The 71826-nt window shown below is 41.4% G+C and overlaps 10 non-coding genes across 10 annotated transcripts; 4 read left to right on the top strand and 6 right to left on the bottom strand.

Annotated features, from left to right (window-relative positions):
* Window positions 1-147: 147 nt before the first annotated feature.
* TRNAF-GAA lies at window positions 148-220 on the bottom strand. Its single transcript has one exon. It is a non-coding gene; the product is annotated as a tRNA-Phe (tRNA).
* Window positions 221-6346: 6126 nt separating this feature from the next.
* TRNAA-UGC lies at window positions 6347-6418 on the top strand. The gene has a single exon. It is a non-coding gene; the product is annotated as a tRNA-Ala (tRNA).
* Window positions 6419-15849: 9431 nt separating this feature from the next.
* Window positions 15850-15922, bottom strand: TRNAK-UUU. Its single transcript has one exon. It is a non-coding gene; the product is annotated as a tRNA-Lys (tRNA).
* Window positions 15923-20939: 5017 nt separating this feature from the next.
* Window positions 20940-21012, top strand: TRNAR-CCG. Its single transcript has one exon. It is a non-coding gene; the product is annotated as a tRNA-Arg (tRNA).
* A 6564-nt stretch (window positions 21013-27576) lies between these two features.
* On the top strand, window positions 27577-27648 carry TRNAA-AGC. Its single transcript has one exon. It is a non-coding gene; the product is annotated as a tRNA-Ala (tRNA).
* Window positions 27649-33218: 5570 nt separating this feature from the next.
* Window positions 33219-33290, bottom strand: TRNAA-CGC. The gene has a single exon. It is a non-coding gene; the product is annotated as a tRNA-Ala (tRNA).
* Window positions 33291-38016: 4726 nt separating this feature from the next.
* TRNAT-AGU lies at window positions 38017-38090 on the bottom strand. Its single transcript has one exon. It is a non-coding gene; the product is annotated as a tRNA-Thr (tRNA).
* Window positions 38091-44691: 6601 nt separating this feature from the next.
* Window positions 44692-44763, bottom strand: TRNAA-AGC. The gene has a single exon. It is a non-coding gene; the product is annotated as a tRNA-Ala (tRNA).
* A 7838-nt stretch (window positions 44764-52601) lies between these two features.
* Window positions 52602-52673, bottom strand: TRNAA-AGC. The gene has a single exon. It is a non-coding gene; the product is annotated as a tRNA-Ala (tRNA).
* Window positions 52674-68817: 16144 nt separating this feature from the next.
* Window positions 68818-68889, top strand: TRNAA-CGC. Its single transcript has one exon. It is a non-coding gene; the product is annotated as a tRNA-Ala (tRNA).
* The last annotated feature ends 2937 nt before the right edge of the window (window positions 68890-71826 follow it).

The raw sequence follows: 71826 nt of genomic DNA, 5'->3' as shown, positions 1-71826 counted from the left end.
TCTGAATTTGTTTCTCTGTCTAAGCAGAGAAGTCCAATGTTTTTCCACTTTTGACTTAACGAAAGAATCTGAGATATATACATTTCTGGGATTGGCATGCAAGTGTTGTATAAGGGAGTGATAATTAGGCAGAACAACAAAAGAAGCTGCCGAAACCCGGGATCGAACCAGGGACCTTTAGATCTTCAGTCTAACGCTCTCCCAACTGAGCTATTTCGGCTCCTCTGTAAACGCACCTTTAGTTGTTTCTTCAAAATATAAAAACCGTCATTTGTAAAGTGAGTGTATTTTCTAATGCTTAATTCTTTTTTGTTCAGTATCAATACAAAAATTAGCCAGGGGTGGTGGTGCGCGCCTGTAATCCCAGCTACTCCGCGCCGTTGTACTCCAGCCTGGGAGCCAGAGCGAGACTCCCTCTCCCTCGGTTGAAGTGGGAGGATCGATTGAGCCGGGGAGGTAGAGGTTGCAGCGAGCCGAGATTGCACCACTGCACTGCAGCCTAGGCAACAGAGCGGGACCCTGTCTCGAAAACAACAACAACAAAAAAGAGTTGTTACGCACCGGGGTACAGAACACAATTTTTAAAACTCTAAGGAAGAGATAGAATGTACTGGAGGACATAAGAGATCTTTCTTTCTTTTCTTGTCTTTTTTTTTTTTTTGGACAACCTCCCGCTATCGCCCAGGCTGGAGTGCAGAGGCGTGATCTCGGCTTACTGCAACCGCCACCTCCCGGGTTCAAGTAATTCTCCTGCCTCAGCCTACCTAGTAGCTGGGATTACAGGCGCGCACCACCACCCCTGGCTAATTTTTGTATTGATATTGAACAAAACAGAATTAGACATTAGAAAATACACTCACTCTACAAATGACGGTTTTTATATTTTGACGAAATGACTAAGGGTGTGTGCTTAGAGTAGCTGAAATAGCTCAATTGGGAGAGCGTTAGACTGACCAGACCTTAACGGTCCGTGGTTCAACCCCGGGTTTCAGCCGGTATCTTTTGAGTTCTGCCTAATTATCACTCCCTTATACAACACTTGCACGCCAATCCCAGAAGCGTACATATCTCCAATTTTTGGGGTTTTTTGAAAGTCTGATAAAGGTAATGTACATGTTTGTATCACTCTCTCCTTTGCATGTTCCACTGAAGTATTCCATGAAGCGCTGTCATTACATAAATTATTTAAAGTTCTTGGAAAGAGTCTCGCTCTGTCGCCCAGGCTGGAGTGCAACGGCACGATCTCGGCTCACTGCAACCTCTGCCTCCCGAGTTCAAGCTGTTCTCATGTCTCAGCCTCCCGAGTAAGCTGAGATGATAGGTCCCCGCAACCATGCCCGGCTAATTTTTGTATTTTTGGTAGAGACAATGTTTCGCCATGCTGGTCAGGCTGGGGTCGACCTCCTGACCTCAGGTGTTCCACCCGCCTCGGCCTCTCAAAATGCTGGGATTTCAGGCGTGAGCCACTGGGCCCGTCCTTATTTAAAGTCTTAAACTCAAGAAGTTATTAGTTTTAAAAACTAAGAAATTCCAACGTGCTATATGCTGCAGCATTTACAAGTCATTTTTGATTTTATATTATTTATATGTATTGGGCGGGGGATATTTTTAAATCACAAGAAATATGAAAAAAAAGAAACGTACAGTGAAGTAACTATTATACTGTATAAGCATATATATGGGGGTGTGGTGTATGCAAGAAACATTTTGAAATTGGAAAACCCCAGGTTTGTATCTTGAGTCAACTCCATCATTAAACTGCTGTCAGAAGAACTTTTTTCTTTCTTTCTCTTCCTTCCTTCCTTCCTTCCTTTCTCTTTCTCTCTTTCTTTCTTTCTTTCTTTCTTTCTTTCTTTCTTTCTTTCTTTCTTTCTTTCTTTCTTTCTTTCTTTCTTTCTTTCTTTCCTTCCTTCTTTCCTTCTTTCCTTCTTTCCTTCTTTCTTCTTCAGGCAGGGTCTCACTCTGTCATCCAGGCTGGAGTGCAATTATACGATCAGAGCTCACTACAGCCTCAAACTCCCTAGGCTCAAGCAACTCCCCATATCAGCACCCTGAGTAGGCATCACCATGCCCAGCTCATTTTTTTTTTTTGTATTTTTTTGTAGACACTGGGTTTCACCATGTTGCCCAGGCTGGTCTTGAAATCCTGGGTTTAAGCAATCCACCTGCCTAGGCCTCCCAAAGTGCTTGGATTACAGGCGGGAGCCATCGCACCAGGCCCAATTACAAGAACATTCCAAATTTTTTGCTGGGAAGACATTTCTTCAGCCTGGCAACCTTGTGTAGAATTTCCAAATCTTAAGCTGTTTCCATGTTTGTATCCAGGAAAAAAGAAATACATGTATTTCTATGTGAATTATTCTATCGAACATTCATGAGGGGCCCTAGAATACTGAAAATGAAAGCAAATGGACAGCAAAGTCAAGACTTAGGTGCATTTGCCCCATTTTCCCTTTTTCACTTCAACTCCTCTCTTGAAATTCTGTGTTGGGATAATGGGTCTTTTTTTTTTTGTCATTTTGATTTTTTTTTCTTTCAAATTACTGCTTCAGTTTCAGTGTTATTTTTCCCTAACTTCTGCATGCCCTGTGAGGATACAATAATCTACAGTTCTCCACCATTACAACTGCAGCAAGTTGCAAAAGGAAAATTAGTACCAAATGAGAAGCAACCTCAGGGTAGGGACATTGACTGTACAGAAACTGGGAATCAGATACTTTATCCTTTAGGTCACTGAGGCTTTCTCAGCTCAGAAGTTTGTATTTGATTTCATTAAGAAATACTTGACTACTGTAATCCCAGCACTTTGGGAGGCCGAGACGGGCGGATCACGAGGTCAGGAGATCGAGACCATCCTGGCTAACATACAAAAAACTAGCCGGGCGAGGTGGCGGGCGCCTGTAGTCCCAGCTACTCGGGAGGCTGAGGCAGGAGAATGGCGTGAACCCGGGAGGCGGAGCTTGCAATGAGCTGAGATCCGGCCAGGGCACTCCAGCCCGGGCGACAGAGCGAGACTCCGTCTCAAAAAAAAAAAAAGAAATACTTGATTAGACAAACAGTAACACTGGATGTCTTTGTGCCTAAGGCAGTAAAGATTCCTTTACATTCTGTTGAAATGGAGGGCCTAGGGTAATTCCAAGCATGATTTGTCTGCCATTCAATGGCTTAAAAATGAGGTTAATAATGGTTTTGTAAAATGGGATGTTGTAAAGATCAAAGGATATCATGAATAGAAATGCATTCTGTCAAGTCCACTCACGGCATGAAACTTAATTACTGGCAGATCATGCTCCATGTTCTCTGCCTCTGGGATTCTCCCAGAACAGCACCTAAATAGATAACATTGTCTCTAGACAATTCTGTCCAATCAAGAGATAATACAAGTCATAAATGACAGCCATTTTGTAGTGTTACCTTTTGCAGTAGTCACACTGAAAAAAAACAGTTAATATTTATATTTTTATATAATTTCAACTTTTATTTTTGATTTGGGGGTACATGTGAAGGTTTGTTACATGGGTATATGATGATGCTGGGTAAATCGCATGAGGTTTTGAGGGCAATTGATCCCATCACCCAGGTACAGCACCCAAGAGGTAGCTTTTCAAGCCTTTCTGTCCTCCCTCCCACTCCTCCCCATAGTCCCCAGTGTTTGTTGTTGCTATCTTTTATGCCCAGTTTCAATAATATATTTAAATCACTTTGTATATCCAAAAACTTATTTTAAAACGCTATCAATTTAAAAATTATTAGTGAGATATTTTATTTTTAAAAATAGTATTACACATCTTTGAAATCTGGTGTATATATACAAACATATATATATATATATATATATATATATATTTATTTATTTATTTATTTTTTGAGAAGGAGTCACCGAGGCTGGAGTGCAGTTGTGCAATCTCGGCTCACTGCAACCTCCACCTGCTGGGTTCAAGCAATTCTCCTGCTTCAGCCTCCCGAGTAGCTGGGATTTCAGGTGTGTGCCACCACGTCCGGCTAATTTTTGCATTTTTAGTAGAGATGGGGTTTTACCATGTTGGTCAGGCTGGTCTCGAACTCCTGACCTTGTGATCCACCCACCTTGGCCTCCCAAAGTACTGGGATTACAGACACCAGCCACTGTGCCTGGCCAAATCTGATATATATTTTACACTTACAACACATCTTAACTTAGACTGGACAATTTCAAGCATTCAATAGCCAATGTGGCTAATGGTAACCATAAGGGACAGTGCAGGTTTAAACAGATACTTTATATATTTTTAGGTTTTCTTAATTGAGTATGTATCACATGAGGGTGTTCTGTCTTCAGAATTAAATGTTTAATTCCTCAGAGGAATTCTGTGTAAATAAGCTCATCCTACAGTTTTTACAAAAAAATGTGTTTCAATCGTGTTATTGGTAGGTAGTCAGAAGAGAGCTGCAGACATTTAATTATTTAAAATTCTCCTCTTTTCAAGAGGCAAACAAAAAAGCAGACCTTCATATTATGATGAATTCCCAAGAATCCAGTAGACATCCGGTTTCTCTGGGTGCAACGTGACATAATGATGAAGGAGTGTTTCTGCAAACTGTCCTAATATTACTTCCACAGCATCAAAGAGCCAAGATAATCTCCCTAGCATTTACATGCACATACAGACAGGCAGACAAACACACCCATACACATCAGTTCGGTGTGTAACACTTTTCTTGTCTCCTATTCAGTGAAACCTAGCATTCAGTGCTTCCTATTTTTATTTTTATTCTAGAAATTCCATCAGCCAACTGAAAGGGCAAGTCTGCCACATAACCTGCTATTTTCTGCCAATTCTAAAATTTGATGAATGTTGGTAAAGGCTCATATATGGGTAAATCAGAATGAGAAAGTTAGCAGTCACTAGAAATTTGGTGTCAGGAAATGGATTTTCTTCTCATCTTCTTACGTAGTTCAGAGAACATAGTCTTAATCATGGTAAATAATGATAAATACCAGGAGTCAAGAACACAGAGGAGCCAACTTAAAAAAAAATTTTTTTTTTTACTTTATTATTTATTTATTTATTTTGAGATGGAGTTTCACTCTTGTTGCCCAGGCTGGAGTGCAATGGCATGATCTCGCTCACTGCAACCTCCGCCTCCCAGGTTCAAGCAATTCTCTTGCTTCAGCCTCCTGAGTAGCTGGGATTACAGGTGTGCACCACCACGCCCAGCTAATTTTTGTATTTTTAGTAGAGACAGGGTTTCACCATGTTGGTCAGACTGATCTTGAACTTACAACCTCAGGTGATCCGCCCACCTTGACCTCCCAAATTGCTGGAATTACAGGCGTGAGCCACCACCCCCGGCCTTTTTTTTTTTTTTTTACAAATATCATGAATAGGTTTGTAATTCCCAAATCTAAAAAGACCCTTTTTAGTCTTTATCCACCCTCCATGCAATGTGCCTACTGCTACTAATGCTCACAAATCCCAGGCTGGAGACAGAGTCAATTGCCTGAGTTCTCCGTGTGACATCCTCACAATGCGCCCCACAGATATACTGAATTTCGCATGAGCCAAGCTAAGTTATCTTCTCCATCTTCCAATCTTTCTCCCATTCCTTAAAGAGTTGTTAAAAACTCCCCCTTTCTGCACCTCCTTCTGTTTGGCAAGAGCCTGTTTGTTTTTCTAAACCACTTTCCCCCCATACCTCTTAAACCTGTTCTACTTATTTTTTATCTCACCCTCATAATTCAACTCTTCTCGTCATCCCCAGAGGTGTTGTTTCACTCACACCTTACAATTTTTTCTTTTCTTTTCTTTTTGTTTTTGATACAGAGTCTCACTCCATCACCCACACTGGAGTGCAGTGGCGTGATCATAGCTCCCTGCCACCTCCAGCTCCCAAGGTCGAGTGATCCTCCTGCCTCAGCCTCTGGAATAGCTGTGAGTACAGGCGCAGGACACCATGCCAACTAAAGACCCTTATGATGAAATGCTGAGTGCATCGCTCTCAGGTTTTCTTCTGACTGTGACTTTCCTCAATCACATCTAACCTTTAATATTCCAGCTGAGAAAACAACAAATATGAAGCATTTTAGGTAAGAAAAAGCTGAATTTCAGTAGCTTTGTGTCATTTCTGAAAGAAATCAAAAGACTGAAAAACTAGAATTTGATTCCTTGCCAAGCATAACAGAAGAAGGAGATCCTAATAACTCAACGTTTTAAAGCCACAATGGAAACTTATTGTGGCGGTTGTCTGGCACTTTTCCAGCTGCAGACGCTCCATAATACTAACCACTACTACCAGCATGCTCACGGAGAGTCTCAGAAAATGAAAGTTACCTCCTGAAAATTATTATAAAATAGTCTTTCAGGAAGGGGGTGTAGCTCAGTGGTAGAGCACATGCTTTGCATGTATGAGGCCCTGGGTTCGATCCCCAGCACCTCCAAACGGTTGTTTTGCTCTGGCAGTGCTCAAACCTAATTCTCAAGCAACATGGCCTTCTGCTTCCTCACCTTTTTCTATCCTATTTCTGCATGTATGGAGAGTAAAAATGTAACCCAATGGATTGCCCTCACTTACGTCCCCTCGCTATGCTGTAAGCCTCGACATCACCTAAGGCGACTGCGACGGCAGAAGGAAAACGAGAAAGAAATGAGGGGGGAAAGAAGAATGAGGTCCCAAGAGGGCCTCTTGAAAGCAAACAAAAGCGTGCACATCAACAGGCGGCTCACTTTGGCATCGGTTTTGTGCTATGATTAAAGAGAAGGAAAGACTGTAGAAGAAGAAGGGGAGAGAAGCGCCCCCCGGGCATTTTGTTTTGGTCGTTGTTTTTGTTTTCTGAGCCAAATCCAGAGTCAAAGCATCTGTCCACTGATTTCTCTCCCTGTCGACCTGCGCAGAGAGCACAGCCACAAGTGCGATCCAATACTGAGAAAAGGACTGCTGTGGCTCTCCCGCAGCTTGAGATGAGAGTGGCAGGACGCTGGACAACCGATCTAAGACTGTCGGGGAATTAGAGATCTTCAACACGGAAGGAGCGAAATCAATACGGATCAACACATTCCCCACTGATATTCCATATGATTGATTCTTTTTCCTGTATTTCCTCAATCACTCCATTTTCCTCGTTAAAATAAAGTATTGGGGTCCAGGCGCGGTGGCTCACGCCTGTAATCCCAGCACTTTGGGAGGCCGAGGCGGGGCGATCACCTGAGGTCGGGAGTTCGAGACCAGCCTGATTAACATGGAGAAACTCCGTCTCTACTAAAAATACAAAATACAAAATTAGCCTGGCGTGGTGACGCATGCCTGTAATCCCAGCTACTCAAGAGGCTGAGTCGGGAGAATCCTTTGAACTTGGGAGGCGGAGGTTGCAGTGAGCGGAGATCTCGCCATTGCACTCCAACCTGGGCAACAAGAGAGAACCTCCGTCTCAAAACAAAACAAAACAAAACAAAACAAAACAAAACAAAATATAAAAGGTTGCCTGGAAACCTCTGTCAACAGTAGACAGAGGCCCTATATGAAAAAGTAGAGAAACCTTTTCTGCCACAACGGAAAATAGATGCAATGTAAAGGTGAGTAAATTGCAGGTGGGTTGGCGCTTCTTCTGATTAAAAAAGGAAAAAAAATCTTACTTCTTTCTCTGTCAATTCTATTGCATCTGCTTTATATGACCAGGGAACTCCAGGAAATCCTATCTACTGATGACACCTTTTAGGGGTTTCCAATGCTGCATGTTTCAAAACTGCTGTCCTCTGTGTATATGTTTGCTGTTGAATCAAAAGTGTCTTTGAGAGGCAACAGAGTACGACATTTGTCATCAGTCCACCAGTCAAACACTCTATCAGGCTAGTCTGTCCTTACTTCTCGATTCTTTTGTTCAGTGAAAATAGCCATAGCCAGCATACAGGAGGGATATTGTCTGATGAAACCTGCTTAGCTGAAGACTGGCTGTGTGCCCCAGGGGCCAATCATATGTTTGTTATAAGATACTTTTTTTTTTTTTTTTTGAGACAGGGTCTCACTGTATCACCCAGATTGGAGTGCAGTGGCGTGATCTTGGCTCACTGCACCCTGCGCCTCCTGGGTTCAAGTGATTCTCCTAACTCAGCCTCCCGAATAGCTGGGATTTCAGGCATGCATCACCATGCCCACCTAATTTTTAGTAGAGGTGGGGTTTCACCATGTTGACCAGGCTGGTCTCGACTTCCTGACCTCGGATGATCTGCCCTCCTTGGCCTCCCAAAGTGCTGGGATTACAGGTATGAGTCACTGCGCCTGACCACCGATTCTGTCATTTGTTTGCCACATAAAAAGTAAAAATATGACCCAATTCATTGCCTTTAGTGCTCTCTTATTTCTATTTCTATATGGTCAGCCTCTGTACCAGCCAAAGCGACTGACACAGTAGGAGAGGAAAGGAGGAAAAAAGAACCAGCTTTTACAAGATCATGTTTCACTGTCAACTGTAAAATTATTTGTTTAGCCCTAGATCGGAAAGATTATCTTCCATGTTTTTTCCTCAAAGTTTTATAGTTTTACATTTTACATTCATATCTGCGATCCATTTTAAGTTCACTTTTGTGAAGTCATGAGACTTATTTTTCTTTCTCGGAATTACTACTTATGCAACTTTGTCAAAAACCAGCTGATGATATTTGTGTGGGTTTATTTTTCCATTCTCTCTATTAATCCACATGCCTATCTCCTTGCCAATACTATACAGTCTTAATTACTGTAGTAATAATACAATAATACAATAGTACGAGAATACACCAGTGTAATACAATAGTCTTGAAATCAGGTGGATTGTTTGTTCCTCCTAGATTTTAAATGATTATCTTAATTCCTTTGACTTTGTGGGAGAAACCTGGTGGGAGGTGGTTGGATCGTGGGGTGGCTTCCCCCATGTTGTTCTGGTGATAGTGAGTGAGTTCTCATGAGATCTGATGGTTTTCTAAGTGTTTGGCAAGTTCCCCTTTTGCTCATACTTCTTTCTCCTGCTGTCATGTAAAGAAGATCCTTGCTTCCCATTTCCCTTCTGCCGTGATTGTAAGTTTCCTGAAGCCTCCTCAACTATGTGAAACTGTGACTCACTTAAACCTATTTCCTTTATCAATTACCCAGTCTCGCCCAACACAGTGGCTCACGCAGGTAATCCAAGCACTTTGGGAGGCTGAGGCGGGCGGATCATAAGTTCTGGAGTTCCAGACCAGCCTGACCAATATGGTGAAACCCCGTCTCTACTAAAAACACAAAAATTAGCCGGGCATGGTGGCCTGCGCCTGTAGTCCCAGCCACTCGGGAGACTGAGGCAGAAGAATTGCTTGAACCCAGGAGGCAGAGGTTGAAATGAGCCGAGAGGACACCACTGCACTCCAGCCTGGGCTACAGAGCAAGACTCCATCTAAAAAAAAAAAAAAAAAAAAAAATTACCGAGTCTTGGGTAGTGTTTTCATAGCAGTGTGAAAACGGACTAATACACATTCTGTCTTTTAACGTGATGTGCAGTGTTAGCTCCTCTCTATTCCTATTTTTCTGAGACTTTTTGTCATGAGTAGCTATTGAATTTTGACAAATGCTTTTTCTACTGTGATAACGATTGTGTGATTTTAGTTTTTAGCCTGTTAACCTGGTGGATTGCAGTGATTGTTTCTAAATTTACCTAGTCTTATATCTCTGGAATAAACCCCACTTGGTCATGGTGTATAATGCTTCTTATATATTGCTGAATTCTATTTGATAATATTTTGGTAAGTATTTATGCACCAAAACCCATCGTTTTGTACTGTATTTACTTGGTTTTGGCAACAGGATACTATTACCTTCATAAAAATACGGAAAGTTTTCTGTCCTCTTCTGTTTTTTCAGAATAGATTGTGTAGACCTTGTTTTAATTCTTTAAGCACTTTTTTTTTTTTTTGAGACGGGAGTCGCCTTCTGTCGCCCAGGCTGCAGTGCAGTGGCGCGATCTCGGTTCACTGCAGGCTCCTCCTCCCGGGTTCGCGCCATTCTCCTGCCTCAGCCTCCCGAGTAGCTGGGACTACAGCCGCCAGCCACCACACCCGGCTAATTTTTTGTATTTTTAGTAGAGACAGGGTTTCACCGTGTTAGCCAGGATGGTCTCAATCTCCTGATCTCATGATTCACCCTCCTCTGCCTCCCAAAGTGCTGGGATTACAGGCGTGAGCCACCGCGCCTGGCTTCTTTAAGCACTTCTTAGAATTCTTCAGTGAAATTTTCTTAGATTCGAAGATTCCTGATTTTTTTCTTTTCTTTTCTTTTCTTTCTTTTTTTTTTTTTTTTAAACTAAGTCTTGCTGTTGTCCTCCAGGCTGGAATGCAATGGCGTGATCTCGGCTCATTGCAACCTCCGCCTCCCGGGTTCAAACGATTCTCCTGCCTCAGCCTCCCAAGTAGCTGGGATTACAGGCGCCTGCCACCACATCCGGCTAATTTTTGTATCTTTTAGCAGAGACGGGGTTTCAGCATGTTGGCCAGGCTGGTCTCGAACTCCCGACCTCAGGTGATCTGCCCGCCTCAGCCTCCCAAAGTGCTGGGATTACAACCAACACGCCCAGCCAGATTCCTGATTTTTTTTTTTTTTTAATGTTACAAATTTAATTCCCTTAATAGTTACAGGGTTATAAAAAATGTATTGCATATTAAGTTAGTTGTGTTAATTTGTGTTTTTCAAGGAATTAGTCTATCTCATCTAAATTGTCAAGTTTGTGTGTAAAGAGTTATTCATAGTGAGGCAGAAATTTAAAAATAAATATGCATTCATTCACTCCAAGAAAAGTAACAGGCAAAGGTTAAAAAGAAAAGAAACAAGTTTTCCTCTGCTTAGTAGCTCACTTCAAGGACAGTTATAAGATAACACTGTCCAAAAAACCAAGGCCAAAAGAATGCGTTCCAGACATCCCCTTCCCCTATACCCCCTCAAGAGCAAGGTTGAAGGGAAACAAAAGAGGGAAAGACAAATTCCTATACTGTTACTCCTTTCCCTGGCTTCTTAAGCATAACTGTTTTACAAATGTCTGTATTTAGCCAGTTCTTGTTTTTCTTTGGACGCAGCTGCAAGGCCAGATGTTATGCACTGTTTGATTAACTGCCTTTGTTTTGCTTATAAAAACTCCTGCTCGGTCTTTGTTCAATGCTCAACTTTTTTCATTTGTTTGTTTTGTTTTGAGACAGAGTCTCCCTCTGTTGGCGAGGCTGGAGTGCAGTGGCACGATCTCGGCTCACTGTCACCTTCACCTCCTGGGCTCAAGCAATTCTGCCTCAGCCTCCCGAGTAGCTGGGATTACAAGCGTGTGCCACCACGCCCGGCTAATTTTTGTATTTTTAGTAGAGACAGGATTTCACCATGTTGGCCAGGCTGGTCTTGAACTCCTGACCTCAGGTAATCTGCCTGCCTTGGCCTCCCAGAGTGCTGGGATTACAGGCATGAGCCACCGGGTCCGGCCAGTGCTCAGCTTTTTGGATGTGAATCCACTCAGCGGGTGTATACCTTAAAATAAATACCCTCCTGTTCTCCCATATTGGTCTCTCCGTTCCTCAGTTTACTGCAACAATAGTATTCCCTTATCCTAATATTATTTTTATATATTAGGATATATATCATACTACATATGACATATAAAATATTATATTAATACTATGTTATGTTAATATATAATAAAAACATAGTTATAAAATATATTTATATTATTTAGCAAGTTATGTTATATATTATTATTTACTTGTATTATTAGGATATAATATATCCGTATATGTAATCATGGTATATATATCATATACATGTCATAATAATATATATTTAATATATATAGTCCTAATAATCTTGAGGATGCTTTTCCTCCATTTTTTAACCCTCTCTTCCCTTTCCCCACCAGCTGGTGCTCGGCTCCTCTCCACCTTCTCTCCCGTTTATTCTAAATGAACTTTTCACAAAAGTGCAGGGCACTCCTAGTCTCGTTTATGCACATTTTAAGCACTATGTTGAGATTCATATGTAGCTGCTATTTTAATTTCCACATCACTTTCCTTTTTTTTTTTTTTTTTCCTTCTCTACATGTTCGACTTTAACCATTTCTGCAGCATAGGCTGAGGCTGGGCCCAGTTGGGGAGAGACGCGAGGCCGGATAAACCTAGAGTGGAGAAATGTTGTTTCCTGACTGGGAATGCTCCAACCTTACAATGGGGAGAAAAAGGTCTGCTACGGAGTTTCGCTCTTGTTGCCCAGGCTGGAGTGAAATGGCGCTGTCTCGGCCCATTGCAACCTCCACCTCCCAGTTCAAGCGATTCTCCTGCCTCAGCCTCCCGAGTAGTTGGGATTACAGGCACCCGCCACCACGCCCGGCTAATTGTTTTTTCAATGCTGGGATTACAGGTGTGAGCCACCGCACCAGGCTAAGTTTTTTAAAGGAAATCATCCAAAAACATATCCTTTTGATGTCAGCAGAGTCTGTAGTGATATCCTCTTTTTATTCCTGATATTGGTAATTTGTGTTATCTATCTTCCTAAAATTTCTCAGTCTTACTAGAGGTCTTCTTTTATTGATCTTCTAAAGGAACTGGAACTGGCTTTTTGTTTGTTTTTCTTTTTTTGTTTGTGTTCAGTTTCATTGAATTTTGCTCTTGTTTTTATTGTTATCTTTTGCCTATTTGCTTTGGGTTTATTTTGCCTTTTTCTCCACCTGGGTTCTTCAAGTAAAAGCTTAGATGACTGACTTGAGACTTTTTTTTTCCTAATGTATGCAGTTAGTGGTATACATTTCTCTCTCAGTGGTTTTTAACCATATACGTTAATTCTTTTAAATCTGAGGTTTGTTTTACGGCCCAGAATATGTTCTATCTTGCTATGTGTTCTGCTTTTCTTGTGTGGACTCTTCTTTAAATGTTAACTGAATTCTGTTAGCTGAAGATGATTTTGAGTTCTTCAATATCCTTGCTGATTTTCTGTTTAGTTGTTCTATCGATTATTACGAGAGAAGTGTTGAAGTCTCTAATGTAATTGTGGATTTGTCTATTTTTTAAATTCTTTTTTTCTTTACATATTTTGCAACTTTCTTTGGTTTATACATATTTAGGATTGTTACACATTTTTGGTGGGTTTTTAAATTTTTTCTTTGTTCTAAAGTTTATATTAGGCCAGACATGGTAGCTCACACCTGTAATCCCAGCACCGTGGGATGCTGAGGCAGGTAGATCACCTACGGTCAGGAGTTCGAGACCAGCCTGGCCAACATGGTGAAACCCCGTCTCTACTAAAAATACAAAAAATAGCCAGTGGTGGCGGCACATGCCTGTAATTCCAGCTACTTGGGAGGCTGAGGCAAGAGAATCACTGGAATCCTGGGCGCAGAGGTTGCAGTGAGCAGAGATCACGCCATTGCACTCCAGCCTGAGTGACAAGAGTGAAACTCCATCTCAAAAAAAAAAAGAAAGATAAAGTTCATATTATATTAATATACTCACTTTTGCTTTCTTTTAATTAACATTTGAATGTTATATATATTTTTATACTCTTAATTTCAACCTGTCTGTAAAATTATATTTGAAATAAGTTTCTTGTAGACAACATGTAGTTGGATTATATTTTCTAATCTATGCTGTTAATCTCTGTCTTTTAATTGGTACCTTTAGACCATTTACATTTAATGTAATTATTGATATGTTAGGGCTTAAATCTAGCAGTTTGTTTTCTATTTGTACCCTGTTACTGCCATTTTCTGAGGATATGTATGTATTTATTTATTAAAGTCTTCTTTATAGACTACTTGTATACTTTTTAGAATTTCATTGTCATTTATCTGTAGTGTTTTTTTGTGTGTGTGGTTTGTTTTTTTTTTTTTCTCCTGCCTCAACCTTCCAAGTAGCTGTGATTACAGGCATGCACCACCATGCCCAGCTAATTTTTGTAGTTTTAGTAGACATAGGGTTTTGTCATGTTGGCCAGGCTGGTCTCGAATTCCTGACCTCAGGTGATCCCCCTCAGCCTCCCAAAGTTCTGGCATTACAGGTGTGACCCACTGTGCCCAGCTTATGTGTAGTGTTTTTAAATGATCTCTTTATATAACTCTTTTAGTGATTTGTCTGAGTATTACATGATATTTATTTAATTTATCACTATGTACTGGTATCATTATTTTATCAGTTAAAGTGGTGTGTCTCATCTTTACCTCCCTTTTTGTCACTTTGCCTCTCCCACTTGTAATATAATTGTCTTAAATTATTTCTTCTACATACATTTAGAACTACATTGGACCATGTTATACTTTTTTTTTTTTTTTGAGACAGTGTCTTACTCTGTCACCCAGGCCTGAGTGTAGTGGCGTGATCTTGGCTTGCTGCAACCTCCATTTCCCAGGTTCAAGTGATTCTCCCGCCTCAACCTCCCAAGTAGCTGGGACTACAGGTGTGTGCCACCACGCCCAGTTAATTTTTTGTATTTTTAGTAGAGATGGGTTTCACCATGTTAGCCAGGCTGGTCTTGATCTCCTCACCTCATGATCTGCTGGCCTTGGTCTCCCAAAGTGGTAAGATTACAGGCATGAGCCATGGTGCCTGGTCATGTTCTAACATGTTAGAAGGTGTAACATGACCTTCTAAATTATGCTTCAACTGTTAAACATAATTTAGAAAGCTCAAGAGGAAAAGGAAAATGTATTGTTTTTACCCATTTTTTTTCCCTCGCTTATCATGTTCTTTCTTCTTTCCTGATATCAATTATTTCTTCTTTTATGATTTCTTTTCTGTCTGGAGAAATTTAGCTATTTTTTAAAGGATAATTCTGCTAAGCTAATTATCTTAGTTTTTTTTTTTTTGCTCTGAAAATGTCTTGATTTCTTCTTCAGCTCTGAAGGATATTTTCTCTGGATATAGAATTCAGAACTAGCAATTCTTTTCTTTTGGTCCTTGAAAACTGTTGTGCCACTCTTTCTGACCTCTATGATTTCTGATAAGATACCCACTAATATGCAAATTGGTTTTCTCTGTAGGTAAGGTGTTTTGTCTCTTTTATTGTTTTCAATATCTCTTTATCTGTTTTTAGAGTTTAGAAATTTTGATTGATTTTGTTTTCAGTCAACAGTTGAAGGAGATTCTTCTCTAAAAAATACATTAAAATGCAAATCTCCAGGTCAACAGTCTCTAAAATAGTTTAGATTTCTGTATTCTGGTGTTTGGAAAACAACTTTACTAAGGCAATCCCTTAGAGCTAGTAATTTCATGATGTAAATCATTCCACATTTGTGATGCATAAAGTAGTAAAGTTTTACTAACTGTACAAACAATATCTGAACCTTTTCCTGTGCTTAATTGGTATAAACTATCTAGGGCGGCAGTTCCCCACCTTTTTGGCACGAGGGACTGTTTCATCAAAGACAATGTTTTCCATGGATGAGGGAGTAGGGGTTGGGGGGATGATTTGGGGATGATTCAAGCACATTAGATTTATTGTGCACTTCATTTATATTGTTATTACATTATAATATATAACGAAATAAGTATCCAACTCACCATAATGTAGAATCACTGGAAGCCTTGTGTTTGTTTTCCTGCTACTAGAAGGTCCCATCTGGCAGTGATGGAAAACAGTGACGGATCATCAAGCATTAGATTCTCATAAGGAGCCCACAATCTAGATCCCTTTCATGTGCAGTTCACAATGGGGTTTGGGCTTCTATGAGAATTTGACGCCTCCGCTTATCTGGGAGAAGGGGGAGCTCAGGCGGTCATAGGAGCGATGGGGGAGTTGCTGTTTAAGGGCAGATGAAGCTTCGCTGGCTCTCCTGTCGCGCTGCCTTGTACCCGGTTCGTGTACTGAAGGCTGGGGACTCCTGATCTGGAGTAAAACAGATGAAAAGTCCGCCTGAACAGGGACTTGAACCCTGGACCCTCAGATTAAAAGTCTGATGCGCTACCGACTGAGCTACCCAGACCCTCGTAAAATGTTGTCCACCGGAGTATCTAATCTAGATTTCTCCATTTGTTCCGTTCGTTTTATGTTTCATGTTGCAATTTGTAAGTCACGTTACTTGAATTCTCCTCATTTCGAAGATCCTGCTTAAGAGAGACATTATGACCGCTAGGAACATTTTCCTTTTCTTCTTTTAAACATCTCCTTTCTGTAGACTTTCGGAACCTGAGATGAGGCGTCTTCTACACAAAGCACTGCAGACTTGCTAGATACAGAGGGTTTCATTCTCGCCAGTTACCTGCAACCTAAACTTCTCGAGGCAACAGTGGAGCTACTTTTGTTCATATCCCTCAGTATTGTCTTGTATGTCTTTCTTGCAGCCTTTGTCGGCAGAGGGTAAGAGAGACGAAGGAAGAAGAATTTGAAGATGCAAGAGAACATTCCATAACGGACCCCTTCCTGTTGGTGGATGAAACTGCCAGCCAGGTATCACTTTGTCAAGTGGACCTCAGACCGGCAGTCTGGCTGGCCAGAGAGGGAAAACCGCGTGTAACAGTGTCTTTTGGTTTACCATTTAGTGCCGTTTTTGCTGGTCACAGTCTATTTTAAAAATAGTGATGTTAAACACAGCAAGCCTTTTTCTGACAGATATTCGTTCTCCAAACACCGATAGACAAAGGCAGTAATTAATAATGGATCTTTTCTTTCTTTTTTCCTTGTTTTACTTTTAAAGGTATTTTTACTTCATCTATGGATCTTTTTACATTTTTAATTTTTATGGGTGCATAACATATATATGTATATATGATAAAAAGGATATTTTGATGCAGGCATGCAATGTGTAATAATCATATTAGGTTAAACGAAGCATCCATCACCTCATCCATCGCCTCAACACCTTATTATTTCTTTGTGTTACAGACATTCCAGTTATTATCTTTAAGTTATTTTTAAATGTACAATAAATTGTTGTGGACTATAATCACCCTGTTGTGCTATCAAATGGTAGATCTTATTCATGCTAACTGTATTTTTGTATCCATTAACCATCTCACTGCCCCCTCCAATACCCTTTCCAGCCTCTGGTAACCATCATTCTACTCTCTGTCTCCATGAGTTCGATTGTTTTATTTTTGGCTTCCACAAATGAGAGAGAATATGTGAAGTTTTACTTTCTGTACATGGCTTAACATAATGTCCTCTAGTTTGTTGAGGAAAAGTTACATATTAAATTTGAACTCAATTGAACGTGGACACAAACAATGGTCACCAAATCCTGGAACAGGCTGTATGAGCCCCTTGAGGTGTTCATCCAGTGCTGTTTCGGAGAAATCTCTATTTCAATCTATTCCTACATGTAAGTTATTGAAAAACAACAGGCAATCTCAAAAACAAGTTGACCTTTTCTTGTTCCTTGAGCCCAGTCACGAAGGGCCCTTGTGACTGGGCCTTATGCCAAACAACTTGTTACAAAAAGAGCTAAGGTCCCAGACCGCACCATAGCTTCTTGAGGCCTCTCCTTCTCTGTGTACAGATGAGTGGCTGACTCTGGAGCCTGGGCTGTTGCTTCCTGGTCTGGTGATGAATCCTTCATTATATATATATACACACACACACTATATACATGCGTATATATATACTATATAAATATATTTACTATATACATATATATATCTTTTCTCTTCTCCCCTTCCCATTGCAATTTACTTATTATATCTGCATTGCCATTTATGTGGGATAAATGTTATTTACCCTTAAAGGTACTGTGTGTATGTCTTTTCTTCTCCCCTCTCGTGTTTCCTGCACAGAGCATAGTTCCATCCACTTTGCAAATGACAAGATCTCATTCTTTTCATGGCTGAATAGCACCCCGTTGTGTATATGAACAACATTACTTTATTCATTTATCTGTTGATGGGCACTTAGGATGCTTCCCAATCTTGGCTATTGTGAATAGTGCTGCAATAAAGATGAGAGTGCACATATCTCTTTGATATACTAATTTACTTTCTTTTGGGTATATACCTAGCAGGGGGATTGCTGGACTATATGGTAATATTTTTAGTTTTCTGAGGAGCCTCCATACTGTTCTCCACAGTGGTTGTACTAATTTATATTCCCACCAAGAGTGTACTAGGGTTCTCCTTTCTTCACATCCTTGCCTGTCTTTTGTATGAAAGTCATTTTAACTTGGGTGAGATAATATTTCATTTTAGTTTTGATTTGCATTTATTTGATGATCAAGACATTTGTATGTCTTCTTTTAAAAGACATATAGACAAAAGAATGACAAATAGATATATGAGTAGAAAACCTTAATTCGCTGAGTTTTCTTTATCCTTTCCTTTCACAGTAGCCCCCACCCCAACACACACACACACACACACACACACACACACACACACACGTCAGGTCAATAACCAAACCATAAAGGCTGCAAATCTTAGTTCTTTCTGTGTGTGTGAGTGAACGTTTGTTGTACACTGGATCACACCTCACAGGAAATGCTGTTTTCCAAATTCTAAGTTAAGAAGATTACTAGGGTCATGCATTATGAGTTTTTGTAAAATGGCTAAAGTAGCTACATTGGGAGATTCTTTGTCTAAAGGTCTAATACATCCCCCAATTTGATTCGGGGCTTGGCAGATTGTCTGGTTTCATCTAAATAAATCAATAAATGCTATTTTTTTAAAAAGCTCAATTATAAAAGCCTTTATCTACAGACACCCTCCTCCATCCATTTCTTGAGTGAAATTATCTAGACAGATTGATATAGAGAGATTAAGAATGTCATGCTTTCAAATTTCTCTTGGATTCCTTACAAAACGCTTTTGTTAGAAATGTTTAAAAATTTTAAAGGAATCTTGCCTGGAACACATCAGATAAAAATCAAAAGGCACCAGAGAAAACTTTGAAAGGCTTTGGAGAGGAAGTGATATCACTGGTATAAACAAACATTTTATACAATTTAATAGCTTCTTAGTATTATTCTTTCAAATTTCAGTGCCAATCCTTTTTAGCATCCTCCTGAAGAAAGAAATTTCAGGCTACTTTGGACACACTTTCTATAGGGTAGCCCTGCTCCGCAAAGAGCAGGTAAAAGTAAATAAATAAATAATTTTTGACGGTTTTGCTCAGTGTGCCAATCTTACTAACTGTGCCAACTTTACTAATTGCTGTCTATGTCTGCCAGTTAACTTTTCCTCCTCCAGACTGAACGAAAAATGCCCATTTATTTAAATTTGTTAGATTTTGAGATTTTGGGTTGCTCTTCTTTGGGCACAACATCCACTAGTGAGAAGGTGAGGAACCAAAACTGAGAACAATCTTAAAACAGGTGAATAAGTTTGAGTCTGTTGGAACATAAGTCCTGGTAGGGCATCTTGCCCAAAGTGGAGTTGGATTCTTCAGCATTGACTAGAGTAAGTAGCCTCCCCAAACTGAATCACACCAGAAACCATTATTCAATCTAATACCCTTCATAGGACGCTTTCCGAGAAAGAAAGGGACTTAACTAAATCGGTTTCATAGGAAACAGTAGAAGACATTTCCTTGATCTACCCAGACTCATCTACTCCGGCCCCAGAACTAGCGTTCAGTGGTCTCATACATGGGTCATTACTTGATAAATTAGTGTACATAGGATATACCATCCAAAATATGGCCTAAAACAATTCTTGAGTTTTGACTGGAGAAACCTGGAGAAAATGGTGTACAAGGGATCCAGGACAAGTTAAGGGCTGAGAGATGCATCTCTCTCGGGAAAGGAGATAAGACTGGGCACTGGAAAAATGAAAGTTTCTTCCCAGTAGCTCGTCATTTCTTTTTTTTTTTTTTTTTTTTTTTTTTTTTTTGAGACGGAGTCTCGCTGTGCTCCCAGGCTGGAGTGCAGTGGCGTGATCTCGGCTCACTGCAAGCTCCGCCTCCCGGGTTCACGCCATTCTCCCACCTCAGCCTCCCAAGTAGCTGAGACTACAGGCGCCCGCCACCACGCCCGGCTAGTTTTTTGTATTTTTAGTAGAGACGGGGTTTCACCATGTTAGCCAGGATAGTCTCGATCTCCTGACCTCGTGATCCACTCGCCTCGGCCTCCCAAAGTGCTGGGATTACAGGCTTGAGCCACCGCGCCCGGCCAAGCTCGTCATTTCTAAGAAGCCAAGACCACGCGAAAACTGAGGGAATTTGCAATTGGTTTACTTTACAAACTTGTCTTTTTTTTTTTTTTTTTTTAATCTTTCCTACCCTATCAACATACGGGACATAACTGGGGAAAGGGTCACAAAAAGTCGTCCTAGATTGTTTTGTGGATCAATCCAAAGGTGAGCTTAGAGCAAGCAACCTTTAGGCAAAATGCTTGGGGCTTTTCTGACAAGGCGGAGCTTTTTTTTTATTTTTATTTTTTTTTAATTTCAACTTTTATTTAGATGCAGGGAGTACAGTGCAGGTTTGGGACAAGGGTGTATTGCGTGTTGCCGCTCTCTGGGTTACGATTGAACGCATCACCCAGGTGGTAAGCATAATACTCAACAGGGAGTTTTTCAATCCTTGTCCCCCTCCCTACCTCCCACCTCTTACGGTCTCCAGTGTCTTTTGTTCCAGGGGAGCTCTTCTTTGAGCTTACAGGCTTTTCTCCCTGGAGAAAGCACCATTATATCTTTGAGACGGAAAAGGTTAAAATATATCAAACAATGATGCTCCCTCTTACGCTGTCATGTCCACTCCTTCATTGCAGACTTGAGTTCTTGGCTTGTATTTCTGTACCCGAATTTGCATCATCATTATTAGTAACTTACAGAAGAGAGTCTTCAAAGAAGGCAAAGATGTCACTTCTGATCATCTCGCAGTTTATAATTCTAAGGAATTGCTATTAGGAATTTTGGATGGAGTTTTATTCTTCCTGCGCACATCCTCCCCCGCCTCTCCCTGCCCCGCTTCTGGTTGTTAAATCTCCAATTGCGAAGTTAAAGGTTTGAAAACAGAAACTCAACGTTTCCCCACTGCACTTCAGTCTTCGTGTTTGAGAATCAACACCCGCGTGCGGCCGCGTGGCCTAATGGATAAGGCGTCTGATTCCGGATCAGAAGATTGAGGGTTCGAGTCCCTTCGTGGTCGTGTCCTTACTATTGTCAGGAAATAGCTTTAGTTTCTGCATGTTTGCTTGAGCTTTCTGCAAGACGGTTTTTAAAAAAAACCGTTTGGAAACTTGAAATGAGCGAAGGATATTGACGAAAAGCAAGAACCCAGTAAGCAAGGTGTGTACTGATTCTTAAAGTGCACTTTGTGGCGTAGGTACTACCGGAGGCGTTCGTAATTTGGAATTGGCTTGGTTTTTCCAATTTATGGTCTTGTCCTGCTTGTTTCATGAATTTAACAAACACAACACAAAAAGTACTTTTTTTTTTTTGAGACGGAGTCTCGCTCGGTCACCCAGGCAGGAGTGCAGTGCTGATCTCGACTCACTGAAAACTCCGCCTCTCGGGGTCAAGCGATTCTCCTGCCTCAGCCTCCGGAGTAGCTAGGATTCCTGTCACCACACCCGCCTAATTTTTGTATTTTTAGTAGAGAGGGGGTTTCACCATATTGGCCAGGCTGGTCTCGAACTCCTGATCTCAAGTGATCCGCCCGTCTTGACTTCCCAAAGTGCTGGGATTACAGTCGTGAGCCACCGCGCCCGGCAGAAAACTACCATCTTAATAGTAAGGACTATCATAATAGTAAGAGTATTGGGTGCAGGGTATATGGGAACTCTAATATCTTCTAATTTTTTCTGTAAATCTAAGACTGTTTGACAATTATACTCTATAAAATAAAAATGATTTTTACAGCAAAGATTTTGCCCTAGAAAGCAAATGCAACTCTAAGGGGGTACTTGTACGGGTTAACATCCACATTAAAGATGATGGTGACTTACAGGGCCTATGCCATTCTCTCTGATTTCTACCATTTCCTTATTACTCTCAACACAAGCTTAAATAAAACGGTAAACAGAAAAATAAAGTCGTTCCAGACCTTGGTTAATAAAAGCAGAAACAAGGAGGAGAACGAGGAGAAGGTGAAGGAGAAAGAGAAAAAGAAAAAGAGGAAGAAGAAGAGGAAGAAGTCACAATCAAGGAGAGTATATCACCAAGAAAAGGAAGTTTCTATCAAAAACTTTCCTTGGGCTCTCAAAATTCGAGAGTCAAACATTGTTAATAAATTTCCACAAAAATCTGAAGGTCACAAATCCAAATCCTAGTAGGAAAACCTTTCATCAAAATGTAGTGATAAAGGCTCAATTACAATAACCTGGAACTCATGTGGTTGGGACACTCACTCAACCTCATAGTTTTGAAGGGTGGCCAGAATTTAAAAACAAAGTGCTCAAAGAATGCACTATTATCACGGTAAGAGTCTGGCAACCCTATCAGCAAAATGAGCCAGGGCCCCCTAAGAAACCTCACAGGACCCTATATTGCTGAGGAAAAGAGGCATTTACTCACATCTGAAAAAACAAAACTGAATGTATGTCTTGCTTGAGCAGGGGTGAACTACAAGCGCAAATGCAGTCTCTTGGCAAACAAAACAAGAAACAAAAACAAAAAGACAGGACGTGCAAAGGAGTTTAATTCTGAAGTGAAATTAAATTCACATAAATCAGCCTTTGGGGTGGTTCAAAGTAGAGATGGGTGTGAATTAATTGTTCCTAGATTGGCCTACAAACAAATCTTTATTTATTTATTTATTTTTTGAGACGGAGTCTCGCTCTATCGCCCAGGCTGGAGTGCAGTGGTGAGAACTGCGATCTTGGCTCACTGCAACCTCCGCCTCCCGGATTCAAGCGATTCTCCTGCCTCACCCTCCTGAGTAGCTGGGACTACAGGCGCATGCCACCACGCCTGCCTAATTTTTTTAATGGAGACGGGGTTTCACCGTGTTAGCCAGGATGTTCTCTATCTCCTGACCTCGTGATCCGCCCGCCTCGGCTTCCCAAAGTGGTGGGATTACAGGCATGAGCCACCGCTCCCGGCCTTACAAATTTGTTTTACTTAGGAACTACTGAGTTAAGATAAATGTGGGTGCTAAATCCCAATTTGGCCCGGGCATGGTGGCTCACGTCTGTAATCCCAGCATTTTGGGAGGCCGAGACCGGCGGATCACCTGAGGTCAGGAGGTCAAGACCAGCCTGGACAACATGGCGAAACCCCATCTCTACTAGAAACACAAGAATTAGCTGGATGTGGTGGCGTGCGCCTGTAATCCCAGCTGCTCGGGAGGCTAAGACACGAGAATCACTTCAACCCGGGAGGTGGAGGTTGCAGTGAGCTGAGATCATGCCACTGCATCCCAGCCGGGATGACAGAGTGAGACACCATCTCAAAAAATAATAATAATAAAAATAAAATAAATAAATTTCGATTTGCTGCGTGAATTCATGGTTAATTATGCAAAAGTGGAATATTGTATTCTTAATTGACTCAAATCAAAATTTCATTTAAATGTCAAGTTTTAAGATACCAAGATTGAGTGCTGATATTATTGTTATTACTTGAGCACAAACTCCTGGACTCAGTTCTCATGTTTTGGTTTCCCAAAATGCTAGGACTACAGGCGTGAGACACTCTGGCTGCTCCTTCAGTAATTTTTTTAAAGTAAAGTTTATTTTATTTATTTTTTGAGTTGACGTCTTGCCCTGTCACCCAGGCTGGAATGCATTGGCACTGCAAGCACAGCTCACTGCAGCCTCAAACCCCTAGGCCCAGGCAATCCTCCTGCCTCAGTCTCTGCTGTAGCTGGGACCACAGGTGTGCACCACACCTGGCTAATTTTTCTTTTTTTTTGTTTTTGTAGAGACAGGCTCTCACTATGTTAGCCAGGCTGGTCTCTAACTCCTGAACTCAATTGATCCTCCTGCTTTGGCCTCCCAAAGTGCTGGGATTTGAGGTGTGAGCCACTGCTCCTGACCAATAATTTTTGATGATATTAATAAATTTATGGCCAAGCACTGTGGCTCATGCCTGTAATCAATCCCAGCACGTTGGGAAACCGAGGCGAGTGGATCACCTGGGGTCAGGAGTTCGAGATCAGCCCGACTAACATGGTGACATGTTGTCTCTACTAAAAATACAAAAATTAGCCAGGCGTAGTGGCGGGTGCCTGTAATCCCAGCTACTCGGGAGGCTGAGGCAGGAGAATCGCTTGATCCCGGGAGGCAGAGTTTGCAGTAAGCCGAGGTCGCGCCACTGCACTCCAGTCTGGGCGACAGAGCGAGAGTCCGTCTCAAAAAATAAATAAATAAACAAATAAATACAATAATAATAATAATTTACATTATGAGCAAACTATATCTATGTTTTGACTTAACACTTTTTACACTCTCAACACTGTGCGATCCTCCTCATATCTTAAGTCAGTGTTTTGTTCATCCACTTGACAATAGGGCAGAAAAGAGCCTTGAATGAACAGCTCTCTGTAAATCCGACTTTCCCCGTTGTCAAATATTGCTCTTCAGAAACCCGCTGAGACAAAAGAGTATATAAGTAGCAAACCGCACCGCAAATACTCCCCCGATTGCTCCAGGAGAGAGCTGGGTTCAGCAGCCTGTTGAGTATGAATTAAAAAGAAGTATGGGAAAATGGGAAGTATCTACTTCAGAACAGCATCGTGCTTCCTAAATTTCCGGACGAATGGCCTGATGCATTTCGAGCTGAGCTAGCCAGAAGTGCGATGGTTTTAGTGGGTATCCACTCTAACCCCAAACATTCAGTCACTACTTAACCTTTCTTCCTCATTGTTTCTCTTGTGTTTGAAACTCAAACATGCCAAAATAAACAAACAAAAAGAAGCACAAACAAAACAGTTGCTGCCTGTATCAAAGCTGCAGGCTGCTCCCACATGAGAACTGATACAACGTCACTTTCCTCAAACCTCCAATACCAGGGGCTACTGCTCCACGAATACTCAACCATACGCCCTCGAAAATGCTCAGCCTGTTTCCTGCGATGGAGAGTGCAGTGAGGCACTCTCACAGTCACAAAATCTTGGACAACACGAGCCGTATCCTTTTGTGGGATACACACTTTGAAACCACTCCCCTAGAGCCTTCTCTCTTCCCCAGGGCGTAGAGAAAGCTTGGCAGAGACGCGGCGCATGGCTGCTTTCTTCCTCCGCGCTTGTCCCAATACTATCCATCTTTAAAGACGCATCCCCGATTTTTCTTCTGCCTTATTCTCCGCTGCTTCTTCTCTCCTCCACTCAGTTTCATCCCTCCCGGCGCCAAGAGCCCTTCCTTCCTTCTCAAAGCCTTCCCTTGCATCCACTTCTCAGATCATTTCAGTTCCCAGCCACTTGCCTTTCTAGTATAGTAAGAACATAACCTGTAGATTAGCGATAAACTTCTCCGTACTCTCCCTTACACCCCTGCCGGGTTTACAGTGTTGTCCAATATTTGTATCTGGATTCAACAGTCGCAGCACGTTTTGGCTAAAGGTAGAAAGAGTTTACTTTCTGCACTTCAGGGACTGATGAAATTTTCACTCGTGCGGGTGTAGGGAAGGTTTTACAAAGGCTGAATTGGTTTTCTCAGGTTGAGCCCAGCTTCCTTTGTGCTTTCCTCCTTGCTCAAAAAAATTTGCTCTGAAAGAGTCCTCTGTCTTCGTCTTCTTTTGTATTGTCTTTAAAACCAGAGCTAGCCAGGCTTGGCGGCAAAGACCTGTAATCCAAGCACTTTGGGAGGCCGAGGAGGGAGGATCGCTTAAGCCCAGGAGTTCAAGACCAGCCTGGGCAACATAGGGAGAAGACAGACCCGCCCCCCCATCCCATCTCCATAAAAAATAAAAAACAAAACAAACAAAAAAAATCAGAGCTGTAGAGTCGCTGATGAAGCCGCTGCCACATTTCCAAATCCAGATGTTGGACGCAACCATGTGCAAAACTGCCACCTTTGTCACTCTTTGTTTTTGTCAAGCGTTGTGAATTAACCTCTTGTCTTTGCTTGCACGGTTGTTTTTCAGGAGTTAATAACAACTTTATTGAAGTACAGTTGATATATGCAAAACCCCTACACAAGTTGAAGGTAAGCAATTTGTGAGTGAGGACATATGCATACATTTATAATGCTATTTCCACAATCAGGGTAATAAACACATTTATCAACTCCAAAAGTTTCTTTGTGTTCTTTCATGTGCATGGGTGGTGAGAAGACTTAAACATGAGAGTTATCTTTTTAACAAATTTTTAAGTGTACATTATAGTATTGTTAACTGAAGGCACTATGTTGTGCAATAGATCTCTAGAATTTTTCATGTTTCATAACTAACATTTTAACTCACTGAGCAACAACTCTCCATTTCCCTCTGCCTCTGGTCCCTGACAATCACCATCCTGTTCTCTGCTTTTATGAGTTTGACTATTTTAGATACCTCATATAAGTGGAATCATGAAATATTTGTCCTTCTGTGACTGGCTTATTTCACTTAGCATAATGTCTTCCAGGTTAATCATTCATGCTGGTGCAAATGGCAGAATTTCTTTTTTTATAAAAGGCTGAATAACATTCCATTGTATGTATATACCATATTTTCTTTGTCCACTCATCTGTCAATGGACATTTGGATTGTTTCCTTATCTTGGTTACTGTGAATAATGCTGCAGTGAACATGGGAGTGTATATGTTTCTTTGAGATTCAAATTTCGATTTTTTGGTGACATATACCCAGAAGTGGGATTGCTGGATCATGTGGTAATTCTATTTTTATCTTTTGAAGAAACTCCATACTATTTTCCATAGTGGTGGCATCATTTTAGCTACCAACAGTTGTAGAAGGGTTCCAATTTCTCAACATCTTTACTAACACTTATCTTTCGAGTTCTTTTTAATAACAGGCATCTTAATAGGTGTGAGGTGATATCTGTTGTGGTTTTGATTTGCATTTTCCTGATGATTAGTAATGTTAAGAGCACCTCTTCACATACCTAGTGGCTATTTGTATGTCTTCTTTGGAGACATGTCTACTCAAGTCCTTTGCTCATTTTAAAATCAGGTTATTTGGGATCTTAAGTTTGTGTGTGTGTGTGTGTGTGTGTGTGTGTGTGTTTGGCTGTTGACTTGTAGCAGTTTAAAAAATTTATTTTGTATATTAATCCCTTATCAGATAAATGACTTGCAAATATTTTCTCCCATTCCATAGTTTGCCTTTTTCCTCTGTTGATTGTTTTCTTTACTGTGAAGAAGCTTTTTCTTCTGCTACATCTTTTCTTATCTCCTCACCTGGATCTAGGTTTTCTCTGCAGCATTCACAGAACTAGTCTTTATATTCTCTGGCACAACCGTGTGTGTGTGTGTGTGTGTGTGTGTGTGTGGGTTGGCAACTTCATAGGCAGAGAAGGTTTTTTTTAAAAAGGAAAGAATCTGAACACATACAAGCATACGAGAAGATTCAATCCTGGGATTTCGCTCCAAGTGGATGGAAACTGACACAGACAGTTGGCTAAAAGCAGTCCTTGAAATAGATGACGGGAGGATCCAAGGGTCTTTCCGTCCAGAATGCCTTTCTCCTCTTGACACAGCGTTAAGACAAGATTCCATTCAGAAATTTCAGAAACAGGAGTCATACATAGTGGACTTTAACGTATCACACCTAAGCCCTCACCTTTAGATAACACTATATAATAAACCGATAAGAAAAAAGAACGTCAAGTGGGGGTGTAGCTCAGTGGTAGAGCGCATGCTTAGCATGCATGAGGCCCTGGGTTCAATCCCCAGCACCTCCACGAGCGTTTTCTTATACTTTGAGCATTTCGTTTCAGTGCTTGAATACTTGTGTTTGAATACTTCGTTTCAAACTTCGTCTTTTCTTTTTCCTTTGTGCATACCCTAGCTTGTGTTTTTCTACTCACAGAGAAGGTAAGCCATTTGGTAGTCATTCATTTGTACTATGGGTCCTAACACTCCTTCAGCCTCCCAACCTGACTGCTTCAGCACAGCTTTATAGTCATTTACTGAAATAGAGAAGCTGCTTATTCAAGATCCCCTGATAGTGAAGCAACAGGCATGCCAGCCACATAAGACTCCTTCTCCTTTGCTGCCGTTTCTCAATACTATTAAGAAATCGGGGGTGGGGGTGCGGGGGTGGGAAGACAGAAAAGCAAAACAAAATCGCCCTTGAAAAACAACCATTAGATTTCTCTCCTTCCCGCCACCTTTCCTCATACTCCCCTTACATTTCCACCACTCACAGAATCTTGGTTGGGCGGCAAAAGGTGGGTCCAATCACTAGTCATGGGAGCGCTGTGATCCCAGCTTTCTCTAAAGAAGGAATGTTTAGAATTTTGTCCGAAAGAAAGACGCTTTTGGCGAAATTCCGAGACTTTCAAAATACACAGTTGAGAAAATTATTTTCAGAGATGGAAAAAGCCGCAGGTCACTCTCAAAGCGGTGTCAGTCTTGGACGTAAAGGGTTATGTTTTCCTGTGGAACAGAAACTTGTAGTTCACCTCCCTTAGGAGGGAAAGACCTTCTGGTTTCCTACAGCCAAAGAGGAGCCGAGGGGCCGGGCGCGGTGGCTCACGCCTGTAATCCCAGCACACTGGGAGGCCGAGGTGGGCGGATTACCTGAGTTCAGGAGCTCGAGACCATGGCGAAACCCTGTCTCTACTACAAATAGGAAAAATAGCTGGGCGCGGTGGCGCTCGCCTGTAATCCCAGCTACTTGGGAGGCTGAGGCAATAGAATCGCTTGAACCCGGGAAGCGGAGGTTGCAGTGAGCCGAGATTGCGCCACTGCTCTGCAGCCTAAGCGACAGAGCGATACTCCGTCTCAAAACAAAACATTATAGAGGAGCCTAGGAGACATTGGCAATGCGGGCACTTTCAGCGCCATTCAAATCTTGGGCCTCCGTAAAGATCTGGCTTCAAGCTCTTTCCTTCGTCCCTTCCTCTTCTGCAACCACCTGCCTCCTCCTATCTCCCCACTGGTTTTCTTCACCACCTCTTGTCAGCTTCACCTCCACTTTCTCCTATTTCCGTTGATTCGGTTTCATTGCTTCCTTCTGCCTAAATTTCCCCCAGCAGCTCAGCTCACTACAGTTTCTGCAGCTCCACTTTCTAGTTTGGCGTTCTCAAGCCTGAGTGATAATCATCTGAGGGAGACCTTTCAATTGTAAAGATCCCCATCTTTCCCCCTATCCGGTGATTATCGGTTCACTACGGAGCTGTAAATTACAAACGGGAATACCAGTGAAGTTCTCAGGGCAGTTCCTCAGGCTCAGGAAACACTACATTCCAGTCTAAAACCTTTTGACTCTTTATTGGAGGTTGTTTCTGGTTGACTATGTTATAAATGTCGCCTTGCCTCTAAACCCCCATCTCAGTGACTTTCCAGCCACAACTGAGCCTCACTCAGTTAATTCTAGCGGGGGTGGGGACAGGAGACAAAAGTTGGGATGGAACCAAGAAGTTGATACCTAATTTATTCACGTATTCAGGAAGATACAGATTTTGCACAAACAAGAAAAAGTTAAAAGTAAAAGAGAAGGCACAATGGTTTAGGATTACCTCCTAAAATTTATGTAGACATATTTGGACACTCCAAAATTTAACAACAGGAGGAAAGTGTCTATTATTTGTGCCATTGTGATGGTTGAGGTTTCAGAATCTCTCCAGGAGCACGGGGTAAGAGTAAGGAGGTTGTAACAGAAGTTTAAGTCACTTAAACTTAAATGCCTCCTATGTGTTTCTTTGTAGGTCTCAGGAACCGAACTGCAGCTTCCCTGAGACAAAGGCGCTGCTGAGTTTCCTGATCATGATGATCCACTGAAGAGTTTGCTAGAGCAGTGATTGTGACAGCATACACTTAGGTTTTTCTTTTTTCTTTTCCTTTCCTTTCCTTTCCCTCTCTTCCTTCCTTCCTTCCTTCTTTTCTTTTCTTTTCTTTTCTTTTTTTTCTTTCTTTCTTTCTTTCTTTCTTTCTTTCTTTCTTTCTTTCTTTCTTTCTTTCTTTCCTTCCTTCCTTCCTTCCTTCTTTCCTTCCTTCCTTCCTTCCTTCTTTCTTTCTTTGAAACTGATGTTTATTTGCCGTCAACCTTATTTCCATGTTGTCTAAGAGCCTGTACAAGAATAGCTTAAGACCATTCAGTGGTTGCTTCTACCCATTCACCCTGAAATTCCTCCTTGGTCACAGCCTTTTCAGCAGCAGCCTGCTCTTCTTTTTCAAGCTCTTCAAGATCTCTGTGGAAGCAGGGATCAGGCATAACCTGCCACGGGTGTTCACGGGAAATGCTGCCACTTATGCGCTGAACTTTCGGGACCAGCATCCACCACATCAAACCAACTGAGTAAGCTCCTTTGTTGTTGAGTGGAATGGCAATGTACACATAGCACAGAGGAGAATCTGTGTTACACAGAGCAGTCGTAGGTAGGTTAACAAAAGACGCCTCCGTGAAAGACTGGTGGTCAACCCTGGGGTCAGTAACCTCAGGAAGCCGTGGCTCCCGGAAGGTTGCCTGGATCCGGTTAGTGAAGGTTCCAGGAGTGAAGCAGCCAGCAACTGGAGTGGCTCCAGTGGCAGCAGCAAACTTCAGCACGGCCCTCTGGCCAGTATTCCTGGAGGATATAACACTGACATCAGCAGGGTTTTCAATGGCAGCGATGGCAAGAGCAATGCCATCACTTTTCCTTTTACAGATGTACTGTTCCATTTGGAAGTAAAGATTGGTGCCACCAAAGTGGGTTCTTGCTGCAAGGAACTTAAGGACATATTCCTCCTCCATTTGCAGGACATCAACCGCTCCGGACATTGTGAACGTTTCTCTTTAAGTTACAGCGGGAATCCAGAACAACGCCGTACGGACCCTTCTGTGGGGAACGCGGAAAAGTACATAGGTTTTCATTTGGGACTTGTTTTCTTCTTCCATCTGGATGTAGATTTACCCAAACAACTTTCTGAGTTCCGCTTTTTTGTACCTCCTCCTAGCATTTCTAATTGGGCGGACAGTCAGAAGCAGTGAAAAATCAGGGGCCCTGGTGCAATGGTGTGGGAAATCTGTGATAGGGTGGAGACTACCTGGAGAAAGAGAAACACACTGGAGCTCCAACCTGAAGCCAAGTGAGTTAACTTTGGCCAGGCTTGTTTGTGTGTGAAGCTTTGCGGTCCTAGGGCTTAGCTATTCTCTTCTCCTGGAAAGGGGTGTCCAAAATATGGATTCCCTCATGGATTACAATGGCCAGAGTTCTACTGCTTCATGGGGATGTTTTGTCTTTCATGGCTTTTGATAGCTGCCTGAGAGGTGTGTTGAGGGCTCCACACTAAATACTGTAGGATTATAAACAGCAAGAGGTAAAAGATGCCCTGAGAATCCATGCTTGGCAAAATGGAAGGTGGTCCAAGCTGTTTTTCACTGATTTAGCGACCCTGTGGGCCAATCAGGAGGCAAGGATCAGGAGTCAAGAGAAGGTCTATCATTTTGTCTTTGCCCAGAAATAATTCAGACAGCAGCATGACCGTAACATACCTGATGGGGCTAGCGCTGCCAGGGGACTCTGTGACTTAGCTGGTTAAAACCTCTGAGCTGGGTTTGGATGTCAGAGAAAACTGAGCTTGTGAGTCATCCTTGCTCCCTCTCCTGCTCCTTAAGGAACTGGGAGGAGTATGCTCTTAGTTTTTTTCAAACAAAGGAAATTTGATGCTATATTTGGAATTTCAACTTTGCATTTAAAACTTCCTTTTCTAATACAAAAGGTAGCATGCAAAGGCTTTGACAAAGAAAACTGATACCGATTTTGATACATTCACCAACACACGATTTGTATGGAAAAGAAACTGCAGAACAATGATATACCGTAATTTTTACTGACTCTTTAACAAGTGTTTCTTTCTAGAAATTCAGGCAACTTTATCTAGACCTATTCCTCATCCACACCCCTTCGGCCACATCTGCCTTTGGAGCCTTTGGTGCAGTGATATGTGAAGTATTATTAATTCATTTAAAGACTCAAGAACAAAAAGCCCTGAAGTTCATCGAGGAAATGTAGAAAGCAAATGATTTAAATACGCTATTTGGCAATGCTTCTGAGATTTTTACTTCAGCTAGATGTTTTGGTTTGGGGAATGGGGCAGGGGGATTATTTGGTATCTTCTATTACATAGTTATTTGGTGTTTTCTATTACATATTTTGTGTACATTTCCTGTGAAAGTCGATTTAATATGCAATAAAAATAACTGCTGCCAAAACCCAAGACCTAACGTTTTTTTCTTTCTTTTTGAGATGGAGTCTCTCTCTGTTTCCCAGGCTGGAAGGGCGCGATCTCGGCTCACCGCAACCTCTGCCTCCCGAGTTCAAGCGTTTCTTCTGCTTCACCCTCCCCGGTAGCTGGGATTACAGGCGCCAGCCACCACACCCGGCTAATTTTAAATTTTTAGTAGAGAAGAGGTTTACACCATGTTGGCCAGGCTGGTCTCGAACTCCTGACCTGAGGTGATCCACCCACCTAGGCCTCCCAAAGTGCTGGAATTACAGGCGTGAGCCACCGCACCCAGCCAAGACCTAACCTTTAAAACCTTTTAGTAGATCGCTTGCTGCAGGCTGTAAGCTGTTCCAGCGAACTAGAGCTGGCTGTCTTCAGTCATCCAAATTATGTTTTAAGCGTTCGCGAGGCAAAGCGCTGAGTGCCACCTTCCATTTGGACAATCTTTACCTACTCACTCACTCAGAAAAACTTAGGACTGAATGCCCAGCTCCTCTGTTGCTCACAATTCAATTCTCAGCGGCAGAGGCGGCTGTTGGAGAAGCCCCGAGGAGAGACGCGTAAGGCAACCAGTGGGAAGATTTTCTGCTCCTCAGCCTTGGACGACCTAATGCTCATAAAACAGAGATGCAAGGAAAATTTTCTCTGATTTTTTTCTTATTTCACAAAATCTTTTCTTGTTTACTTTCTTTTTCTGTCTCGCTCTTTAGCGATACCGCCTAATGCATGGGTCCGTAGTGTGACTGCAGGGTTCATGCTTCCTGCCAAGGAGACCTGGCCGAAAATTTATCTATTTATGATTTTTTTTTTTATGCTGGGCTACAAGTCGATATCTACATATAGTCAGAAATGATAATACCATGACCCACAAGAACTCCTTGTGGAGTAATTTGTGCCCCGTTTCAACGTCTGCTTGTTTCACTCACGTTAGCAATATATTCTTCTCACGCTAAGTTTTATAAAAAGCCACAGATCACTGTTCGAATAAACAGCATAGTATTAAAAGCAACACATTTGACACTCCTCTTTTTATAGAAGTAGGGGAAGCGCGACGAACGCATGCAAAGAATGAGAAAGGAGAATGAAGAAAACGTACAGCTGGAGGAGCCGGGGGTCGAACCCGGGGCCTCGTACATGCGAAGCACGCGCTCTACCACTGAGCTACACCCCCTGCTCGTGAAATACTTCTGTTGGCTTATATATAAAATATCACTTTGTTTTCAGTTTGTTGGTTTCATTTTCTGTTGGTTGGAGAAGGATCGCTGGATTAAATTCCACCACTTTCCTGAAATCACTAAACTGGATACTGTTTGGCAGCTAACAGTTTCCTAATACATTTATAACAGTATACTAAGACCCTAAGATTATAGTCCAAATGACACAGTTTCTTATCCTTGGACTTTCCCATTCCTGTTAGCCTGCTCCAAGCTCCATTCACAAGCAAACTGCATGAAAGCTACTTTCCTCCACCAGCAAAAAGCACAGACTTCCAACATTGAGGACTGTTTAGTCATAGAGAAGGATCCCTGATTTTAGTCTAGACCTTTAATCCAGAGCTCTTCCAACTGAGCTATGTTTGCCACATTTCTACTTTCTCCCGCAATACTGACTCAAATGAAGTGCTGCTCAGTCCAGAGGCAGCCTTCGGAGAGTTTCCAACACTGTATTTGTTGGAAGCTGTGACAACATCCATTTTCCAGTTGACCCTCAATCCTCGTTAATGCATCACGAGCTCTGAGATTGTCTTCAATTTTGGTTCCACACCTCCATCTGTAACCCTCCCTTAAGAACTGTGTTCACAAAGGATTTTTTTTTTAAAAAAACCTGCAAAATTTTATTAACTTTAATCAATCGACGATTTTCCAGACTAGAGGAATAAACAGGGCAACAGCAAAAGCAGAACAGCGAAGCAAGGATGGGCGACTGAGCAAAGCTATCACAACAGGAAAGTCTGCTATGCATATAGATGTTTGAAAGAATAAAGCCGGAGAGTCCTGGGAATGTTCAGAGTGCCATCAATGAATTAAAAAATGCAAGGAAGTCCTGGATAGCACAGAGCTAATAGAATTGGATTGGCCGGCAGAGGAAGAGCATAGTTAATAGCTGTTCTGTCCCTGGGATGCTTTTATCACTTCCATAACGAGTCCGGAAAAAAAAAAAAATTGTCCATGCTTGTCTTTTTTTTCTTCTTCTTGGTTTCTCTTCGTTCTCCTAAGTAACATTGTAGAAAGAAAGAATAGGTGAAAAGCTGGTTAGTGCTATTGCATTCGTGATGTTGAATAGGCCTTTTCTTTTTCTTTGTTTCTTCTTTCTGCTATCACAGAAATCATGCTTAATTTCCGTGTGAGCAGGTGAAAAAAAAAAGGGAACTGAAAGCATAAAGTAGGAGAGAGGCTTCCGCATTGCGTTACTGAAGGTATGTGTGGTATAAAAGTACTTGGGGAAATCAAATAAACAAAACCATGGAATTGCTGGGCATTGAACCCTGGACCTCATACACGCAAAGCACGTGCTCTACCACTGAGCTATATGCACAAAAGGCAAAGAAAACCTTTTAAATTTTTGATGAGTTCAAATTATTGCCTTTTATGCTTTTGTTGTCATATCTACAAAATCTTTGCCTAACCTAGGGTCACAAAGATGTTTTCTTCTAGAGGTTGTATAGTTTTATGTTTTACACTTAGGCCTATGATTCAATTTTAGTAGATGCTTTAGGCTTTATAGTATGTATTTAAAAAATCACACTGTAACTTCAAGTGGTATTACATTACTTCATGTATAGATAAGGTAGATAAGTACTTTACACCACTATATGTTCATTTCTTCTCTACCGGAGTTTGTGCTAATGTTAACAACATAACCTCTCCATATGTTATAACTCCAAAACATATTGTTATTATTTGTATTCTAAACAATCATTTTTAAACAGATTTAAATAATAGCAAAAAAATTCATATATTTACTACATCCTTATAATTCCCAGTGCTCTTCATTTATTTATGTAGATGCACATTTCTTTGTGTAGATTCTTTTTTTATGTTGGGGGGTGTCATTGAGACACATGCTACAGATATCAGTCTCATGTAGACAAGTGTAATATGGGTGTGCAGTAGAGAAAGGTGAATCTAGAAGAACTCCTGAGTTTTCTAATTTACACCAGAACATTTTTTAAAAGTCTTCAGTTGTATGAATGTGAAATATTTTTCAAGGAGGCATATTCTCTGAACTTCTTCTATCTCCAGAAAAAAAAACTTAATACATTAGGCTATATAGACTTTTATATTCAGTGGAATTCCTTTGCTAATGTAGCTCTAGAGACTATTAAAATTTTACATAAAAATAAGAAAAGAATTTTCTGAAGACAAAAGGGAACTCAACTTCTAAGACTTTTGTTAGTGTACTATTATTATAATCCTAATAAATTTTTCCCTTCTCACCATTCCTATTCAATTAATTTTTACAGCAAAAAAAAATTTTTTTTAAATTACACATCTAGTATCCTGATGTAATACAGTTGTATTTTGGCAGTTCTTTTTGATATTGTCTTTCCTAAATTTAAGTCCTAAATTTTGAATAATAAAAATTGTGTGATGTTTCTTACATTAAAACTAGCTCCGAGTTTCCCAGTCAGCTTCTGATCCACAATAAAGACTTGTTCTAGTTCTTAATAAAAAGAGGAATACTGAAAATAATTAGCAGTAATATGCTCCACAATTTAATTAGGTCAAAACAATTGTGACAATGGTCTGTGACAAATTCCACAATGTGAAAAACAAAGGAAAACAAAGCTCTATCAGTTCAAAAGAAAGAAACTTATTCACTCTAGGTTAATTATGTACAAGTAAAACAATATTCATACAAACATGTTTCAGCAATTGTCTACCCTTTTCAGGTTGGACTGGGAATGTCCTAGAAGCAGATGCATTGTCATTTAGTCTGCAGTTCAGTAACCTTTCTCGTGGTATAGCGATTAAAGGAGATCCAGTTTAGTGATTTCAGAAACAGTGGGATTTATCTCAGTGGATTTTCTCCTGCCAACCATCATGTTTTGAAAATTAGAAATACTGACACTGATATATCAAGATGTATGTGCAAGAGAGCTTGGCTATCACGAGAGTGTTGCTTGGTGGTAGAATGCATACTTAACATGTGCGCTGTCTTGGTTTCATTTCCTGAAAATGTCACTGTTCTTTAGCTACTCACCAACAACCACCCCTTCTTTTCTTTTCTCGTACACTTAACTCGCGTACATGATCCAAAGGACTCCCTTTAGTGCGACTCCATTTGTACGCCATAAACTTCCGCACTGCCCAGGGCAAAAGACTATGGCAAAGACTAGATGGAAGAGGATAAAACAAAGGATTAATAGCTCATTCGAAATCATCACTAGGAGAGAGAAACCTGACCCCACATTAACAGAAATTAACCTTGGATTCCAATTCTCTGCATCTTTAAAGGTTATCAAAGACAAAAAGAAAAGAAAAACAAAGAACATCATCACATTTTATTTTTTTATTTTTATTTTTATTTTTAAATTTTCTTTGCTGTGTCTGGCTCAACCAACAGGATGTGGAAGAGCAGAAAGTTTTTTGTTTGTTTGTTTGTTTTTTAATTCCCGTCACTTATCTTCTGTGTCCCTCCTCCACCTATCCATTCCACACTGCCAGGGAATTGGATTCAGCCATCATATGTAGGAGTCAATAAGTTCCAAGTCTTTCTTAGTGGGTAAATACATTGTATAATAAAAGCACTTAAGAAACCTGAAAGCTAAAAAGTTGGAAACAATCGAAGTATTGAAAGAGAAACTGAATAAAGTTTTCAGTCTGCAGTAAGCTAAGATAGCTTGGTTGGGAGGGCATTAGACTGAAGATCTAAAGGAGACTGGTTCAATTCAGGGTTTTGGCAACTGCCTTTTCAGATACTCTACCAGCGATCTACCTTTGCAGTCTTAAAATTTCGTATGAACTGCATCTCTTAATTGATGTTTAGTAGTTGATATTCAGGGGAGCAAAAGAACATGGCACATAAGCAAAGGAATAACGTGTCTGCCTTCTTTTGCTTCTCCATATATAATAAAGCAATCGCGATGCCCCATGAATTTTGATGTGTGAAATAAAGATGAACTGTAAAATTCATTTTGATACTTACAATTTTATTTTATTTTTTCTTAATTAGAGTGACATTAGACAGAAAATGAAAAATACCATGACGGGCTGAAAAAAGAGCGACTGAAAGGGAAAAGCTTTGTATTTTAGCACTTTTTATGGCAGTTGCCCCTGCTTTTTGAATAAGGGACCCTGTATTTTCATTTTACACTGGACCTGTAAATTATGTAGCTGACCTTCATCAATATTAAATCGACATTCATAGTACATATAATTGTAGTATCTATAATCGACATTCATAATTATAGATTATTAATTCATAGTTGACATTTTACAAATTTGGAGAATTGAAGACATTCTAACTCTTCACATGCCTATAGCTGAATTATAATCCCAAGAGCATGGCCAGTACTGTATTAAAATCCACACCTACAGTATACCTTCCCTCTCTAAACTTCAATTCATTGTTCTTAACTCTTTATATAAAATCGGAATACTTGAAATGACATTGCACAGAAAATCCCAATGGAAGATATAGCTTATATTTAAAAAAAAAAAAAAAAAGCAAACAAAAAATGGGCAGTATACTATAATCACCGTACTGCTCTGTGCTATTTTTATATAGTCTTGTGTTGGGAGGATGCACAGTTTCAGTTTGTTTCCAAAGCCTTTGGATGCCACCTGTTATGTCCAAGATCAGGGGCAGAGGATCCTCGATAGTAGACAGGAAAGACAGAAAAACCTCAAGTTTAAAGAGAGTTGGCATGAAGACACTCTCACCTTGACCAACAGAGGCCCCACTGGGATTCGAACCCAGGATCTCCTGTTTACTAGACAGGCGCTTTAACCAACTAAGCCACGGAGCCCATGGGAACTGTCCTTGGTTTCCTTCTATCAGAATATACGTAGGTATTTGCGGTAGAATTTAGATTTTCCTTTTAATTAAAAACAAAAAGTTGTTCATTTATTGGATTTTTATTTGGCCTTTGATCCCACCCACAGACACTCAAGACAGTGAATAACAGCTTTGATGGAAGCACTGATTTGCCAGTCTGTTTCTCTTGTTCTTTATAACCTTACTGTATTTGGCTTGGAGCCTCATTGCCTTATGGGAACTCAAGCCGAGGGAAAAATTGAAGCAACATCAAAAGAGAAGGGACTATGAGAAATACTTTTATTTCAGGCTCATTTTAGGCTTTCTAAGGCATTTGACTTAATGTTTAGATTGTGCATCTGTGAAAGAAGGGAAGTGCCACAATTTCTTTCACTTTAAAAGTCAACCCCTGGAAATGAGCTCAAGCAGTTCCTATGATTTACACAAGTTTGAAAAGGAAGGAAAATGAGTGAAGGAGCTAATAACCTCAGCGACTTTTTCTAGGGAACATTACAGCTCTTGACATAGAATCATAAAGAGGTGGGAGACAAGGAAGACAGGAGGCAGGAAAACAGAGCGTTCTGGAGCTTTAGCGATTATATTGTCCCTTTAAAATGGAACTGTCTCTGCAAAGAGGAGAATTCAAAGGAGATTCACAGATTAGGACTACAGCTACCAAATGAGTTAGTGGAATATATATGTGTGTCCCAGGTAGATCGATAGATTCATGTAGCTCAGATGATAAGCATTCAAACTATTAGTGTAAGGAATGAAGATTCGAATCTCTGTCAACAGTCTTTTTTTTTTTTTTTTTTTTTTTTTTGAGACGGAGTCTCACTCTGTCGCCCAGGCTGCAGAACAGTGGCACAATTCCGGCTCCCTGCAACCTCCGTCTCCCGGGTTCAAGCAATTCTCCTGCCTCAGCCTCCTGAGTAGCTGGGATTACAGGCATGCACCACCACACCCAGCTAATTTTTGTGTATTTAGTAGAGACGGGAGTTTCACTATGTTGGCCAGGCTGGTCTCAAACTCCTGACCTCAAGTGATCCACCTGCCTCGGCGTCCCAAAGTAGTGGGGTTATAAGCACGAGCCACCACGCACAGCCTAGAAGTACAGTATTTTCTAAGAGGTTGAAAAAACAATAATTCATTGCAACCTGAAGCTAAATCTGCTAAGATATGTTACAGCTAGTGATGGTAAAATTATGAGAAGGACAGAAAGAGGCTTGATTGAACAAGTTTAAAAAACTTGTGATAAATGTAAGGCTATTGTTATTTATTGTATTATTTATCGACAGATAATTTGTGGAAAATATTTGATGATATCAGGTGTTATTGAACAGTAATGTCAACAGTGCACTTAATTTGTTCTAGTAGACCAGCCACCAGAAATTAGAAACTGAAGGTCCTGACAAGAGGGATCACACAGCAGTTTAATGACTTAACGCTGCAAAGTTGTGTGTGTGGTTTTTTGTTTGTTTGTTTGTTTTTGTTTTTGTTTTTATTTTTAACTCAGGGCTGAGATGGAAATTTTTTTTTGAAGGGGAAGAACTGCCCTCAATTACTATGATCAGACACTGAATGGCTTTGGAAGTTAGCTTTTGTTTCAGATTGGATAATGCTTTTTAATAAATTCAGCCCCAAATTACAAGGCAAAACAATGTTCATATACAAAACTTGTACCACAGTAAAGTCATTTTGATGACAGCTAACACTGCTAGAATCATAGTAATATCAAGCTGCCCTGTGCACTGCCTGTGCTGTCAAAAGTTAAAAGAGGCAGTTCTCCAATCTCACAGAAATTTTCAGCAGATATATTCTCTGAACTCGAGCTAAAGTACCAACAGTGTGTTAAAAACTTAATGCAAGTGCAAAAGCAATTTCCATATTTCAAAATCTACTTAACTATGCAATTGAGGAGCTTCAAGCTAAGCCTCACTTTGAAGTGACTAATTTGCAATGTAATGACATGCTAAAAGCAAACATAAAGAGATGAACCTACTAGAATCCATAAATGTCTTCCATGCAATGAATATGCCCCAAATCATATACTCACAGATTAATATTAGCCATTTGACATCTCCTATCTTTATGAAAAGATATTTTCAAAATGAAATAAATAAAATTACACTACAGGTCATTAACAGATGAGCATTAGCAAATGACTTTGATGATAGAAACATTAACTTTGAGCCCCCATCTGTAATAATAATTATTATTATAAAGATGATTTAATTCTTCTCATTATCAATAATTACACTCAATTAGTATTGTATTTTGAATTTCATCAATAAATATGAGTGGACTTTTTTTCTCCCTTGTTATATAAGTACCTACATAATATCCTTGATTTGGCCATTTGACTTGCAAATCCTAAAATATTTACTACTTGGCCATTTACAGAAAAAGGTCTCTCTCAGGCTTATTTTATAAGAGCACTAATCCCATTCATGAAGATTCCACCTTTATCACCTAATCACCTTCCAAAGGCCCTACATCCTAACCTAATGACATTGGTGATTAGGTTTCAACATACAAATTTTCGTTGATGGGGACAGTCACAAACATTCAGATTACAGTGGGAGTATATTTAAAAGCCTGGAAAACACAATTAATTTTGCACAAGCTTACTTAGACAAAGAGTCCCTAGGTTGATCTCCAATAATTTCTATCTCCTAGTGTTCAAGTATTTGTGTAATACTCTCCCCTTGAGAGTGATTGGGACTTGCGACTTCTAACCAATAGAATATAGCAAGGGAAAGGGATGCCACTCCCATAATTACGTAAATATGTATATAAAATATACAATATATAGTTTATATTATTTATACACATACATTATTATAATCTATAATAATAGGTGTATATAAGCCATTTTATATATAGATATATGAGCAATTTTAAATATATGTACACACACAAATATATATTCAAAATAGAGCACAAAAACCCTGCCTAGGTCACTGATGATAATGACAGCATTTGGGGTGGAGTAGATGCAGAGATCGAATCTGCAGTGAAGAAGAAGGAAATGACAATGGGAGTTGATAGAAACAGAAGAGAGAGAGCCAGAGTCTGGTATATTTGACAGGCTTGAGTCTCAGGGGAATGACAACAGCACTCACTCCAAAAGGACCTGTAAGCAGCAACTGACGTCTCTACTAGAGAGGGGAGAAGTCTTTAATACAATTCATTTGTGCTGTAGATTCCAGGAACATGCTCCTATAATATGTGCTTGGCTGAATCACCAGACATTACGGGTGGATGGTCTTTCTGGGAAAGTGGAGGGAGTGTTTTCTGTGGAAAATGTAACTTTGATGCTACATAAAGCTGGTGGCACGGAATGGCTTGGTGTGGCACTTTTTGCATGGAAAAGACAATTTCCGTTTACTTTGGATGGAGCATGTGTTCTAGAGCTCATGTAATTTAGTTCACAAAACAACTGGTGATTTTTTTGTGACTCAAAGTTGTCCAAATTTGTGGGGTAGGAGAGACGCAGGTTTCTTTTCTTTGTTTTTTTAGACGGAGTTTTGCTCTTGTTGCCCAGAATGGAGGGCAATGGTGTGATCTCAGCTCACCGCAACCTCCGCCTCCCGGGTTCAAGCAATTCTTCTGCCTCAACCTCCTGAGTAGCTAGGATTACAGGCGTGTAGCACCACACCCATCCCACACCCAGCTAGTTTTGTATTTTTAGTAGAGATGGGGTTTCTCCATGTTGGTCAGTCTGGTCTTGAACTCCAGACCTCAGGTCACATGCCTGTTTCAGCCTCCCAAAGTGCTGGGATTACAGGTGTGAGCCACAGCTCCTGGCCTGACATGCAGGTTTCCTAAACTCCTTTATTGAAACATTTACAGTGGCCTCTGACTTTAGTGACCACTTGGTTTCTTTTAAAAAGTGGCAAATTATTTGAGCAAGCACTAAATTAACACACACCAGACCAATCATCTTTTCTGTGACCAATGTCCTTTTCTTATGTTTCGTGGAAATATCCTTAGACAAGTTTAAATTTTAACTGGGCTTATTTGAGCAAAGAACAACAAAATGAAACGTGGCAAAACAAAACAAAAAGACTGAAGAATCAGGCAACCTGCAAACCAGAGCAGGTTCAGAGAATGCCAACCAATAACATGGCCTAACAGCATTTATGGGAAACAGAAGTACAGTGGAGACAACCTCATTGGTTACAGCTCAATTTATTAATTGGTTACAGAGCCTCCAGCAAGTAATTAAAGCTCAGCTACTGTATTTCAACTCCATATTAGTTTGGTCTGTTAGGCTTAGTGGAGGAGCCTAGTCCAAATCAATGGCCTCCTAGACATTTTATTCAACAGATACAACAGTCTTTATTTTTCCTTCAAACCTCTTGCCTTATGCACTCAGGTCTCCCTCTAAAATATTTTCTCCTAGTTTAAGTGAAACACAAAAACTATTTTCTGTCATAAACTGGATTGTGTAATCCAATTTATGTTGATTCATCAAAGTTATTATTAGGACTACAAATTTAGACTACTGGGAGGGAAAAGGTAGAAATATCCCACAAACATACGGGGATTGTCGTAACTCAGTGCAGAGGATGTGTCTGTGCCCCCTGTTCATGTGATGGTGTGTCTGTGCCCTTCTCTGATGTCTCCATAAATGCTTAGGACTTCCACTACATTATTTCCTCCTCCTCCTCCTCCTCCTCCTCCTCCTCCTCCTCCTCCTCCTCCTCCTCCTCCTCCTCCTCCTCCTCCTTCTCCTCCTCCTTCTCCTCCTTCTCCTCCTTCTCCTCCTTCTCCTCCTTCTTCTCCTTCTCCTCCTTCTCCTCCTCCTTCTCCTCCTCCTTCTTCTTCTTCTTCTTGCAGGTCTTCTCTTCTTTGTCTCTTTCTCTCTCTCTTTCTCTCGACGGAGTCTTGCTCTGTCGCCCGGGCTGGAGTGCAGTGGCGCAATCTTGGCTCACTGCAAGCTCCGCTTCCCAGGTTCACGCCATTCTTCCGCCTCAGCCTCCCAAGTAGCTGGGACTACAGGTGCCCACCACCGCGCCTGGCTAATTTTTTGTATTTTTTTTTAGTAGAGACGGGTTTCACCGTGTTAGCCAGGATGGTCTCGATCTCCTGACCTCGTGATCCGCCCACCTCGGCCTCCCAAAGTGCTGGGATTACAGGCGTGACCCACCGCTCCCGGCCTGCAGCCTTTTCAAAAGGTGATACTCTCTCAACAATATCCCAGAGTCTCAGCTCAGCATAGGTAGAAGACAAAGGATTTTTTCTGCACTCTCGCTTCTTTCACTTCACGATTCAATACGGGGAGGAGTAGGTAGCAAGTCTTTGTGGTGAATAAGCATCTCCTGCCTCCTCAGTTCACAACTGGCATTGTTGAACATCTACTTTTCTATCTTTCAGGAGAAGGTAAAGAAACAAGAAAATGGCTTCTTGTTGGGGATGATCTCTTCTATACTTGTCATCAGGGCCAGCCTCATGGGTCTGTGACCAGTGCTGTTCATAGACTTTGGGCTCCACACATTGTGTAACAAAAGTCTTGCTTTTCATTGCTGGGTTCTTCATCCCACAGGCTGCTGCTTTTTCCAAAGTACTCGATCAGGCTGACTTCTAAAAAATATTTCAACCTTGCCGGGCGGGGCGGCTCACGCCAGTAATCCCAGCTCTTTGGCAGGCCAGGCGGGCGGACCACGAGGTCAGGAGATAGAGACCATCCCGGCTAACACAGTGAAACCCGACTCTACTAAAAATACAAAAATTTAGCGGAGCGTGGTGGCACGCTCCTGTGGTCCCAGGTACTCGGGAGCCTGAGACAGGAGAATCGCTTGAATCCGGGAGGCTGAGGTTTCGGGGAGCTGAGATCGCGCCATTGCACTCCCGCCTGGGTAACAAGAGCGAAACTCCGTCAAATAAATAAATAAATAAAAAGCTCCAGCCTTCTAATATTAATATTAAACTTTCCCCCAAATCCAAGAATAAACCCTCTTGAACTAATTCCTGATGCTAGTCTCAGGTGCATGAAAGATGAGGTGGAAGTGTGGTTAAGTGTCTAAGGAGATGATTTTCAAGTTAAGGTGATTTTCCTGCTCCCAGAACTTTAATTTTTCCCACTAAATTTTTGTGAAGTACAAGACTGTAGCCCACACAGCAGTGATTGCTCAGAATGGCTAGAGAGAAAGTGAATAACAAAAATGTCAACAAGTAACTTTGGTAGGGTAGGGGAAGTATTGGGAAGATGTTGGTAAAAGAATACAAAATTACAATTAGAAGAAGTTCAAGAAATCTATTGTACAACATGATGACTATAGGTAAAAACAATACAATGTATTGAAACGTGATGAGATTTTAAAGTGTTGTCACTACAAAAATAACTGTGAAGTAATGCATATGGTAATCAGCTCGATTTAGCCACTCCACAATGCATGTGTGTGTTATAATTATAAAATCATAATTTTACTTGTCAATTTAAAATTTAAAATACAAATGAAAAATGTTATTTTTCTAGAATATCCTCTTGAAAATCAATACGGGTTTTAAACACCACAGGAAATTAAAACTGGCGGTCAGAAAACCCACACTTCCTCATTTGAGGTAACACACACTACGCCACCAAGTGGAGGTGCCGGGGATCGAACCCGGGGCCTCGTGCATGCTAAGCACGCGCTCTACCACTGAGCTACACCCCCCCCTCCGGGACTGGTGGTCTTTTTTATGTCCTAAACATTATAATTTCATCTTTCTCTGCGTTTCGAGAATTTGAAATTTAGTACAAAGATCCCTTATATGTGACTCTATTTCTGAAACCTTTAGGTTTTTCATTCTGTCTTACAGGTACATCAAGAGAAGAGTAATTTGATGCTACACAAAAATATTACCATTCCAGTCTTATCAGCCCATCCCAAATTTGGCTCCCAAGAAGAGGCTTGAAGGGCTCTTCCATTCCTCCACCTGAGAGGGTCCCAAGATGTAACAATCTCTGGCAGCTTGAAAATTTCTCTTAAGTGATATTTCTCTGTATAGTTTTGTTTACTGGAATCATGTTAATGGTTTACACAGTCACATTTAAAAATAAAACTAACAACTATACAGAAAAAAGTACTTTAAATTTGAAAACAAATAGAAAAAAAATTTTCAAATTAATAATATCAGAATTTAAAAAGAGAACCAACCCAGGTAAATGTTTTACACGGTAGTTTGACCTTATAACTACATTCTAGATACAAAAGAACTGCAAATAGATGATCTCCCCTGCAGTAGAACAGAATACACAGCCTCAAGTCATGGAGTTACACTGGCTTTTCTTACTTCTGTTGAACCAAAATAACATATGCAAGGAGAATGAAAAACAGACAAGTTTATCCAGGAGAAAGCTGGGTTTTACTAGGATTCTATTAGAACTGAGTGGGGAAAACAAAAAACACTATCAGGGTCTGAAAAGGAACTCAAACACTGGACCATCAAATTGAAAGTTTAATTTTCTAACAAATTATTCAGGGTTAAAGACATTTTCATTTTTAAAATCTCTTCAATTAAAAAATATGTGGTTACTTCCTAACACATATATATATATTTAATATATGTATATATAACATATATACACATATATGTTTTTAAAACAATTATTCTGTTTATTTATTTTTGAGACAGAGCCTCGCTCTGTCACCCAGGCTGGAGTGCAGTGGTGTGACCTTGGCTCACTGCAACCTCCCCCTCCAGGATTCAAGAAATTCTCCCTGCCTCAGCCTCCCGAGTAGCTGGGATTACAGGTGCCCACCATCACTCCTGGTTAATTTTTGTATTTTTAGTAGAGACGGGGTTTCACCATGTTGGCCAGGATGGTCCCAAACTCCTGACCTCAGGTGATCCGTCTGCCTCTACTAAAAATACAAAATTAGCCGGGTGTGGTGGCCTATGTCTGTAATCCCAGGTACTTGGGAGGCTGACGCGGGAGAATCGCTTGAACCCAGTAGAGGGAGGTTGCGGTGAGCCAAGATCAGGCCATTGCACTCCAGCCTGGGCAACAAGAGTGAAACTCCGTTAAATGTAGCACGCTCTCTCTCTCCCCTTTCTGTCTTTCTTCGCTGGCTTTGTTATTTGAATTAGCAGGAAGCCTTGGGGGCAGCTCCTTCTTCTGCAGCACACATCAAGCACTGATCATCCACTTCTAAGGCTTCCAGAGTATGGCAGACAAAAGCTGAGGAAACAAAAACGTGTCTCATGTTTTTAGTATAGATGAGCTTTCATTTAATTGACATTACCTGAAAATCTTGTGTTCTTCATTATAGGGGCTGTATATTGCTTTCCTCCCTAAACTAGAGAAATTAGAAATGGGCATTTCCACTTTTTTGTTTTGTTTTATAGACTTTTATTGGTTTTAAAGTTTTGCCAAATCCAGAATTTAGTGCTCTTAAACTGAATCATACTGTCTTTTCCAGGTGAGTGATAGTTGAGGTACACTTACCACCAGGTGTAGAGAAGTTTGAGTTTTGAAGTCACTGAAATTAACTGGGTTTCTCAAGGGCAAATTGGAATCCTACTTATAGAATCCAAGGTCGAGTTCTGACTGTGGTCAATATGACCCTGAATGTTTGAGGTAGCTGGAGATTACACGTGGATAATGTAATAACAACGGGTTACATTAAATGAGTACATAATTCCTTTGAGAAACCAACTTTTTCAGAGGTGAAATAATTGGCCACATAGCTCACAGCCAACATGTAGCAGGACAAGTTTCAAAGCCAGACAGATTTCCTCCAAAGCACCTGCTCCAGATATTTTCTTTAGAGACAAAAATCCTGAATTCAAAAGACAGTTTGAAAAAGAGTGACTTTTGGATTCATTTTGTCTTTGACAATGTCAGTATCACTCATAGGAAGACATGTTGTCTTCAATGTTGAACAGTTCTCAGTTCTCATCCAGTCCTCTCATCAATAATTCTAGATGTCCACTAAGAAATTGGAAATCTTATCATCTGATCCATTCAATAAGTTTTTGTTTGTTTGTTTGTTTGTTTTGAAGCAGAGTCTTGCTCTGTTACCCAGGCTGGAGTGCAATGGCCTGGTCTTGGCTCACTGCAACTTCCGCCTCCTGGGTTCAAGCTGTTCTCCTGCCTCAGCCTTCTGAGTGGCTGGGATTACAGGCACCCACTACCATGCCCAGCCAATTTTTGCATTTTTTAGTAGGGACGCGGTTTCACCATGTTGGCCAGGCTGATCTCCAACTCCTGACCTCAAGTGATCCACCCGCCCTGGCCTCCCAAAGTTCTGGGATCGCAAGTGTGAGCCACCGTGCCCTAATGTTTGCTGAAGATATGGCAAGAGGTTGGTGAGGAAAGGGCAGACTTTGTCCTCCACAAACCCTGTTTTCAGGATTTGTAGTATGAATGTGTCTCAGGTTGATTTTATTTTATTAAAGCTCTTAAAAATCAGAGACAAAGAAACAAACTTCTGAACTCATATAAGTTAGTGGAGGTTTTGCACCAGTTTCTCATACTCCTTGCTTGTGAACTCATTAACCAAAGATATTTAAAACAGGATCTAAGAATGCAGCCATTGACAGCACTTTGGGAGGCCGAGATGGGCGGATCACGAGGTCAAGAGATCGAGACCATCCTGGCGAACACAGTGAAACCCCGTCTCTACTAATACAAAAAATAGCCGGGCGAGATGGCGGGCACCTGTAGTCCCAGCTACTCGGGAGGCTGAGGCCGGAGAATGGCATGAACCCGGGAGGCGGAGCTTGCAGTGAGCTGAGATCCGGCCACTGCACTCCAGCCTGGGCTACAGAGCGAGACTCCGTCTCAAAAAAAAAAAAAAAAAAAAAATGGAATTTCCTTCTTGGGGCTAGAATGTGAAGAGAGGCAGCCAGGTGAAAAGAAAAAAGTAAAGTTGGCAGATAGAAATTGCTTTCCTCTGGCTAATTCAATATTTTAAAAAATGTGTATTTATATTAATACCTTTGAAAACTTTTCAAAATGTCAATCAGTGGACTAGAAATACTGAGTAGCCGGGTAATGAAAAGCATGGTGATCATACTGAAGAAGAGGGGGCAAAAAGCAAAGGTAGTCATTGCTCTTGTACTACACTGTAAAAGTTCTAGCTCACTTGTGAAATAGTCACCTTTTTCTTTGCAGTTGATAATATCCATTTTAACACGAAAATAATTTGCTGGCCGGGCGCGGTGGCTCAAGCCTGTAATCCCAGCACTTTGGGAGGCTGAGACGGGCGGATCACGAGGTCAGGAGATCGAGACCATCCTGGAGAACATGGTGAAACTCGTCTCTACTAAAAAATACAAAAAACTAGCTGGGCGAGGTGGCAGGCCCCTGTAGTCCCAGCTACTCCGGAGGCTGAGGCAGGAGAATGGCGTGAACCCGGGAGGCGGAGCTTGCAGTGAGCAGAGATCCGGCCACTGTACTCCAGCCTGGGCCACAGAGAGAGACTCCGTCTCAAAAAATAAATGAATAAATAATAATAATAATAATAATAATTTGCTTCTTCCACATGGGGTGTCTTCTGATGATAATGGATGTTTGCAGAATATATTTCATTTATCTATTCAAAAAGAAGAAAAAATGAGATGAGTGAAGAAATACAGAGAAGTAAATAGTGTGAAATATTTCGGCATGGTAGGCTATCTAATTCATTTAATGCAGACTTGTTTATTTTTTCACCTATTATTTTTGGCAGTATTGTACTTCATTGAAAGCCATTATTCTGTTGTCCAATGTCCATCCACCCACTCACCTAGAAATTGTTGGTATCTATGGCCATCTGTTTGCATTGTTAGACCAAACTTTTGATGGCAGGTACTGTGAAGATTGAGGTGAAGGGAGAAGACCAGTAGGATGATCAATGAGAAAACGCTCTGCTCTTCTGCCTTCTCATATATTCATTGATGCTTTCCTGGTTTTGATCATCACACTGTGTTCACACAGATATTAAGATTAGAGGAAGACAGCAGACAGTTTGGGTATGCCAAAGAGAAGGCATAAAGTGCTGCCTTTAAGTGAAAAGGGGAAAGTTATCTACTTAATAAGGAAAGAGAAAAAATTCATATCTGAGGTAGCTAAGAGCTATGGTAAGAATAAATCTATCCTTGAAATTGTAAAGAAGGGGAAAGTTCTCTACTTAATAAGAAAAGAGAAAAATAATTTGTATCCAAGGTTGCTAAGAGCTATGGTAAGAATAAATACTTTGTCCGTAAAATTGTAAAGAAGGGAAAATAAACTCTTGCTAGTTTTGCAAAAGCTACTGCCACAGTGTGCGGTAAGTGCATGGAAAAGGCAGTAAATTTGTGGGTGAAATATGTGAACAGAACATGTGTTCCACTTGATGGGGTTTCTATGGTGCTGGCAGCTTATGTGTTTTTCAGCTTCTCTCATTCTTACAAGGAAGTGAAACATGAATAGCTATGAAAATATCACTGGGGGGAAAAAAACAAAAACAAAAAAGAAAGCCTGTGTAGAGGAAGTGCCCTGCATTCCTGACTATGGCCTTCTTTGTCCTGGCGCTGCTCCTTGAGAAACTTGGCACCTCTCCTTGAGGAACATGATTTTTGCTTAATCCTTTCATATTCTAATTGATAATTAATGCCCGATAAAAGACAACCATTATGTATACCAAAAATACAAAATGATTGGAAGAATCTAGGTGGGAAATATTAAAACTCTGTATTTGTTTTGTAACTTTTCTGTAAATCTAAAGTTAGTTGTAAATTTAAAAGTCTAAAATTTGCACTAAAAATAATGAGAAGTAAACCGGGCATGGTGGCTCATGCCTGTAATCCCAGCACTTTGGGAGGCCGAGGCGGGTGGATTATGAGGTCAGAACTTCAAGACCAGCCTGGCCAACATGGTGAAACCCCGTCTGTACTAAAAATACAAAATTAGATTGTGTGGTGGCACACACCTGTGGTCGCAACTACTTGGGAGGCTGAGGCAGGAGAATCACTTGTACCCAGGAGGTGGAGATTGCAGTGAGCCGAGAGCGCGCCACTGCACTCCAGCCTGGGTGATGCTTTGTCTCAAAAAAAAAAAAAAAAAGAAAGAAAAAGAAATAATGAGAAGTAAAGGAAAATTTTCATGAGCCTCTTCTGTTTTTCCTTTTCTCCAATAATAGGGAAAAATAGAAGACAAACTGAATGGCCTCATTATCGTGGTAGTACATCTTGATGTCAAAAGAACCTATGTAAATCAGTTCTATTATTACTTTCTATCCTCCTTCTTCTGTGATGATAGTTGTTTGGATGGTGCCAAGACTCACAGAATAAAAATGGGGCAAAGCCACCCCTAAGATGTTGAGTAACCCAGACAAACACATTTGTTTTTTGTGGGGTCCTGTTCATGTGAATTTTATACATATATATACACACACACACACACACATATATATACTATACGTGTGTGTGTGTGTATATATATTGTTTTTTTTTTGGACAGCGTATCACTCTGTTGCTCAGGCTGGAGTGCAGTGGCTTGATCCTGGCTCACTGCAACCTCTGCCTCCTGGGTTCAAGTGATTCTCCCACCTTGGACTCCTGAGTAGCTGGGACTACAGGCAAAAGCCACCACACCTGGCTAACATGTAAATAATTTGATTTAAAAATGTTTTACAAAATTTAGGGGATCCTGTGAGGATCTTGTTGTGTATTAATAAAGATTTAGAATAATGAGTACTTACATAGTTGTTTACAGCCTAATCAATACTCAAAAACATTTTTCGTAGTGTTCTGGCACCAATTCATCCTTTTCAGTCCAGAAACTATCTCTTCATGTTATATATTGTCAAACACACTGTTTCTGGCTAATTCTATATTTTTCCTACCATGAGTAAAAGGTAGCAACATTGTTATTACTCACCATACCACGGCTCTTTGGAACTCCTTTGTGTTGAAACAATATGGATCTTCCTGCCTCTACAGTTCCCAAATGCCTTTTGTTGGATGCTGACCGCATCCTTATTCATGAAGAAGCTGCATCAGCTTTCTTGCCACCTGTAAATGCTGGCTTCCAACTTCTCTTTAGAAGGTTATTACTTTGTGTTATACTATGACTGTGTTAATAATGATCACAAATGTAAGTCATATCCATAGTATGTAGGAAAATGCGTACAGGTTAACTTTTTTTTTCTTCTTTTTTTGAGACAGAGTCTCTGTCACCCAGGCTGGAGTGCAGTAGTGCAATCTCAGTTCACTGCAGCCTCTGCCTCCCGGGTTCAAGTGATTCTTCTGTCTCAGCCTCCCAGGTAGCTGGGACTACAGGTGTGCAGCACCATGCCTGGCTAATTTTTTTGTATTTTTAGTGAAGACAGGATTTCACCATGTTGGCCAGGCTGGTCTTGAACTCCTGACCTCAGGTGATCTGCCTGCCTTGGCCTCCCAAAGTGCTAGGATTACAGGCAGGAGACACCGCGCCTGGCCAGGTTAACCTTTTCAGTCAAGTTAAACTTATTATTTGGAATTCAATAGCATAAATGTAGAATAACACATCTAGCAATATCTTCTTCTGAACTCTTTAGAGTGTAATCACTGGATTCATAAAATGTGATTTCTTCATTGACAGATGTAGCCTCTCCAATATTTTTTATGTATTTCAGTCCAAATCTATTCCTGAATCTGTGTAACCATCCCCTACTTGCAATATATGGGTTGGTGTCAATCATTTCAGAGGCTCCCTTGCTGAAGTTTTCATATGGGCTCAGTGTTTTCTGGTGTAAATTGTTGCCGTCAAGTAGAACGGTGTTCTGTTCACGTCTTTCACCCACACATTTACTGTCTTTTTAACATTAACTAAGCACTTATCCCACACTGTAGCAGTAACTTTTGCAAAAGTAACAAAAATTTCTTTTCTCTTCTTTACAATTTCATGGATAGAAGATCTATTCTTAACACAGCTCTTAGTAAACTCTGATATGAATTTGTTTCTGTTTCCTTATTAAGTAGAGAACTTTCCCCTTTTCACTTAAAGGTAGCCCTTTAGGGCTTCTCTTTGGCATGCCTAAATTGCCCAGCATCCCTACTCTTGCACTTCGGGGCCTTTATCAGGTAAAATAAGGGTTATTTGAACACAGACAATGTGAGGACAATAGCTCAGATAACTCAGATGGCTGGCTACTAAGTGACTAACCAGTGGGTGGCTTACTACTCAGCGTGGATGTGCTGGACAAACAGATGATTTACTTCCCAGGTGGGATAGAGCAGATGAGGTGAGGTTTTATCATGCTGCTCACAACAGGGAAATTGAAACCTTATGAATTTTCTGGAATTTTTCATGTAATAATCTCAGATCACGGTTGACTGTGGGTAAGAAACTAAAGGATGAATAGTGGACTACTGCTATTCACAGAATTCCAAGGGCCTTGGTTCTTCCTAATCCCACACTTTCAATGCAGCATTATTTACACATACTACCCAAAGCATGGGCCTCAGGCTAATTTTGATTTGATTGCCACTCATAAGGTAGATCCGTGTTGCCTTATGCCCAGGGGGCCCTGCTCTGGGCAGTTAGACAAACAAGCCAAACACATGGAGGTGCTGGGGATTGAACCCAGGGCCTCGTGCATGCTAAGCACGCGCTCTACCACTGAGCTACACCCCCTTGAAAGTCGTTGCTTCTACTATGTTTTATAACTGGCTGTCACTATTATCTGCTAGGGTTCCACGATTTAAACCGAAGTCAAGGTCTACTCTATTCAACTCTACTGTTTCTGAAACCCTTAAGTTGCATTCTGGAAAGATCCCTTTAGTGCTACTGGGGTCTTTCATTATGGCGGACCCTCCAAGGACTGTTACTAGGGAACTTCCCGAATGGCAGCTTTTGTCCAGCACCAAGGAGAATCCCAGGTAGAAATATTATCTTAAATAATCAACTTCCTACTTTTCTGTCTACAGTGCTCCCAGAAAAACATAAACAGTAGTGCCAGGGAATACTAAGATCAGCACTTGGAGAGCTACTCAGGGAACGTAGGTCCAGGCGAGGAGATAAGACTGGAGGGGAATTTATTCACCATATCGGAGTGAAATGAAGAGCAAAGCATGTGTCAGTCACAGCTCCCCCAAACCGCTGGGCCCAGCGTCTACGGAAGCGTGGAAGCGGCATTCTGTCCAAGACGCTGCTCACTGGCTGAGATCCCTAGAGAGCAAAGACCAGAAAAAAAAAAAAAAACAGCTCCAGGCGACTTTCACCTCTTTCAGGCAAAATCCTTTCACAGTAAGGCGAACACAAAGAAAGCAAGAGGAACGAATTTGCTCTTTTTAAGACCTCCCTGCGCCTGGACAGGTCCTTAGACCCTGTGTTCCTGGAGCACAAAAGGTAAAGGTTTCCTGTCTTTATTCAACATACGTGCTACAGTCAACCCAGACAAGTGTTTTGGAGACAATGGGGGTTGGGGGCAGGAATGTATGTAATTTAAGAACACCCGCAGGTGACTCTGAAAATCAGCACGGTTCGATTACAAGTGGAATGTCTGAGAACGGAAGAGAACTGAAGAAGAGGACGTTAAGAAGGAAGGAGATAGAGAGTGGAGGGTATTATGGGCGAGAGTGGGGAAAGGGGAAGAGATGAAGCAGCGAATGACGGAGAAGAACAAGAGGACGAGAAGACAAGAAGCGGATTCAGGCAGGAGACTTGAAACACCATCAACATTTAAATAGGGAGGGAGACTGGACGTATCCAAGTTTCCCTATCTGTCGCGTTTTCACCAGGCCTACGGCAAGACAGAAGATTCCACTCTTCTAAACAAAGTAGGCTGAAAACGTAGATCCTGCGCGAAGATTTGGTTTGTTTTGTTCTAGACTGTCGAGGATTGAGAGCAATTCGTTGCTCTTTTCCTCTCTGGATAAACAGGTTGAGCGCTTCGCCGGGCGTTCGTGTGGCTGAATTTTTGTGCAATGGGTGCTGGAAATGGCAGTTTTTGTTTTTATTTTTATTTATTTATTTATTTAGAGACGGAGTCTCGCTCTATCGCCCAGGCTGGAGTGCAATGGCTCGATCTCCGCCCACTGTAAGCTCCGCCTCCCGGGGGTCACGCCATTCTCCTGCCTCAGCCTCCCGAGTAGCTGGGACTACAGGCGCCCGCCACCTCGCCCGGCTAGTTTTTTGTATTTCTTAATAGAGACGGGGTTTCACCGTGTTAGCCAGGATGGTCTCGATCTCCTGACCTCGTGATCCGCCCGTCTCGGCCTCCCAAAGTGCTGGGATTACAGGCTTGAGCCACCGCGCCCGGCCTATATGTGTGTTTTCTAGTGGAATTGTCCAAATCTCCAGGAGGCGGAGCTTGCAGTGAGCTGAGATCCGGCCACTGCACTCCAGCCTGGGTGACAGAGCGAGACTCCGTCTCAAAAAAAAAAAAAAAAAAGAAAGAAAACACACATATATATTTAAAATAACCTAGGAGAAAAAAATTCTTTTATATTATCACAGATATTTATCATTTCAGTGGATCTTCCTTCACTCCTGAAGATCCAAGTTTCCCTCTGGTATCATTTCCTTTTAGCCTGAAGCATTTTCTCAATATTGCTTGCACAGAAGATCTGATGGTAATGCATTCTTGTAGCTTCCCTTCTTTGAGAGTACCTTTATTTTATCCTCATTTCTGAAGGATTGTCTCACTAGATACAGAATTCTGGATTAATATTTCCTTTATCATTTTAAAGATGTTATTCCACTGTCTTTTGACTATCATAGTTTCTGAAAGAGAAATCCACATATTTAGATTGCGGTCTCCATTTAAACATTGCGTTATTTTGTGTAGTTGTTTCCAAGATTATTTTTTGTTTGTATTTTAGTTAGGGTCTCACTTTGTAACTCAGGCTGGAGTGCACTGGCACACTCACAGCTCATTCCAGCCTCAATACCCTGGGTTCAAACAATCCTCCCACCTTAGCACGTCTCTCTGCTCCTTGCAGCTGGGACTACAGACTACCGTGCCTGGCTAAGATAGCCTTGCTTCCTCTCCTCTCCTCTCCTCTCCTCTCCTCTCCTCTCCTCTCCTCTCCTCTCCTCTCCTCTCCTCTCCTCCCCTGCCCTCTCCTCCCCTCCCCTCCCCTTGCCTTTCTTTCCCTCCCTCCCTTCCTTCCTTCCTTCCTTAGTCCTTTTTTTTTTTTTTTTTTGAGANAATTTTTCAATCTTTTTCTCTCATTGCTTCAGGATTTTAAGCCTTAGGAAAGTTTTCTCTGTGCCAAAGTTGCAAAACTCATGCTTTCTTCTATTAGTTGTAGGGCTTAATTTTGCACACGTAAGTCTCTGATTTGGAATTTATCCCAGTGTACCCTGTGAAGAATGGAGTCCATATTATCTTTTTCTGCATGACTATCAGATACCCTAAAACCACTTTTTTCTTTTTTATCTTTTGGAGACAGAGTCTCACTCTGTTGCCCAAGCTGGTGTGCAGTGGCGGGTCATAGCTCACTATGGCCTTGAACTTCTAGGCTCTTGCCTCAGCCTCCTGAGTAGCTGGAGCTGCAGGTGTGCACCACCAGGCCTGGCTAATTTTTATTTTTATGTTTTATTTTTGTAGAGATGGAGTCTCACTATGTTACTCAGGCTGGTCTCCATCTCCTGAGTCCAGTGATCCTCTTGCCTCAGCCTCCCAAAGTGCTGGGATTACAGGCATGAGCCTCCATGCCCAGCTCCAAGATTTTTTAAAAAGTTTTTATTTTCAGCAGCAGGATGATAATGTGTCTAATTTGTTTTTTTAAAATTTTTAATTGGAAGTTTCTTGAATCTGTAAATTTACATCTTATTTTTGTCATTATTTATGTAAATATTTCTCTACACCAATAGTTTTATCTCCTGAGACTCCAAAGATGTCTATTTTAGACTATTTGATATTATTCTACAGGACCTTGAATTCATTGTTTTCAGTCTTTTTTCTCTCTCTCTTCCAATCAAATTGAATGGTTTCTATTGATCTATCTTTAAGTTAACTGATTTTTTTTCTCTATATCTCCTCTGAGTCTATCCATTTAACTTTTAATTTCAGATATATTTCAGGTCTAAAATTTCCAGTTGGTTTCTTTTTCAATACTTTCTATTTCCTTTTGTTTTTTTGAGACAGAGTCTTACTCCATGGCCCAGGCTGAAGTACAGTGGTGTGGTCATAGCTCACTGCAACCTTGAACTCCTGAGCTCAAGCGGTCCTCCCATTTCAGTCTCCTGAGTAGCTGGGACTATAGGTGCATACCACCACACCTAGCTAATTTTTTTTTTTTTTTAATCTTTGATAGCAGATATCTCTAGCTGTGTTGCCTAGGCTGATCTCAAATTCTTGATCACAAGCAATCCTTCCCCTGAGCCCCCACAAAGTGCTGGGATTACAGTTGTGAGCCACCATGCCTGGCCAGTTTCTATTTCTTTTAATAAAAATTTTTACATTTTGGTTCATTAAAGTATGGTTGGCATAGAGCACAGTTAAAATAGACACTGGAAAGTCCTCATCTGATAATTTCAAGATCTGAGTTACCTTGGGTTTGCCATCTATTGATTGTATTTGTCTTGACTATTGAATATATCCCCCTGGATCTTTTTATGTTGAGAAAATTTTTATTGTTTCCTTGACATTGTGAATGCTATATCGTGTAGACTCTAGGTCCTGTGATGATTTTGTGGAGAGTGCTTGATTTATTTATTTGTTTTTAGCAGGTAACTTCCTGATTAGTTCAGGCTGAAAGTTTTATGTCTCAGCTGGGCAAGGTGGCTCACGCCTGTAATCCCTGCACTTTGGGAGGCCAAGGCGGGTGGATCACGAGGTCAGGAGATTGAGACCATCCTGGCTAACACAGTGAAACCCCGTCCCTACTAAAACTACAAAAATTAGCCGGGAGTGGTGGCAGGCCCCTGTAGTCCCAGCTACTCCGGAGGCTGAGGCAGGAGAATGGCGTGAACCCGGAAGGCGGAGCTTGCAGTGAGCTGAGATGGAGCCACTGCTCTCTAGCCTGGGTGACAGAGTGAGACTCCATCTCAAAAAAAAAAAAAAAAAAAATTTGTGTCTCTTTTCATGGATGATAGTACCAATCTCTGTTCAATTTTCAAAGCTTTTGTTATGCTCCTTCAGGTCTTCCCTTGAGTGTGTCCCACTTGGGGTTAGTCTGAGATGAAGGTCTTCGTATAAATATACTTTTAGTTTGGAAAGAATTTGCTATGCTGTTCTGGTTCTGCCTATAGCATGCACAGCTCAGAGCTGAGCCCAATATGTATATAACTTTATATACAGATTTTAGGGAAATCCTTTCTTCAGTCTTTCAGGATTCTCCTTAACTCTCCAGAATTTCCTCAACTTTTCCTTGATAATTTGACTAGAAATATGAGTTTCTGTCACAGTTTCTGTTGCCTACACAAGTGATTCATGATTGGGGCTCACTCTCAGTAAAAAGCTGTGAGAAAAATGCTAAGAATAAAAAACTCACCTTTAATTCCTTGCGGGTCACCGTTCCAAGTTTTTATTGCCTCCATAATCTAATTGTTTTTGTTTGCTTGGTAAGTTTGTGGGGGGGGGGGTGTGTGCCCTCTCCCCATCATTTTTGCTATAATCAGCAAGATATATTGTGATGGGATTATGCAACCATAGAAAACCTGGAATCTTCTGCTTGTAAAGTTTCACTTTTAGTTCTTGAAATGTTGGGCTTTATTTTTAGAACTCCCAAGGGAAAAACTCTTTCACCAGAGGCCACCAAAGGAACAGTTCCATTAAACTAGAAGTTGAGAATGACACTTGACCAATTTGGCCTTTTTGTGCCAATAAACCAGCAGGCAAGGAAGGGGCTTACTCTATTGGTCATGGTGATTGATCCTAATACCAACTGAAATTGGGATGTTACTACACAAATGGGGTTATGAAAGAATATGTCTGGAATTTAAGGGGGTTTTTAGCAGTGCCTTTCAGTAATATCATCTACTGTGATTAAACTCAATGAAAAGCTAGAACAATCATTTGTACAGAGCACTGCTAACGTCATAAACTCTCTAGGATTGAAGGTTTGGTTGACCCCACCAGACAAAGAGCCTTAACCTGCTGAGGTACTTGCCGAAAGCAAAGAGAATATGGAGTGAAAGAGATCATTACGAATACCAATCAGCTGCAGATACAAGTACTGTAATAGTTACGAGCATTCTTTGTGTGTTTATCATAACCAGTCTTTTTTCTTTCCTTTTCTGGTTCACCTACTGTATTAGTTTCCTAGGGCTGCTATAACAAATTATCACAAATTCAGTAGCTTAAAACAACGGAAATTTATTCTTTCATAGTTCTGGAGGCAAGCAGTCTGAAATCAAGGTATGAACAGGGTCATATTTTCTCTGAGTCTCTGGGTAGAATCCTTCCTTGCCTTGTCTTAGCTTCTGCTGATGGCCGTCAATATTTGTCATTCTCTGGCTTGTAGCAGCATCACTCCAATCTCTGCCTCTCTGGTCACATGGCATTCTCACAGTGTCTCTGTATACAAATTTCTCTCTTCTTGCAAGGACGTCAGTCATATTCGATTAGAGTCCACCTTAGTAATCTTGTCTTAACTTGATTACATCTGCACAGACTCTATTTTCTTTTTTTTTTTTTTTTTGAGACGGAGTCTCGCGCTGTGTCGCCCAGGCTGGAGTGCAGTGGCGCGATCTCGGCTCACTGCAAGCTCCGCCTCCCAGGTTCAGGCCATTCTCCTGCCTCAGCCTCCGAGTAGCTGGGACTACAGGCGCCCGCCACCACGCCCGGCTAGTTTTTTTTGTTTTTTTTTTTTTAGTAGAGACGGGGTTTCACCGTGTTAGCCAGGATGGTCTCGATCTCCTGACCTCGTGATCCGCCCGCCTCGGCCTCCCAAAGTGCTGGGATTACAGGCTTGAGCCACCGCGCCCGGCCCTTCTATTTTCAAATAAGGTCACATTCTGAGGTTCCAAGAAGTTTATGATTTGGGGGGAAGGACACTATTAACCCATACAACTACCATCTAACATAAGATATATTAATGCTAGTTACATTTATATCCCTGAATTTAAGTAACTGTATATCAAAAGAGGAGTGGAATGAACATTACCAAAAAAGGGTTCCATGGACTTCGGTTTTGTTTGGAAGGTAAGTGTGGTTTAAAGATATGTTTCGGGGACTGAGCAAGTTGCAATACATAAGCCTTTGTCAGCGCTGGCAATGGTTGAAAACAGGAACAGAAAATACAGGAAATTAGAACCCAGGCTTATCCAGCCAAAAAAAAAAAAAAAAAAAGAAGGAAAAAAGAAAATACAGGAAAGTTTGGAGACACAGGAGGAAGAGGAGAAAAATAAACAGAAAACGGAATAAAAAATAAAAAAGAAAGAACAGGGAGAACTCCACAATATAAATTGGAAAATTATTTATCACTGAAGGAAAATAGATTTGGAAGAAGCCAGGTAACTTTGAAGAAGCGCTGGAGGCAGAGGAAAGAAGCTCCCATGGTAAGGAAATTGTCCCAGCATTTTTGAGATTTGAAGCCATAATTCCTCAGTCCCTAAAGGAGAATTATAAATCTAGACTAAATAAATTAGTTGCAATTACGTTGTTGCTGCATTACTTGAAAGGAACCTTATGCAACTATTGTTTCCCTTCAAGAAGAATAAAAAACAGTAGCTATGCACATTATCTTCCATTCATTCAAAGATAAGTATCAGCAGTGTATAATGGGGCAATTATCGGGTTAATCTCTTAATTCAACGGTGTGAATGAAATAATCCCTGACCTCAAGGAGTTAGAACTGGAGAAGATCAGAAAGGAAATACATCAAAACCCACAAGGCTATCTGATAACTTACTATTCTCTGGTCCTACCAGCTGCAGTGTACAGCCATTTCATAAGATATGAAATTGAGAGAAACAAGACAATTGGAAACGGGAGACAATAATTTTTATTTTGCACAAGTTGATGTTGAGATGCTTCTTAATTTTTCAAGGTTTTTTTGGACTGTGTTTATTAATTGCTGCTGGAGAAGGAAGGGCATGCTATAGAAAGCAAAGATGAAAATTCTAGATAGATAATATTTGAACACATGGGTATGGACAAAATGGCCAAGAAAGACTGGATAGATTGGTCTATACGGAAAACATAGATAAATAAATACATAAATAAATATAAGGAAAGAAAGAAATAGAGAAAAAAGAAACAAAAAAGAAATTGTAGAGAGGAAGAGACTGAAGACCCAACAGAATATTCCACCCTGAGACTTTCCATGTGTCAACCTAAATAACAGAGAGAGGTTCTCTAAAAGAAAATATGTTTATTTGTGAACAGAGCATTGCAGTGGGAATAGGCATGCCATAGTAAACGATGTTTGTCTTCAGGGAGGTAAAGAAAGACAAAAGTTTTTAAATAAAAATTGAGGAGGGCCACACAATTGTTTTCAAAATAATTATCTTTGGCTGCAAATATTAATAACAAGGGTGACACTAGTCCAAGGTCGGACAGGCAGTTGCTAGGCAGATGTCCTTGTAGACATACTTTTTGTGTGTAAGATTGTAAGGTTGTGGTTTTCAGTCTTTTGTGATAGTTTTTGTTATCAGGCATACGAGCATGAGAATCCTCTCTTCATGGTTTTGCTCTGCTTTATTTGTCAGGGTTTTGTTAACATTAGTGACTCCTTTTTGATTCTGACAACTTTCACATGTGGAGGTGACTAAAATTAAAAATAAAAAGAAGCTGCCCGGCGCGGTGGCTCATGCCTGTAATCCCAGCACTTTGGGAGGCCGAGGCGGGCGGATCACGAGGTCAGGAAATCGAGACCATCCTGGTGAACACTGTGAAACCCCGTCTCTACTAAAAACATAGCCAGGCGAGGTGGCGGGCGCCTGTAGGATGCTCAGGCGGGAGAATGGCGTGAACCTGGGAGGCGGAGCTTGCAGTGAGCCGAGATCGCCCCACTGCACTCCAGCCTGGGCAACAGATCGAGACTCCGTCTCAAAAAAAAAAAAAAAAAAAAAAAGCTTTAGGCCAGTGACAGGATCTGGGAAAGGACTTACTTGGCAGGTAAGATTGAGCAGGGGCCAGGCGCTGTGGCTTACGCCTGATCCCAGCCCTTTGGGAGGCCAAGACGGGTGGATCACTTGAGGTCAGGAGTTCGAGACCAACCTAGTCAACATGGTGAAACTTCGTCTCTACTAAAAATACAAAAATTAGCTGGGCCTGGTGGCTCATGTCTGTAGTCCCAGCTACTTGGGAGGCTGAGGCAGGAGAATTACTTGAGCCGGGGAAGGGGAGGTTGCAGTGAGCCGAGATTGTGCCACTGCACTCCAGACTGGATGGCAGAGCAAGACTCTGTCTCCAAAAAAAAAAAAAAAAAAAAAAAAAAGGAAAAAAAATCGAGCAAAAATTGTGTCATATGCTTTAGAATTTATTATCCTTTCTTTAACATAGGTGTGAGAAAGGATCTAGGAAAAGATTATAGAAAAGGGCTTTAACAGAATAGACATTTACTTTGAAATGTTACACTTTCACAAAACCATGTAAAATATAAAACTAGAAAGCATGAAACAAGAAATTGCAACAGTGATGGGGCTGTGGCTTGATGGTAGAGCTTGTTTCTTGCAAGTGTGAGGTGTCAAATTTGATCCTGGGAGCACCAGTGCTGCTTTCTTTTTCCACAACTCTGACAATGTGGAATTGGCACCTTCCTTTATTCCCCCGTTTCCCCTCATTATTTTCTGCTCCCTGGCAAAGTAAAACAAAATGCAATGGGTTGCCACTACACAGGGTTATTGGGACAACACAAGAAAGACATGAGTGCAAATCACCAAGTAGCCAACAGTTTAATCAGCTTTAAAAAATTTACCTGGTCTAAGCTGGGTGCAATGGCTCATGCCTGTAATCCCAGCACTTTAGGAGGCCAAGATGGACGTATCACTTGAGGTCAGGAGTTTGAGACCAGCCTGGCCAACATGGTGAAACCCTGTCTCTACTAAAAGTACAAAAATTAGTCGGGTGTGGTGGTGGACGCTTGTAACCCCAGCTACTCAGGAGGCTGAGGTGGGAGAATTGCTTGAACCCAGGAGGTGGAGGTAGCAGTGAGCTGAGATCGTGCCACTGCACTTCAGCCTGGGTGACCAAGCAAGACTCCATCAAAAGAAAGAAAAGAAAAGAAAAGAAAATTTTACCTGGTCTACCGTTTTGCAATAGTACTGAACAAAAAGAAAGACTGAAATGAGGAGGAAAAAGAAGCTCATAGGCAGAAAATATGCCACTGTCTCCTGATCCTCTCTCCTTTCTGTCTTTGCTATCATTCTCCATTTTTATCTACACAAACTTCATTGCAGACATTATCTCATGGGTTAGACATTTTCACCCCAAATTCAGTCATCATTATCAGTGAATTACGTGCATATTGCATGGCAAAACCATGCCACTTCTTTTCATTTTAAAGTGGATTATGTCTAAGTAACAATATACAGAGATTTTAGAAGGCACCCTAATCTCTGAGTCAGAAACTCTGCAGACGTGACATCTCTTATCCTGAGTTTTGCATTTTCACAAGGCTATAAAGGAGAGGTCCTCTGGAGAGTGGGTAGCATGAGGGCTCAGAATCTTATCAGAAGTTAATAAGATTTTTGAGTATTGTTCCAATTTTCATTGTGAGCTGTCAATTTCCTGATTGGGAATTAAGTGTTTTTCCATTTAACCTCATGGGTTCTTCACGCCCAATTTTCCTTAATGCCAATACAAAGCCTAATACCACTTAACAATGGGAGGGATTTTATTTCTTACTTTTAATTCAAAAGGTAATCAACCTAACAACAACAAAAAACCTAGCAGAGATTCTGTTTGTCTTTCTGTACTTACTAGCTAGATAGAAGACTAATCAAGCTACTTGGAAGTCTCCTTAAGTAAATCCCTCACTCACTAAATCCAGTATAACTCCAAATCCCCTGTCAATCTACAATCTTCCTTGTTCTCTTAAATCTGTCTTTCCACTTTCTTGCCTATAGTCACTCTTCTGGTAACCCATCTAATTCTCCTAAGTCTTCAAAGTTGGCTTCTGCCTACAGTGGTAGAATAGAGTAGAAAATTGCTGGGTTGCATCTATTTAAACAATGGAATTCTTATTTTACTGCAACCTTGGTTTTGCTCCCTCAAACTCTTGACTTTTAGAATCCAGTTGAGCAAACAGGAGGATGTATGGAAGGATGTGCTCACTATAAACACTTAGTTTCCTAAGAGAAAGCCAGGTTTCAATTTACCTCTATCTAAAAGTTAGAAAAACATAGGTGAAATAGAAGATTAGCCTTATCAAGGGTTTAGATCCTGAAATCTCACATTAAAAGACTAAACCTCCACCAAATGGGATATGCCCCTTCATAGTTAAAGAGCTCCTTGAAATCTAGTCAAGTGAATATTTTAAAAATTATACTCTAAACTGTTTGCCTCATATTTTCTCTTTCATTTCAAGTTTCCACATTTTTTTATATATATATATATATATTTTTTTTCTTTTTTGGAGTCAGAGTTGCCCTTTTGTTGCCCAGGCTGGAGTGCAATGGCATGATCTCAGCTCACCGCCACCTGTGTCTCCCGGGTTCAAGTGATTCTGTTGCCTCAGCCCCCTGAGTAGCTGGGATTACAGGCATGTGCCACCACTCCTGGCTAATTTTGTATTTTTAGTAAAGACAGGGTTTCTCCATGTTGGTCAGGCTGGTCTCAAACTCCCAGCCTCAGGTAATCTGCCCGCCTCGGCCTCCCAAAGTGCTGGGATCACAAGTGTGAGCCACCGCGCCTGGCCCTCCACACTGTATTTTGCTTACACACATACCTGAGATGCTCAAACCATAATCAGCCATAAATTCCATTTCTATAATTAACATTGATCTCAGTGTGATCACTCACAGGGATGCAGAAAACTTCACACACTCTGGTGCTCATGGAAGTCACCAATAACAGTGGCTCCTGCACCATGCACCTTCAAATCAACTACATGCCTGCCCTCCAAAGTGCTCATAGTGTTTGTCCAGTGACAGAAAAAAGCAGTGAGGCATTCTCAAAGCCGTAACAATTTTAAACTAAACAAGTCAGATCTTCCTGTGGGACAAATGTCTTTAGTGTTTTATCTTCTTCTAGAACAAAGGAGACCATTTATAGATAATAACTTGTACTCTAGTGATAACAAGAAAGATACAGAACTTTGGATATATCCTCTCTACTATATGTTCACTTCACCTCCACTTCTATGACATTTTCCTAATAAATTAACTCAATACAGATTCTGGGTGCTTGACTTCCTAGGCTAGTGGTTCTCAAACCTGATTACCGGAATCATCTGGGAAGCTTTAAAATCATGTACATTACTGGCTGCTTCTGCTAGAAGGTGCCCTAGGGTTTTCTTCAAAGCTCCTGTGGGGGTTGACGGTCACACAAAATATTGGCAAAACTCACAGGGACTACACTTCGTATCTTATGTGGCAAAGTTTGAGGACTTCTCTAGGCCTACAGAAGTTTCACAAAGATCTAGATTTTTTTAATTTTTATTTTTGGTTTTTTGAGACTGAGTTCTTGGAGTGCAATGGTGAGATCTCAGCTCACTGCAACCTCTGCCTCCCAGGTTCAAGCAATTCTCCTGCCTCAGCCTCCCGAGTAGCTGGGATTACAGGCATGCACCACTACACCTGGCTAATTTTTGTATTTTTAGTAGAGACAGGGTTTCACCATGTTGGCCAGGCTGGTCTCAAACTCCTGACCTCAGGTGATCTGCCCGACTTGGCCTCCCAAAGTGCTAGGATTACAGGCCTGAGCCACCATGCCCGGCAGATCTATCTGTCTGTCTGTCTATCTATCTATCTATCTATCTATCTATCTATCTATCTATCTATCTTTTTTACAAAGACTTTATAAAGACTTAATGTTCCAGCTCACGTATTGTTTCTTTTCCACTGTCTGTATTCTGGAGAGAATTTTATCCAAATGAGGCTTTATAATACATTGTAGCTTTTCCCTTCCTTTTCTCTTTCCCTTTCTTTCTATGGGGTCTCCTTAACTAGAGCTGAAGCATCCATTAACTGGGTCCAGGCTAGGGGTTGCTAGGACAGTGACTGCAAACCATTCTTGTTGCTCTTCATTTATAGCTAGGCTTTGAGATAAATTTATTCCTCCTCTGTCTTATCTGCCTAACATTAGCCTATATTTTGAGATTGGCACTCATGTTACTCATTTTGTCATACTTCATTTCTCAGCAAGTGTTATTAATTTATTGCACAACTATCTTTCCTCCTTGCCTGGATCTAAATCCCCTGAGGCAACACACTGCTAATATTCTTTTTTTTTTTTTTTTTTTTTTTTTGAGACTGAGTCTGGCTCTGTCGCCCAGGCTGGAGTGCAGTGGCCGGATCTCAGCTCACTGCAAGCTCCGCCTCCTGGGTTTACGCCATTCTCCTGCCTCAGCCTCCGGAGTAGCTGGGACCACAGGCGCCCGCCACCTCGCCCGGCTAGTTTTTTGTATTTTTTAGTAGAGACGGGGTTTCACCGTGTTAGCCAGGATGGTCTCGATCTCCTGACCTTGTGATCCGCCCGTCTCAGCCTCCCAAAGTGCTGGGATTACAGGCTTGAGCCACCGCGCCCGGCACTGCTAATATTCTTTATGTCCTTCTGCACTGTCTTCTTTTTTTTTGAGATAGAGTCTTGCTCTGTTGCCTAGGTTGGAGTGCAGTGGCATGTTCTTGGGTAACCTCCTGGGTTCAAGTGATTCTCCTGCCTCGGCCTCCCGAGTAGCTGGAACTACTGGTATGCGCCAACACACCTCGCACATTTGTGTATTTTTAGTAGAAGCAGGGTTTTGCCATGTTGGCCAGGCTGGTCTCCAACTCCTGACCTCTAGTGATCTGCCCGCCTTGGCCTCCCAAAGTGCTGGGATTATAGGCTGAGTCACTGGGCAGGGCCTGCACTGTCTTTTGTCTTTCTTGATACTTAGTAGACAACATGGGAAGTTGAAAGAAAATAATATTGAAAAGAAGTAAATATCCCAACTTGGGAATCTCCTTGATGAATTGGAACTGATGTTCTGTAGCATGTTGGTGAGCAGACCTTGGAGTGGCCTGACTGAAGTGAGAAGATTGGAGGAGGAAGATCTTAGTAAACAAAACTATTTTTTGACCTAGCATTCCATTAAGTCTCATGGCATAACTGCAAAAAGGGACTGGTCTACAATTTTCTTAAATAGTGAAGTTGAATACAGTAAACTTTGTCCTATCAACCATTAGATATCCAGAAATTGGAACAATCCTCAGTTTTAGAGAATTTACTGAAATGTAGGGTCAATCAGGGTATAAATAGCTTGGTGGTAGAGCACTGGCTAAACATGCAGGTAAGTCCAGGTTTATTCCTTCAATACTGCTTTTCTCTTACTTCTTCAAAGCTGTACTTAAATAATACACCCCAGTTGAATCAGCATAAGTAAGACAAGAAGAACTGAGAGAGAAACATCCCCCTCACGATCAGGATCTCCCGAAAGGAGAGGAACAATCCTGTCTCCACCTCATGAGTAAGCTCACATTATTTTCATTTCATTACACAGTTTCCTGAGGAACAACTATGAAAAGAAGGATCAAGGAAAAGCAAAAAAGGCCCTTAAGTAATCTTTGTTAACAAGTCTTTTTGTCATTGTTCCTGTGTGAAGCCTGAGGAGCCAAAACTCATGCATTTTCTCTCCCCTCACTTTTCTTCCGTGCACACAGATGGCAGTAGTTCCAATCAGTTACCAAATGTGGCAAGTTATTGATCCCAACTTCTGAGTGAGGAATCAAGGGAAAGACATCTCTCAAAGAATGCAGTGCTTTCAAAACTTAATAGTTGAGATAATTACTAGTGTCAGTGAAGGTAGAGATATAACTGACATAACTCAGTTGGAAGAGCCCCCGATTAAAGGTCTAAAACTCCCAGATCCCTTCTCAGAGTTTGAAATCAATGATTTGTTTCAGCAGCACGTTGCCTGACCACATACATCCTCCTGCACTCACTTTTCAAGGAAATCTTCTAGAAGGCTAAGGCGAGGAGAATCAAAATTGGGTGCCTTCAATGTTCCTTGCCTTTGCCAGTGAACACTTTTTTCAGTATTCTGAGTCTTTAAAGGAAAATTTGCTTGATATAATGTGTATCAGTGTTACACAACAGCTCTCGGATAAAGAAGCAGCCAAGACTTTGACGTGAATATGTACATCCTTGGCCTTATATGCTGTGGGGAAAAGAAAGAGAGATCAGCCTGTTACTGTGTCTATATAGAAAGAAGTAGACATAAGAGACTCCATTTTGTTCTGTATTTGAGATGCTGTTAATCTGTGACCCTACCCCCAACCTTGTCCTTGCAAGAGACATGTGCTGTGGTGACTCAAGGTTTAATGGATTTTGGGCTGTGCAGGATGTGTCTTTGTTAAACGAGTGCCTGAAGGCAGCTTGCTGGTTAAAAATCCTGCCCGTCCCTAGGCAATGAAACATTTCGGTGTGAGACCCGATTGTATGCTCTGTTTACTGAGATAGGAGAAAACCACCTTAGGCATAAGGTGGGACTTGCTGGCGGGACTTGCTGGCACGATGCTGCTAAGAGGTTTGTGGAGATGTTTGCATATGCATATCAAGGCACAGCATTTTCCTTTGAACTTATTCATGTCACAGAGATCTTTGTCCATATGTCTTACTGCTAATTTTCTCCCTTCGATGATCCTATTGTCCTGCCACTCCCTTATCTTTAAGATAGTAAAGATAATTATCAATAAATACTAAGGGAACTCAGAGACCGGTGGAGGTGTGGGTCCTCTGTAAGCTGAGCGTCGGTCCCCTGGGCCCACTTTTTCTTTCTCTATACTTTGTCTCTGTGTCTCATTTCTTTTCTCAAGTCTCTCGTTTCACCTAAGGAGAAACCCCCACAGGTGTGGAGGGGCAGGCCACCCCTTCAATATGCTAAGCTGAAAGCTTCTCGTGAACAAAGCTCATTCCCAGACAATTCAATTCTATTTGTTTTGCCATATCCAGGACCTCCTCGCATTTTCCAATTCCCAGGTGGCACTGCTTGAAGGTTTCTGGGCCTCTTTGACTTTTTTCTTTCAAATATGTACATATATAGCAGAATTCCTCCTTGTGTCCGTGAGTTCTCAAAAGAAAGGCATTTGGAAATTCTCTCTGCTGCCCTGTGTCTGGACTTGCCCTGTTTATTCCCTAAGTCTGGGTGGGAGGGAATACGTCACTCCATTTAAAGTTGATGGAGTTTTGAAGTCGCTGTTTTAAAACCCCTTTGTGTATACAATAATCGTCAAGCGAGAAATAGAGATGGGGTGTGGAATCAGAGCAGGACAATCTCAGAACCTGGGACGCACGAAAAAAGCTGGAAAATGGATGTTGGCAGAGCCTCCGACCCAGCATGGTGTGAAGTTCAGCGAAAGCTGGCGGCTACCTCCGGGCTGAAAAGCACCTTTTTCTGAGTCATTATCGCTGCTACACATGTCGGAGACTTGAGACTTTCTCAGGACTATCCTGGTGGGGGCAAGCAACTCTCACCGAGTCGCTGTTGGGTGGACCTTGGAGCAAGCTACCAGGAATGGGAAGGTCCTAGAATCGAAAACGGTGCTATTGAGACTACATTCTGTTCTTCGTCTAATGAAGCCACTACACAGTATCCAGTCTTGCAACTTCGGAGATAATGAAATTCAATCCAGTGGACTTTCTCTAGCTAACTCTTAAATGTAAAAACTTTAATAAAACAAAGCAAAACCAACAAGAAAAATAGCAATCACATTTTATAAAAGAACCCAGGCACTTCAAGGGTCAGGGGGTGTAGCTCAGTGGTAGAGCGCGTGCTTCGCATGTACGAGGTCCCTGGTTCAATCCCTGGCACCTCCACTCTTCATTTGGCCAATCCGTCCTCTTTCATTACGGACCTCCATTTACTTGGAGGAAGGAGATCTCAAGTCTTTTTGGTGAGTGATTGGAAGAACTTGGATAACCCAAACTGCGTCTCTTAAGGAACGCGGAGCTTGCCAATGTGAACTTTGAAAACACATTTGCAAGTTTGAGGACCAGATGCTATCAGCATGCAGGGAGAGTTTGATTTGGTAGGGGCTTAGGCTTAAAGTGTTAAAGGTTTTCTTCTTGACGCCGGATTTTGGCAGAGTGATGAGTCTGGTAGACAGTAAATAGATTCTCTTTGAAGATTTTGACAGCTGTGTGATAGAAAACACTTAGTTGAAATAAAATTGCAAGAGTATTAGTGGGTGATGGGTTAAAATTTCTTCTTCACTACATTTCTTACACTTGCCTTCTGAAAACTCAAGTTTCTTGTGTTTACAGTTGTACAATCATAAAGTAGAGTTAACAACACACCAAAGATTCCTGCGGTAGATGCCGCCAAAGGGGCTGTGTGTGTGTGTTTGTGTGTGTTTCTGTGTGTGTGTGTGGTGGCGGGTGGGGAACAGTTTAAGCACAGACAGATGCCTAAGTTTCTTGAGTTTCCTAAAATAAACACTGGCCGTATAAACAAGGGGCCAGTAAAAATGATAAGACGGAAGAACTACTTTGTTTCTAAGCATAGTCCTGCACTGGGGGAATGTACCAAAATCAGTTCCATTTCTGTTTCCTTTTGGATGCTAGTTCACTTATCAAAGCGGGGGACAAAAAGTGAAAAAGTTGGAATTCTGCAGAGAGTTTACATCTGGAGCTCTGGATTTTCCCGTGTCTAGGGAAAAGGCCTTTGAAGTGAGGGTAGCAGGAAGACTGGAAATGCATTGATATAGATTTCTGGAAAACATAATAAAACTTGGCCTTAGACTGATTTTGGACCCTGGGATTCATTGTTCTGCTTCACACATCTTCCTACCTGTCAGCTTGCTCCAAGGTCCGCTCCACAGCCGACTCCCTGGCGAGCACTTCCATTCACAAAGCCCCAGGAATGAAGCATTTTCTTGCCTCTTCAAGTTGCCCCTTTCTCTCAACTTTTTCTTCTGCCTAAGGACACCAAAAGTAACACCAAAAGAAAATCAGCCGGGCCCGGTGGCTCAAGCCTGTAATCCCAGCACTTTGGGAGGCCAAGACGGGCGGATCACGAGGTCAGGAGATCGAGACCATCCTGGCTAACATAGTGAAACCCAGTCTCTACTAAAAAATACAAAAAAAAAAACTAGCCGTGCGAGGTGGCGGGCCCCTGTAGTCCCAGCTACTCGGGAGGCCGAGCCAGGAGAATGGAGTAAACCCGGGAGTCCGAGCTTGCAGTGAGCCGAGATCCAGACACTGCACTCCAGCCTGGGCGACAGAGCGAGACTCCGTCTCAAAAAAAAAAAAAAAAAAAAAGAAAGAAAATCAAAGAAGTCAAGTTAAATGCTGCTTGGGGAACTTTAGGTCCTTACGGAGGATGTAAAACAGAAGCGTAAAGAATTCACAAAACCTGGCCTGAAATGCAGAGCGACAGCGTGTGTCTGGCAAACCTGGGGTGGTTACACAGCCGGGACCGGCAGCTGCTTTTCCATCGCGGAAGCTCTGATCTGAAAGAGAGTGGGCGGGGTAGGGAGGAGGAGGGAGAATGCTGCCGTCGGATGCAGAGCCTCTTTCAGGTGGGATTCTCTCCGGAATCAGGAGAGGACGAGGGAGGTGTGTGGACTGGGGCACGATCTATACAAGGAACTAACACTTTGTACGCCTGGTGAGCGTCTCAAACGTGATCGACACAGCTCAAAGGGTCGACGCTGTCATCCTCTTGCCACCGTTTTGTGTGACAGTCAACCCAGACATGAGTTTTGGATGACGACCGAAAACACGGTCTAGGCGAGGCCGGGCAGTAAGTTACATCATTTAGAAAGCTCCCTAGATTCGAAATCCGGCAGATTTGGGAAATTCTGGCCTGGAAAATCAAGAATTCAAGCTGGATGGAGTGGGCTGAGTTATTGGTAAGTCGTCGCCTAGGAGGAGGCAGTGAGGAGATCAGAAGGGGAAGGGTGAAGGGATGGGTGATTGGAGAGAGGGGTGAGGCGAGATTGGGGTTAGCAAAACGTGCGGATGAGGGCTTGAATATGGATCTTTAGGCACGTAAAGGATTTGGATGGATAAGTAAGTAGGACATGTCCAAGCTGTGCACGTTTTCTCTGAGTCCTCTAGGTACGAAAAAATATTAGTCTTGTGTGTTTGAAAGGAAGTGGGCCAAAACCTTTCATGCCCTAGGAAGATACCATTCCTTTTTACCCAAACTGTCGGCTTTTGAGAGAGTCTTTGGGCTGTTTACAGAGCTGAACTCTTCGGAACGTTCCCGCGTGGCTAGGTTTTGTTTGAGGTGTAGTAGCGGCTGGTATTGGTGGCTTTCGAAAAAAGCCAGATGATTGTGGTGGTAGTAGGTTGGTGAGTGTAGAAATGGGATTTGCCGGCTGTTTTTGGTTTGAGTATGTGAGGTAATTCTGAAAGCGGTTGTTTCCCTTTGGAATGGAAGACAAAGTTGACGATAACTGAATGTATTTCTCTGTACTTATGCTATGAGGGGAATGTGCCTGTCGTGAGCCCGGGTAGCTCAGTGGGTAGAGCTATTAGAGTTTTAGCATGAGGATTCAGGGTTCAAGTCCTTGCGTGGGGTTGAGGCCTTGGCCTTCTGCTCACCAGTGTTTTATATACCAAAAAAGGATTTAAATTCACCTTGCTCCATTCTGGACATTTGAATTTGAGCGTTAGGCCAGAAAGATAGTGGCTGAAGCCATTAATCAGAGGTTTCTGGTGCTTGGGATTTTGTTTAAAGGCAAAAATTAAGGAGGGGCCCCGCACGGTGGCTCACGCCTCTAATTCCAGTACTTTGGGAGGCGGAGT

This window comes from Theropithecus gelada, chromosome 4, assembly GCF_003255815.1.
Source record: "Theropithecus gelada isolate Dixy chromosome 4, Tgel_1.0, whole genome shotgun sequence".
In the NCBI taxonomy this organism is placed as follows: Eukaryota; Metazoa; Chordata; class Mammalia; order Primates; family Cercopithecidae; genus Theropithecus; species Theropithecus gelada.
This window is presented reverse-complemented; position numbering and strand designations above follow the sequence as displayed.